The sequence below is a fragment of the Carassius carassius genome, unplaced genomic scaffold (assembly GCF_963082965.1).
Source record: "Carassius carassius unplaced genomic scaffold, fCarCar2.1 SCAFFOLD_61, whole genome shotgun sequence".
Classification (NCBI taxonomy): Eukaryota; Metazoa; Chordata; class Actinopteri; order Cypriniformes; family Cyprinidae; genus Carassius; species Carassius carassius.
The window spans coordinates 312660-383841 of NW_026775074.1; the positions used below are offsets into that span (position 1 = coordinate 312660).

Genomic DNA, 71182 nt, shown 5'->3' on the forward strand with positions numbered 1-71182 from the left:
TTTTTTTTTGCATTTCAGAATGGGGAGTTCTACCACATGCGAGGTATGTGTTGTGCGCCTGTGAAACAAAGTCAGTTACGCTCTTGAAAAATCGGACCTTGGTGGGTGGTTCAGTTCGAATATAGCACAGACCTTACTTTGAAAGTCGATTGGACTGACTGCAGCCTAGCTGTAGCTGTCTCCATGTTGTTTGATTGTCCTTTTTCAATTGGTATTAATTTTGTTGTCGCTTACAGCGCCACTGAGTGGCCTGTCGCAGCGCCCTTTTTCACCTGGCCTCTGACTGAGCCCCTGCACAGGTGTGCCGATTTGGGTGAAGGGATCTCATTCCTTCCTGGAGTTATAGCCATTCGAGCCATCTCGGACAAGCCACCTTAGCACGTTTTGAGGTCCCCTCGCCAAGGTGAATGGAAATTTCCACTTTTTTGGGATGATTATTGACAGACAGACTCCAGAGAAGCTTTCTGTGCTGCTTTGGGTGGGACTGGGCCAAATACCTGGCGCTAGGTTGCAAAAGAAGGTTTTTGACAAAATCCCAAATACACGAAAATTCTGTCAGAGCGACGAGCCAATCTGAGACCTGCGTCTGGTTCGGCTCGAGCCAAGGATTCCCATGAGATAAGGCACGTGGCTCTGTGACGAACCGTTTGGGAGTTACGAGCGATGCCGTACTTTCCGTCGCTGCAGTGCCAGCGTCAGGCCGAGAGTGACGAGGCCCGGTGACGTTGCACACAGGGGAGGGTACTACCATCCCCCAGCGTTTTTAGGTCCCCCAGACTTACCAAAGCCGAGATGGGCATCGCCGTGTCCGGCTTCCTCCCCGCTGCGTCTTAGCGGCATCGCTTCTCGGCCTTTTGGCTAAGATCAAGTGTAGCGACGATTGCTATGTCGAGCGGAGATGGTACTTTGCCGACCATGATGGCGTGGTTGAAGAATACTGTACGGATTCAAGTGCTTCAGAATGCTGTCCGGTTTGTAAAGGAAAACTTCAGGAGGGAATTTGTGGTCGTGGACGTCTTGAAAGGAGTCTTCAATGTAGCAGCTTCTTCAGTGTTCTGTCTTCAGGATTTCACAGCACTAGGATTTATGGATCTGACCTTCTTCAATCTAACGGACTGTGTGAGTTTTTTTGAGTCTTGGGGGAAGAAAAAACACAAGTTGTTGGAAGGATTGAGTTTGCACCCTTTGTTTGCACAGGATTACTTACCTCTCACAGTCCATCTGTATAATCCTTTTGTTGAGGATGTGGAGGTAATGACTTTCCTTGAGAGGCACTGTGAGGTTGTGAAAGGAGGTGAGCGTGTGAGGGATCGGTTTGGGATTTGGACTGGAAAGAGGCGTTTTTTTGTGAAGCTCCGGGTGGATTCAGCGGTCCCTGGAAGCCTGGTTCACCTACCAGGGTCCATTTCCATTGGGCCTAACAGGGGCTTTCTCTACTACCCTGGGCAGCCCGTGTATTGCAGGAGATGTGGTGGAGAAGGACACGTTAAAACAGACTGTGAAGGACAGCGCTGTCGGTTTTGTGGGAAGGCAGACCACGTTGCTTCGGCCTGCCCCGCACCAAAGCTTTGTAGCCTTTGCGGCAAGGCCGATCATCTTTACCGTACCTGTCCATCAAGAAACAAATCATATGCGAGCATATTGAAGGAAGGTGATGATCTGCAGGCGGACCTGGATGCCATTCTTAGCAGTCTACCAGCAGAAAGGCAGAGGCATCTTCAACAAGCGACAGGTGCGAGTGATCAGAGAAGTATGAGTGCATCAAGTCAGGAGTGTACTGGTATGAAGGAACAAGTGGATGGAGCCGTGGGGGATCTGAAGTGGAGGATGAATGTAACATACCTCCAGGACCAAACCTTTTGTAAGGTTTTCCGGGTATTATTTGCTGGGTGGTGTAATTTAAAAGGATTCTACCAGTCACATTCTGACTGGTGGGAAGGGGTGAAGGAGAGGATTAGGTTTTTTTTGCAGGGCATGGGGTTTAGCTTTGGGGCAGGCTAAGAGGAATCAAGTGCGTCAATGGACTAAAGAATTGCAAGTTTTATGCTCTCAAGGTCTATTGAGCACTGGTCAAGGGTGGAAGAAAGCCAAACTCTTGCAGGATTCTTTGAATGAACATTATAGAGGAGAAGCACAGAAGTTTGTTGTGCAGTCAGGTGTATGTCAGCGTGTGCTAGATGAAAGGCCTACAAAGTTTTTCTTTTCTACTGTGAAGAGCAGGCAGAAGCGTAGCAGTATGGAATGTTTAAATACAGAGAAGGGTAAGGTCTACTCAGTTGAAGGAATGCTGAAGGCTTCAGTTGCCTTTTATAAGGAGCTGTTTGCGAATAGAGAAGTAAGAGAGTCAACAGCGGAGGGGTTTTTAGAGGATCTGGACAGGACCTTGGATAAAGTGGAGGCAGGCAGGTTAGAGAAGGAGGTCACCTTGAAGGAAGTAGAGGTAGCAATTAAGTCCTTGAAGAGAGGCACGTCTCCAGGTGGTGATGGTCTACCGGCTGAATTTTATCAAGCCTTTTTGCCTTTAGTAGGCACTGAACTGATTAAAGTTTATCAGGAAAGTCTGGAAGTGGGGAAATTGCCTTTGTCTATGAGGAGGGGGTTGGTGACCCTCCTGCATAAGAAAAATAGTAAGGAGGATTTGGCAAATTGGCGGCCAATAACTTTACTTACTACTGATTATAAGATTCTGGCAAAAGTCTTAACCATACGGCTTAAGGGGGTGTTAGATTTGGTGGTTCATCCAGATCAAACTTGTGGGGTCCCAGGAAGATCAGGCAGCCTCAATTTAGTTTTGGTCCGGGACTTAATCAGTTGGGCTGAGCAATGTCAGCTTCCTTTGGCAATCCTGAGCCTTGACCAGGAAAAGGCCTTTGATAGGGTTAGCCATTCTTTTTTGTGGTCAGTGTTGGAGAAGCTTGGGTTTGGCCCAGGGTTCATAGCCTGGGTCCAGCTTTTGTGTAGTGAGGCTTTCAGTCAGATTAGGATAAACGGGTTCTATTCTGAACCAGTGAAACAGTTGGGTGGTGTGAGGCAAGGGTGTCCTTTGTCACCCTTGTGTTATATACTGTCTTTAGAGCCTCTGATTAGTCGACTACGATTAAAAGCAGCTTTGACTGGTGTAGTAATGCCAGGTGGAGGAGGGTTAAGGCCAAAAGTGTTAGCTTACGCAGATGATATGACAGTCTTTTTGACCACTGAAAAAGATTTTGTAGTGACAGGAGATATTTTGCATAGTTTTTCAGAAGCCACAGGTGCCAAGATAAACGTCAGTAAATCTTCAGTGATGTTTGTAGGACGGTGGAGTAAGAGGACTGTGGTTCCAGGAGGGTATACCTTGTGTCAGGATGGCATTAAAATTTTGGGTGTTCGCTTTTTCAAGGTGAATAGTGCACAACAAAATTGGGAGGGGCTGTTGGAATCTTTACAGTCTAAAGTAAGCCGGTGGAGTGTTAGGGATCTGTCACTATGGGGTAGAGTACAGGTAGTGAAGGCAGATGTGTTGCCCAGTATTAACTATCTGGCTTATGTTTTTCCCCTACCTTTTTGGCAGGGGAGGAGAATGGAGAAGTTGATTTTTTCTTTTATTTGGAGAGGGAGGACTGAGTTAGTATCAAGAGCGCAGATGTTACGTCCTCTGGGTGAGGGAGGCAGAGGGGTGCCATGCCTCTCTTGGAAGGTTACGGCTTTGTTTATTGCTTTTGCAGCTCGCCTAGTGGTACAGGCTCTAGAGCATAAAGCACATGTGTTGGCTCACTTTTGGTTGGGCTGGCCTTTGAGGCATTTAACAGGGTGGAGTAATAGGGTACCTTGGTCACTGGATAGGCCTGAACATTATAAAGTGGCGGCAGACATCATTAAAGGGAATCCTTGGTGCTTGGAAGAGTCACTGTTGTTAAATCATAGGAAGCTGTATGATAGGTTGAAGGAGAGCTCTGTTAAGGAAGCTAGAGAGGCAGGGCCTCCAATTGAAGTGAACTGGTTGTCCTTGCAACCAGATTATTTGGTAGGGAGGTGTAAGGATGTGAACTGGTTGGCAGCATTAGGGAGGCTTCCAGTACGGGAGCGTTTATATAGGCATGGTCAGGGCAGATCTCCTTTGTGCCCAGTGGGTTGCGGGGAAGAAGAGACAATTGAGCACGCCTTGTGGTCATGTCCAGGAGCAGTGGCTTTATGGAAAGCAGTCACTGGCTGGTGGAGAAAGTGGGGAGGACCATTGATTACCCGGGACTTAGTGTTGTATGGAGTAGGGTTGGGAAATATAGAGAACAATCAGAGAAGAGTAGTATGGGTTACTATCTCAGAAGGGAAGCGTATCTTATGGGACTGGCGACTAAGGTGCCTGAGGAAGCAGTTGCCTGGTTTAGAACCTCAAAAGTTATTTTCAACACTTTTGGCTAGTTTGGTGAAAGAGGTAAATGGGTATAAGGTCGTTCATGGGGAGGAGGGGATGAGGGCTGTATGGGGGGGGCTCCCTCGGGTAGGGGTGGGATAAAGTCTTGGGTGTTAAAAATTTAGTACTGGTTATGAGGTTCTGATTGTAATGTGTTGTATCTTCACTTTATGAAATGATTTTTGAGTTCGGAATGATTTTTTAGTTCTGTAGGCTTGGGACATGTATGTTCAGAAAATATGTATGCCTTTGTTGCAAGTGATTAATTTGTAAATTTGTATGAGTGTATGGATTTAATAATAAAAAATAAAAAAATCTGTTCTTATCAGTTTAATATCTGATACGTCCCCCATCCGGGGACTACATATTAAATGGATTTTTAGATCACGGAGCTGGAGCCGGGGCTTGCTCTGTCCACTCCAAGCATCGGCCTGGTATTGCAGTGTCTCCAGGAACGGTGTGCTTTCCCTTTTTGGGGATTGCCGTTTATTGTGTCGAATAGCAGAACAAGGAATGAGATCTGCCATGCTGTGGTGTATTGCAAACTTTTTTCAAGCACCGGCCCATGAGCTTGGCAGTTTCCAGGCCAGTAACGGAAGGCACCCGTCCTTCCTTTCCTGGAGGGGGGCTAACCGTTGGTGTGGACGGTAGAGACGCAAATCATACCTCTGGCTGACCGCCTGGGCCTTCATACTTACCTGGCAGGGGAGACACCATGATCAAGAAGGCGGTTCACCCAGGGCGAGGCTTGCCCATTGCACTCCGGCCATGCTGACCTCTGCGAATTCCCCAAATGCGGGAATCTCGACTGCATAATTTATGGTAGTGGGGGACTGCGTTCGCGCTCTCCCCTGAAATTCTTGGTGAAACAAAGCAGAAGAGGTTTTTTCCAGGTTTTTTTTTTTTTTTTGCGTTTCAGAATGGGGAGTTCTGTCACATGCGAGGTATGTGTTGTGCGCCTGTGAAACAAAGTCAGTTACACTCTTGAAAAATCGGACCCTGGTGGGTGGTTCAGTTCGAATATAGCACAGACCTTACTTTGAAAGTCGATTGGACTGACTGCAGCCTAGCTGTAGCTGTCTCCATGTTGTTTGGTTGTCCTTTTTCAATTGGTATTAATTTTGTTGTCGCTTACAGCGCCACCGAGTGGCCTGTCGCAGCGCCCTTTTTCACCTTGCTTCTGACTGAGCCCCTGCACAGGTGTGCCGATTTGGGTGAAGGGATCTCATTCCTTCCTGGAGTTATAGCCATTCGAGCCATCTCGGACACGCCACGTTAGCACGTTTTGAGGTCCCCTCGCCAAGGTGAATGGAAATTTCCACTTTTTTGGGATGATTATTGACAGGCAGACTCCAGAGAAGCTTTCTGTGCTGCTTTGGGTGGGACTGGGCCAAATACCTGGCGCTAGGTTCCAAAAGAAGGTTTTCGACAAAATCCCAAATACCCGAAAATTTTGTCAGAGCGACGAGCCAATCTGAGACCTGCGTCTGGTTCGGCTCGAGCCAAGGATTCCCATTACATAAGGCACGTGGCTCTGCGACGAACCGTTTGGGAGTTACGAGCGATGCCGTACTTTCCGTCACTGCAGTGCCAGCGTCAGGCCGAGCGTGACGAGTCCCGGTGACGTTGCAGACAGGGGAGGGTACTACCATCCCCCAGCGTTTTTAGGTCCCCCAGACTTACCAAAGCCGAGATGGGCATCGCCGTGTCCGGCTTCCTGCCCGCTGCGTCTTAGCGGCATCGCTTCTCGGCCTTTTGGCTAAGATCACGTATCTTGTCAGACGGTTTAGACTGCGATCGCCTCTTGGAGGTTTCCTGACTCGAGATCTTTTTATATCTTGAGTCACACAACTTCGAGAGGTACATTGAACTCTGCTGCTTCGGGCTCCAACACGTTTTAAGGTAAGGTCTTTTAATTATTTATTTGGTTATTTATTATTGTATTTATTGTTGTTTTAAGTTTCTAGGCTGTTGGTGCCTCCATCATGTCGGCTGCCCGTGCCGGCGTGCGGAGGCACCACAGCGTGTGCTTTTGTTTTAAAGAGGTGAATGGCCAGCTCCTAGGGATGTCACGTCTTGACTTCTCCAGAAAGTCCTTTTTTTTTTGGAGCGTCCATTCAGGTATAAGTTTGAGGGCTCGTGTACGTGGGTTAAGGGGACCTGCGCGCTGACCCCAAAAAATTTTGGACGGACGCGGCGTCGATGTCTGCCGGCCCACGGGAGACCCCTGACCGGCGCAGGAGGATCTGGACCCCCGAGGGGCCCCGCGGAAGCCCACCCAAATTTGAGGCCCCTACATGCCATTCAGCACTTCTCCACAGGGTGGCGCACGGAGCAGTACACCTCAGGTTTAAAACAGTGGCATTTACCCGAATGGGGGGTGTACGATTTTTTTGCCCACGAAACCTATATTTGTCCATTTGACCTTTAAAGTTACAGAATGACCACGGAACCGATGCGGACCCCCATCGGACCCCCAACCCGGGTCCCACGAACCCATTATTTGTCCATTTGACCATTATATTCACACAATGACTGCGGATCATCTGCAGACCCCTTGCGGACCCCCACCCTGGGTCCCACGAACCCCGTATTTGTCCATTTGACCATTATATTCACACAATGACTGCGGATCATCTGCGGACCACTTGCGGACCCCCACCCTGGGTCCCACGAACCCACTATTTGTCCATTTGACCATTATGTTCACACAATGACTGCGGATCATCTGCGGACCACTTGCGGACCCCCACCCTGGGTCCCACGAACCCACTATTTGTCCATTTGACCATTATATTCACGGAATGACCACGGATCACATCCGGAACATTTGCGGACATATCCAAAATTGTGGTGAATGTTAACCAAAATGTCACAGATTTTGCCAAGCTGTAACTCCGCCAAAACGGGGCCAAACTGCACCAAACTCGGGTCAGAGTAAGACCTCCAGAAGGCCTACCGAACACCGATGCCCCCCCATCCATAACACCCCGGGGGGCGGAGTTATTGCCCCACACATTTTTGATAGTCAAATGGAAGTCAAATGGAATGGAAAGAGACCTAGCAACTTGAAACTCGGTGACTTGATAGCCCTCAAAGGGCCCTCTCTGAAGCCACTTCCCCCAAGTCGATAGACCCCCGGGGGCCAGAGATACGGGCCCGCAAATGCAAGAAGTCCCAAAATTTGACCGGCAATAACTCACCCAAAAAGAGAGGAAAAAACACCAAACTCAGGTCAAAATTAGACCTTTGGGAGCTCTATCCAACTACACCAGCCCCATGTTCCTATGACCCCGGGAGTCCGAGTTACGGCCCCACAAAATGTGGAATTTGAACCGTTATAACTCAGGAACCGGAATACCCAGGAACTCGAGGGTGGTCGCATACGGTAGGCTCCTCGATCTTCTAGGGATCCCCCGAATTTTAGCCTCGGGGTCCACCGCTTCGCGGAGATATTAGCAAAACAATAGTACCATCCACCCCCCTCATACCTACTCATCCATGCCGGCCAGGGTACACCCTCCCTGGCTAGAAAAGGCAGCTCGAGGGGGGTGGAAGTCGGAAGAAAATTTTTTTTTGGAGGCCTAGAGAAAACAGTTGTACTGTACACAGGGCACTCAAAGGAATCCATTTTTGTAAGTTTTATCCCATAATACTGTAGAAATATGCATAGAAAAAATGTTGGATTTTGGTTCATTTGCACCACAAATGTTGCAAGTCTTGCAGTATATTAAATAGCAATATTTTTTATTGTCAGTCTATTTCTCAAATCACTTCTAGTCTAATGAACTACACATGGGGCTATTTCATTTGTCACTTAACAGTTACTTTATTTAAAAATCTTCCTAATTCCAATTTATCCATAATGTATTGTAAAATACGTTTTATAAAACAAGAGTGCACACTTTGCAGTCTATTTCTCATTCCACTTTTAGTCCAAACAACTTCAAATGGGACTATTTCCTTGGTCACTGACCAGTCTATTTCTCATTCCACTCATAGTCTAATGAACTACATATGGCACTATTTCATGGATCACTTGCCAGTCTATTTCTCATTAATTTTCTAGTCTAATAAACTACATATGGCACTATTTCCTTGATCACTTGCCAGTCTATTTCTCATTCAAAACTTTTAGTCTAATAAACTACAAAAAGTACTATTTCCTTGGTCACTTACCAGTCTATTTCTCATTCCTTTTCTAGTCTAATAAACAATACATTTCACTATTTCAGTCTATTTCTCATTCAACTTCTAGTCTAATAATCAGTTTAACTGGTGATGATGATCGGCCTGAATAAGTTTGAAATAGAAGTGTATTAATGTGAAAACATATGGCACTATTTCATGGATCACTTGCCAGTCTATTTCTCATTCATTTTTATAGTCTAATAAACTACATATGGCACTATTTCCTTGATCACTTGCCAGTTTATTTCTTATTCAAACTTTTAGTCTAATAAGCTACAAAAAGTACTATTTCCTTGGTCACTTACCAGACTATTTCTCATTCCTTTTCTAGTCTAATAAACAATACATTTCACTATTTCAGTCTATTTCTCATTCAACTTCTAGTCTAATAATCAGTTTAACTGGTGATGATGATCGGCCTGAATAAATTTGAAATAGAAGTGTATTAATGTGAAAACATATGGCACTATTTCATGGATCACTTGCCAGTCTATTTCTCAGTAATTTTATAGTCTAATAAACTACATATGGCACTATTTGCTTGATCCCTTGCCAGTCTATTTCTTATTCAAAACTTTTAGTCTAATAAACTACAAAAAGTACTATTTCCTTGGTCACTTACCAGTCAATTTCTCATTCCTTTTCTAGTCTAATAAACAATACATTTCACTATTTCAGTCTATTTCTCATTCAACTTCTAGTCTAATAATCAGTTTAACTGGTTATGATGATCGGCCTGAATACATTTGAAATAGAAGTGTATTAATGTGAAAATATATGGCACTATTTCATGGATCACTTGCCAGTCTATTTCTCATTCATTTCATAGTCTAATAAACTACATATGGCACTATTTCCTTGATCACTTGCCAGTCTATTTCTTATTCAAAACTTTTAGTCTAATAAACTACAAAAAAGTACTATTTCCTTGGTCACTTACCAGTCTATTTCTCATTCCTTTTCTAGTCTAATAAACAATACATTTCACTATTTCAGTCTATTTCTCATTCAACTTCTAGTCTAATAATCAGTTTAACTGGTTATGATGATCGGCCTGAATAAGTTTGAAATAGAAGTGTATTAATGTGAAAACATATGGCACTATTTCATGGATCACTTGCCAGTCTATTTCTCATTCATTTTTATAGTCTAATAAACTACATATGGCACTATTTCCTTGATCACTTGCCAGTTTATTTCTTATTCAAACTTTTAGTCTAATAAGCTACAAAAAGTACTATTTCCTTGGTCACTTACCAGACTATTTCTCATTCCTTTTCTAGTCTAATAAACAATACATTTCACTATTTCAGTCTATTTCTCATTCAACTTCTAGTCTAATAATCAGTTTAACTGGTGATGATGATCGGCCTGAATAAATTTGAAATAGAAGTGTATTAATGTGAAAACATATGGCACTATTTCATGGATCACTTGCCAGTCTATTTCTCAGTAATTTTATAGTCTAATAAACTACATATGGCACTATTTGCCTGATCCCTTGCCAGTCTATTTCTTATTCAAAACTTTTAGTCTAATAAACTACAAAAAGTACTATTTCCTTGGTCACTTACCAGTCAATTTCTCATTCCTTTTCTAGTCTAATAAACAATACATTTCACTATTTCAGTCTATTTCTCATTCAACTTCTAGTCTAATAATCAGTTTAACTGGTTATGATGATCGGCCTGAATACATTTGAAATAGAAGTGTATTTATGTGAAAACATCCTAATTTCAAGTTATTCAAAATATAGTAAAATATGTTTTTATTAAACATTTTATGTATAGAAATACTATATATTTATTATGTATTTATTACATATACCTTTTTATTTACACACACATTATATAAATATGTTTAAATTATTTTTATTACATGTAATATATATATGTGTGTGTGTGTGTGTGTGTGTGTGTGTGTGAGTGTGTGTGAGTGAGTGTGTGTAAAGTAATGACACCTTAATTCAATTTCAAATATTTATTGAACTTTTTGTTTTGCAGACATTGTAAAGTCAAAATCAAAAATGCCTCAAAGTTCTGTACAAAAAAACACAATATATAAAAAGTATAATAGGAAACATGCATTATATAAGAAAAATAAAATAAATAAATAAACATGTTCAGAAAGATTCAGAGCAAACTGACATTAACCTTAACTATAACTATTTACAAAAAAAAGAAAAAAGAAAAAAGAAAAATGGAAGAGGCTATCAAAACAAATAAAAAGATAACCTTACTTTTTTATCGTAGAAATAAAAGGAGTAGAACAATTATCATAAAAAATATCAAAACAAACAATTTAAATAGCTACATAAATTATTTACGGAATTTTTTTTAAAATTTCTCCAGTCTCTTTTTTTACTTGCTGCACCAGCTTTTTAGACGCTATTTCCTGTGGTGATTTAAGTGGGGAGTTCTTCACCATCAGTCTGCGTCTGAGGACCATCTTCATTAATGTGCTTCTTTCCTTATAGAAATAATAAGAAAGGCAAAGTGTTAGTGAACATGTCTACTTGTCACAAACAGTTAAACCAATCCATGGGAAATTGTACTTACTGAAGCAGATTTCCCAGACTTCTGGCCTTCTTCGGCATCGGGAGGGCTGTCGGAGAGCGTTGGGCTGGTGGATGAGGACTTTTCCTCAGCTGGCATCTTGTGGGGTTTTGTCGTCTTTCTTCTCTTGGCACCTTGCTGCCTTGGACTATCAGCTTCCTCACCCACCACAGCTGTATCAAAGAGGCGACGGTGTTCTGCTGCCTGCTTTGCATTAAGGTTGAGGGCATAAAACCTGTCAGCTGTGGTGGTTTCGTGGCACATGAACTGTGCCACTTTGTGCCTATCTTCCGGGCAGTGAGTGTTCTTTGCCTTTTTGGAGAGAGAACAGCATAGGCAAAGAGTTAGAAAAAAAACACACCAGAAACTCATAAAGCCGGGACAAGTACAGGAATGCTTACATGGGTGGCGATGGCAGTCCTCACATCAGTAAATGTGGGTGTGCCTGGTAACCCCATGCTCGCCCACGCATCCTGAAAATACTTGTTCAAGTTTTTGCAGGAGCTGGCCTTTGAGGTAAAGAAGAAGTAGTTTGCAACTCGTCCCCCTACCAAGTTGGACCGGAGTGAAAGGAATTCCTCAAGCCACCCATACTCCTCCTGGTCCAGGGCCAGCTGGGCTGCACCAAAGGCCTGGTTGGTCTTGTGGGCTGATATCTTTAGAAACAGTGTGAAGTGGCATAAGCTGAGTTTTATTTTAAAGAAAACCATGTGGACAACGAGAGACAGAGAGAAAGAGAACCACTCACATTAATGACAAAGTGGCCTTCTGTAGCTGTCGCACGGGCATCCTCCACCTCTTTAATTGTTAAATTTTGGAACACCCCTCCACGGTGACCATAAATGCTGGCCCAGTAAGTGGTGAGGTGTCCATAAAAAGACCATTGGTCCTTTTTCTCAGGACTAGTCTTCAGACGATCTTCACAGAAAAAAAGAGAAGCATAAAGGATCACATTGATCGCCAAATAATGAGAGGAGAAAGGATTCAAAAACTTACCCAGAATCTCAGAAATAATTTTTTTGGCAGAGTCCCGGCAAGCTCGCAGTGTGGCTTTAGGGATCAGGCGGGCCTCCTTGGCTTGTTTTACAGCCAGCTCGTGGACTGCCACGCTGCGCTTTACTGGGCGGGTCAAGTTCTGGATTTCCCTCCTAATCCCAATGAAAGCCACACGGGAGAGCCGGCATGTGGGCGGCGGGGTCTCATTAAGATATTTGAGGAACTGTGCCACATTTTTTAGGTAATGGTGCACAGTTGGCTCTGCAATGTTGCATTTCCTTAAAAAAGACAGCCAGGACCGGACCTTTGCCCTGTTGTCCAAAAACATCAAGCTGGCCAGATTGGTCTGGCCAGCTGACATATATGAAATAAAAATTTTTATTCTAAAAATCTTTGAGGACACATTATTTATTAATTTCGGAGTGGGGTTGATGCCCTCCCAGTGGGCCCTGGACTCCTCAATGAGCTGATCTGCAAAAAGAAAGCACAAGAGAAGGACCAGGTGAGTCAGGTCGATAACATAGAGGTAAACACTAACAAACATTATTATTATTATTATTATTATTATATTAAATTAAATTAAATTAAATTAAATATATAATAAATTATATATATATATATATATATATATATATATATATATATATATATATACATATATATATATATATACATACATAATATGTGTGTGTATATGTATAATTATATTACTATAATTTTCTAGTCTAATAAACTACAAATGGTACTATTTCCTTGGTCACTTATCAGTCTATTTCTCATTTCTCTTGTAGTCTAACAAACTATAAATGGGGCTATTTCCTTGGTTCACTTACCAGTCTATTTCTAATTCAACTTCTAGTCTAATGAACAACAAATGAGATTATTTCCTTGGTTCACTTACCAGTCTATTTCTCAGGTAACTTCTAGTCTAATAATCTACAAATAGGAGATTTATTAATGAAAGTTATTGTATGGTGTTATCAAAGTGACAAGTGTCATACTCACTTAGGGCTGGCACGTGGTCCGGAAAGGGGTATGGTGCATCGGAGGAGTGGGCCTTCTTTGAAGGCCCGGCGACCTCCTCCTCGGGTCCTGTGGCTGGCTCTGCCTCAGGCCTGGTGGCTGGCTCTTCATCTAGTCTGTCAACCTGCGACTCTGAGCACTCCTCCTCCCCAGGGCTGTTGAGGGCCGATAGCAGACTATGTGTTGCCCGTGCAACCTGCCTAGAGGGGGTGGGATTTGACCGCTTCCTCAGCTGCCGGTACCGCCGTGAGAAGCTCTCCCAGAAGCAATGGATAGGAGAAGCTTGCGCTCCTTCACATTCCGCACCTTGTGAAAGACACGAAGGTGTTGGCTTAGCTGATTATAGCCACGAAAGCACAAGGGACAGTCGTCCAAAGCCATATCTACTTTTGTTAAAACACTAAAGGATGAATAGCAAAAGGATGAATGCAAGGGACACTGCCCAAGCATTGGTTACTTATATAACTTTTTAGGTCCCATTTGTAGTCTGTTAATACAACTTTGAGTCTAATACATTAGAGAGCACAATTTGCAGTCTATTTCTCATTACACTTCTAGTTTAATAAACTACAAATTTGACTATTCCTTTGATTCACTCACCAGTCTATTTTTCATTCTTTTTCTAGTCTAATAAACTACAAATGGGACTATTCCCTTGGATCACTTACCAGTCTATTTCTCATTCAACTTCTAGTCTAATAAACTACAAATAGTACTATTTCCTTGGTCACCTACCAGTCTATTTCTCATTCATTTTCTAGTCTGATAAACTACAAATATGACTATTTCCTTGATTCAGTTACCAGTCTATTTTTCATACCACCTCTAGTCTAAGAAACTACAAATGGAACTATTTTCTTGGTGACTTACCAGTCTATTTCTCATTCCACTTTTAGTCTAATAAACTGTAAATTACCTTGGTCCCTTACCAGTCTATTTCCCATTCATTTTCTAGTCTAATGACTAATGACATCCACTCCCCGGCTAGAGAAGGCAGCTTGAGGGGGGTGGAAGTCGGAAGAAAATTTTTTTTATGAGGCCTAGAGAAAACACTTGTACTGTACTCAGAGCACTCAGGGAATCCATTTTTGTAAGTTTTATCCCATTTTACTGTAGAAATATGCATAGAAAAAAGTCAGACCAGGGGGCCGTCTATCCGACGACACTAGCCCCATGTCCCCATGACCCTGGGGGTCAAAACGGCCAAAACGGGGCCAAACTGCACCAAACTCCGGACGGAGTAAGACCTCCAGAAGGCCTACCGAACACCGCTGTCCCCCCATCCATAACACCCCGGGGGCCACCTCCCCCAAGTCGAAAGACCCCCGGGAGCCAGAGATATGGACCCGCAAATGCAAAAAGTCCCAAAATTTGACCGGCCATAACTCACTCGAAAAGAGGAGAAACAACACCAAACTCTGGTCAAAATTAGACCTTTGGGAGCTCTATCCGACGACACTAGCCCCATGTCCCTATGACCCCGGGGGTCCGAGTTACGGCCCCCCAAAATGTGGAATTTGAACCATTATAACTCAGGAACTGGACCACCCAGGAACTCGAGGGTGGTCGCATACGGTAGGCCCCTCAAGCCTCTAGGGATCCCCCGAATTTCAGCCCCGGGTTCCACCGCTTCGCGGAGATATTAGCAAAAAAATAGTACCATCCACCCCCCTCGTACCTACTCATCCATGCCGGCCAGGGTGCACGCTCCCTGGCTAGAAAAGGCAGCTCGAGGGGGGTGGAAGTCGGAAGAAATTTTTTTATGAGGCCTAGAGAAAACACTTGTACTGTACTCAGGGCACTCAGAGGAATCCATTTTTGTAAGTTTTATCCGATAATACTGTAGAATTTGCATAAAAATGAGCGTTGAATTTTGGCACACATGTGCACCACATGTGGTGCGTATCTCACTTTTCATTAAATAGCAACTGTATTTGCAACAAGGAATGAGATCTGCCATGCTGTGGTGAATTGCGAACTTTTTTCCTGATGCGCCCTCCTGGGGTCTTGGACTCTTCCATGAACGATGCACCCACCTGAGGTCTTTCACAGACGAGGTGATGCACCGAATCAGGTGTGTTTGGTTAAAGAGAGTCATCTAAAACCGGCGTTGGGAAGCACCGGCCCATGAGCTTGGCAGTTTCCAGGCCAGAAACGGAAGGCACCCGTCCTTCCTTTCCTGGAGGGGGGCTAACCGTTGGTGTGGACGGTAGAGACGCAAATCATACCTCTGGCTGACCGCCTGGGACTTCATACTTACCTGGCAGGGGAGACACCATAATCAAGAAGGCGGTTCACCTAGGGCGAGGCTTGCCCATTGCACTCCGGCCATGCTGACCCCTGCGAATTCCCCAAATGCGGGAATCTAGAGCTGCATAATTTATGGTAGTGGGGGACTGTGTTCGCGCTCTCCCCTGAAATTGTTGTTGAAACAAAGCAGAAGAGGTTTTTTTCCAGGGTTTTTTTTTTTTTTTGCGTTTCAGAATGGGGAGTTCTGTCACATGCGAGGTATGTGTTGTGCGCCTGTGAAACAAAGTCAGTTACGCTCTTGAAAAATCGGACCCTGGTGGGTGGTTCAGTTCGAATATAGCACAGACCTTACTTTGAAAGTCGATTGGACTGACTGCAGCCTAGCTGTAGCTGTCTCCATGTTGTTTGGTTGTCCTTTTTCAATTGGTATTAATTTTGTTGTCACTTACAGCGCCACCGAGTGGCCTGTCGCAGCGCCCTTTTTCACCTGGCCTCTGACTGAGCCCCTGCACAGGTGTGCCGATTTGGGTGAAGGGATCTCATTCCTTCCTGGAGTTATAGCCATTCGAGCCATCTCGGACACGCCACCTTAGCACGTTTTGAGGTCCCCTCGCCAAGGTGAATGGAAATGTCCACCTTTTTGGGATGATTATTGACAGGCAGACTCCAAAGAAGCTTTATGTGCTGCTTTGGGTGGGACTGGGCCAAATACCTGGCGCTAGGTTGCAAAAGAAGGTTTTCGACAAAATCCCAAATACCCGAAATATCCGTCAGAGCGACGATTCAAGGATTCCCATGACATAAGGCACGTGGCTCTGCGACGAACCGTTTGGGAATTACGAGCGATGCCGTACTTTCCGTCGCTGCAGTGCCAGCGTCAGGCCGAGCGTGACGAGGCCCGGTGACGTTGCAGACAGGGGTACTACCATCCCCCAGCGTTTTTAGGTCCCCCAGACTTACCAAAGCCGAGATGGGCATCGCCGTGTCCGGCTTCCTCCCCGCTGCGTCTTAGCGGCATCGCTTCTCGGCCTTTTGGCTAAGATCACATATCTTGTCGGACGGTTGAGACTGCGATCGCCTCTTGGAGGTTTCCTGACTAGAGATCTTTTTATATCTTGAGTCACACAACTTCGAGAGGTACATTGAACTCTGCTGCTTCGGGCTAAAACAAGTTTTAAGGTAAGGTCTTTTAATTATTTATTTGGTTATTTATTATTGTATTTATTGTTGTTTTAAGTTTTTAGGCTGTTGGTGCCTCCACCATGTCGGCTGCCCCTGCCGGCGTGCGGAGGCACCACAGCGTGCGTTTTTTATTCAGGCAGGTTGAGGGGAAGCTCCTTGGAATGTCCCGTATGGACTTTTCCAGCAAGCTGATCCAAAAGACCTTAGCTTTTAGATCTGACGACCTGAATTGTTTGATGACTCTGCCCTTGAACAAAGGATTTGATGTCAGTTTTAAAACCGCTTCCCTGCTTAATGACTTTTGGCAAAGGTTTGATTCAGTTAAAGCCCAGTTCTCCATGTTCACTGTCGAGAAACTTTCTGATAACACACTTAAAACTGTGATTGTAAGGATGTTCAATGAAACAGTGACTGGAGATGATATTTATGTTTGGTTGGGTAGATTTTGCACTGTTCGAGGCCAGCCTGTCAAAGTGTTAGATGAAGATGGGATTTGGACATGCTCCTGGCGAATTCCCATTAAACAATGGGAAGACGCTGGGGGCTACCAGGGCCTGAAACATCTGCCTTCCATGATTGTGCTCGGAGAGAACAGAGGCTACATACCAAACTCTGCAGGAAGGGTTGCAGGTTTGGTCATCTCGCTGAAGCATGCCAAGAATTAGTATGTGGGAAGTGTAGAGAAATTGGTCACAGTTTGATTATTGTACCAATTTCAGACGGTGCAATCTTTGTGGAGAAACAAACCACCTCTACAGAGACTGCCCTAAAAGTTTTGCCAACAAGCTCAAAATGGCCACCCCACATGGGCAACAAACGAATGAACAAAGGAAAGAGGAGGCGGTCCCTGAGGTTTTGGCGGGAATTTCAAATTCCCAGCCGGCCTCAGGGATTGGGCAGGAAGGAGGAAGTGGGACGGCCACAGGGGCGGAGGCAACGGAACAGGAAATGGTCATGGAAGGAGAGGAAAGTGAGGAAAAAACCAATTCCTCACTAGTAACAGTTTCGGATGGGGTGCAGGAATCTACCGGGAGTGAGACAGAGTGTTCACTCCCTAACGCTCAGGTGCAAAAAAGACCTGCGGGGTCTCCTCTGATTGTAACGGAGGAGAAAAAATCTAGGGCAGCATATAAGCTTGATAGTATCGATTCGGTAGATCTGGAGCGCATGTGGCCCCTAGAGTCCCCTAATGAGGTATCCTTTTTGCACATTAAGCTAACAGCATCGTCGCCAAAAGAGCCACAAGAGGTTTCCTCTGTGGCCTCTGAAGCGACAGGCATTTGCCCTCCTGATCCCAGCTCATCTGAGGAAAAGGAAAGGCAAATGCAACAAGATATAACATGATTTTAATCGTATCTTTGTAGTCTTTTTACTGTCTTCTGTTTTAAATGTCTTATACCTTTTTAACCCTACTGCTCATGGCCCTCACCATCTCTACTATCAATGTAAGAAGTGTGAGGTCCACCATTAGAGCACAGAGTATTTTGTCCCTTTTAAAATCTTTTAAGTCAGATTTGTTTTTATTACAAGAGTGTTCTCTGCCCTTTTTAACTAGGTACAAGAAAATGGAGGAGCTATGGTCAGCAGGAGCCTCCATATGGAGCGGATCAAATTTTAACAAAAATGACGGAGTTGCGGTTTTAATTAATAATCCTAACATCTTGGTGAAGGGCAGCACTGTGGTGAGGCAAGGCCGGGCACTTTTAGTAAATCTGACCTTTTTAGACAGGGATTTTAATGTTCTTAATGTATATGGTTTTACGGAAAAGAATGAAAGATATGAGCTTTTAGAAGACTTGCAACCCCACATGCTAGGTAGGGCCCCCCTAATGGTAGCAGGGGATTTTAATTGTGTTTTATCCAAAACAGACAGGAAAAGGGTAGGGGAGGATTTTAGAGTGGACAAAACGTCGGTGTTATTGCAGGGTTTAGTCAGAGATTTTAATTTAGTCGACTGTTTTAAAATTTTGCATCAAAGAGAGGAGGGCTTCACCTGGTTCAGTGGTGATAGTACCAAAGCCTCTCGAATCGACTACGTTTTTACAAGGGACTGCCCGCCGACCGATGCTACATTAACCCCCCTCTTTTTCTCTGATCACATAATGCTGTCTTGCACCCTTTCACTGCCCATGGGTGTGACGGTAGGGGGAGGGCTGTGGAAGCTGAACTGTTCCCTGTTGGAAGACAAGGATATAGTTTTAGAATATAGGGAACAGTTCAGCCAATGGCAGACCCTCCAAGACTTTTACGATACACGTGCACAGTGGTGGGAGATTGTAAAGGACCGGACAAGACAGTTTTTTAGAAAGATAGGGAAAGAAAAGAAGAGTAGGGAAAAGAAACGCATGTTGGGGTTGCAGAAAAGACTACAAAGGTATTTTAATCTTTTAAATAATGGTTTTGATTTTATCGACGAAATTCAGGAAGTAAAAAAAGAAATGTCAGTTTTAGCCAATATAAAAAGTAAAGGGGTCCTTTTAAGAAGTAAAGAGAGAGAAATAGAAAAAGGCGAAAAGTGTACCAGATATTTTTTTAAGAAAATAATAACAAGGGGTGGGGGGTTAACCAGGGTTAAAACAGGGGATAGGGAGGTTAACACAACAAAAGAGATTTTAGAGGATGTGGAAAAATTTTATGGGGCATTATATAGTTTTAAAAAGGTACACTTTGACACTGCAAAAGAAGTTTTAATTTTTATTGAGGAAAGGGTTGACTGTCAAAATGAGATTTTAACCCAAGATTTTAACATCTTAGAAATCCAAAAAGCACTTGGAGGTTTTAAGAAGGGGAAGTCCCCAGGAGTGGATGGACTTCCCCTAGAGTTTTATCTAACATTTTGGGACATTTTAGGACAAGAGCTTTTGACAGTTTTTAAAGAGTTTGATACCCTCGACATACTTCCAGACAGTTTTAGAATAGGGATAGTTTCTCTACTTCACAAAAAAGGTGACCGGACTGACTTAAAAAACTGGAGACCCATAACACTTTTAAATTTTGATTATAAACTTTTTAGCAAAATTTTAGCAACACGCATGTCAACGGCTTTAGAGGACGTGATTCACCCGGATCAAGCTTGTTCTGTGCCCGGAAGAAAGATAACAGACAGCCTAGTGCTGATCAGAGACGCCATCTGTTATGCGAGAGACAGAAATATTCGGCTAGTAGTCCTAAATTTAGACTTTGAAAAAGCATTTGACCGAGTCTCGCACCAGTACCTTTTTCAGGTACTGCAAAAAATGGGTTTTCCAACAAAGAGGTTTGTAGCCTGGGTGGGACTGCTGTACAAGGGACTAGTCAGCAAATTCCTTGTAAACGGGCATCTTTCCAAAACTGTGAACATACACAGTGGTGTCCATCAGGGATGTCCTTTATCTCCTCTCCTGTATGTGGCTTGTATCGAGCCACTGGCACAGATCTTGAGAAAGGATAAATGGGTCAAAGGACTGGACGTTCCTGGGACGGGTGGACTGACAGCGACTTGTGCCTTATACATGGACGATGTTACTCTTTTAACCACGGACATTTTATCTATACGAAGAGCACTGGACTTGACTGACTGGTACGGTCGGGCCTCGGGCGCCAAACTCAATAGAAACAAGTCTGAGGCCCAGCTCTTCGGGCCGTGGGGGGACGTGGACACAGGAGGACTTTAAAATTTTAGGTGTTAAATTTGATAAAGAGGGTGGAGGACGGGAAAACTGGACTGACTTGCTAGGGAAAGTTAGGAAAAGACTAGGGTTTTGGGGACAAAGACAGTTGACGATTGAAGGTAAAATTTTTATTTTTAAATATGTGATTTTACCTCTGATTTTACTTGTCTGTTCTGTTTTTAGCCCCCCTCGGTGGTTCCTGGTGAAACTGGAGAGGGCGGTGTTTTACTTCCTGTGGGGGTCCAAGTGGGAGTGCCTGAAGAGGGAGACAGTCAAGAAAAGGCCAGAGAACGTTGGAAAAGGCCTCCCAGACCCCCACCTGTTTTTAGGCAGCCGCTTCACCGCCTTGCACATCAGTTATGCCATGACCCCATCCAAAGAAAACAAGACGGCTGCAATGGCGCGATTTTGGATGGGGTCTTACCTAAGAACTTTGAAAATTTTACCAGTAGATTTGAAAACCCCAGTGTCTTTTAACTTGCCTAAAGACTACAGTTTTATAAAAAAGTTTTTAAAGAAATACCTTTTAGAGAGTGAAGATGTCACCATTTAACTAAACACAAGTCTCTCATTTCTGTTGTGCAGGACCGGAAACCGGTGAGTCCAGTTCCGGGCCTCACACTAAGTGGGGCCAAACAAGTTTGAAGGACTTGACGGCACAGAAATTTACCTCGCTCTGGCTCACCCTCAACGTCATCAAGGATGCCATCTGGGCCACCAGAAACCTGCTGGTGGGGAAGCGCGTTACGGTAACCCTCCATGCATGCGAGCTAAAGGTAACATCAAGGCTGCAGGGGTACCGGACGACGATATTCGGACGGGGGGGCCGGGGTCGCACAGAGAGGGTCCCGGCAGGCACCGACCCTGGCTGCCCGTAGATGCACCCTAACCATTCTGGCTACGGGAACAGCGGGCCAGCGGGCCGGAGGAGAGGGGATCTCCGCTGAGCCCGTAAAGTAGCATCTCATGTCCCTGTTCTGGAGAGTGGGGTGAAGACCGACTTGATGAGGACTCACCCCCGGTCTTGCACAACAGATGGTTTTTTTTATTGGTTTTTATCCAATAAATTGGTTTTTATGGTGTTTTATCAATGAAATTGGTTTTATTAACATGCATATGAGGCTTGTTTGCTTTTTTAAATTTGTATTTTACTTTTGAAACCGATCGCACCTTTTAAACACACCTCAAATATGGACTTTTAAAAACAAGCAAAACACTGTGGTTTTAATCAAATGTTTTTTAACAATGATTGTTTCTTTCATTTTACCATGTGTATTTATTATATATTATATGGCTTGTTTTAATGTGTGCTTGAAAAGAAAAATGTGTGTGAAAGTAAAAATGCAAATGGAAAAAATGTAACTGTTGACAATAAAACTTTTTCGAAAGAAAAAAAATCTGTTCTTATCAGTTTAATATCTGATACGTCCCCCATCCGGGGACTACATATTAAATGGATTTTTAGATCATGGAGCTGGAGCCGGGGCTTGCTCCGTCCACTCCAAGCATCGGCCTGGTATTGCAGTGTCTCCAGGAACGGTGTGCTTTCCCTTTTTGGGGATTGCCGTTTATTGTGTCGAATAGCAGAACAAGGAATGAGATCTGCCATGCTGTGGTGTATTGCGAACTTTTTTCCTGATGCGCCCTCCTGGGGTCTTGGACTCTTCCACGAACGATGCACCCACCTGAGGTCTTTCACAGACGAGGTGATGCATCGAATCAGGTGTGTTTGGTTAAAGAGAGTCATCTAAAACCGGCGTTGGGAAGCACCGGCCCATGAGCTTGGCAGTTTCCAGGCCAGTAACGGAAGGCACCCGTCCTTCCTTTCCTGGAGGGGGGCTAACCATTGGTGTGGACGGTAGAGACGCAAATCATACCTCTGGCTGATCGCCTGGGCCTTCATACTTACCTGGCAAGGGATACACCATGATCAAGAAGGCGGTTCACCCAGGGCGAGGCTTGGCCATTGCACTCCGGCCATGCTGACCCCTGCGAATTCCCCAAATGCGGGAATCTCGACTGCATAATTTATGGTAGTGGGGGACTGCGTTCGCGCTCTCCCCTGAAATTGTTGGTGAAACAAAGCAGAAGAGGTTTTTTCCAGGTTTTTTTTTTTTTTGCATTTCAGAATGGGGAGTTCTATCACATGCGAGGTATGTGTTGTGCGCCTGTGAAACAAAGTCAGTCACGCTCTTGAAAAATCGGACCTTGGTGGGTGGTTCAGTTCGAATATAGCACAGACCTTACTTTGAAAGTCGATTGGACTGACTGCAGCCTAGCTGTAGCTGTCTCCATGTTGTAGAGCCCCTGCACAGGTGTGCCGATTTGGGTGAAGGGATCTCATTCCTTCCTGGAGTTATAGCCATTCGAGCCATCTCGGACAAGCCACCTTAGCACGTTTTGAGGTCCCCTCGCCAAGGTGAATGGAAATTTCCACTTTTTTGGGATGATTATTGACAGACAGACTCCAGAGAAGCTTTCTGTGCTGCTTTGGGTGGGACTGGGCCAAATACCTGGCGCTAGGTTGCAAAAGAAGGTTTTTGACAAAATCCCAAATACACGAAAATTCTGTGAGCGACGAGCCAATCTGAGACCTGCGTCTGGTTCGGCTCGAGCCAAGGATTCCCATGACATAAGGCACGTGGCTCTGTGACGAACCGTTTGGGAGTTACGAGCGATGCCGTACTTTCCGTCGCTGCAGTGCCAGTGTCAGGCCGAGAGTGACGAGGCCCGGTGACGTTGCACACAGGGGAGGGTACTACCATCCCCCAGCGTTTTTAGGTCCCCCAGACTTACCAAAGCCGAGATGGGCATCGCCGTGTCCGGCTTCCTCCCCGCTGCGTCTTAGCGGCATCGCTCCTCGGCCTTTTGGCTAAGATCAAGTGCAGCGACGATTGCTATGTCGAGCGGAGATGGTACTTTGCCGACCATGATGGCGTGGTTGAAGAATACTGTACGGATTCAAGTGCTTCAGAATGCTGTCCGGTTTGTAAAGGAAAACTTCAGGAGGGAATTTGTGGTCGTGGACGTCTTGAAAGGAGTCTTCAATGTAGCAGCTTCTTCAGTGTTCTGTCTTCAGGATTTCACAGCACTAGGATTTATGGATCTGACCTTCTTCAATCTAACGGACTGTGTGAGTTTTTTTGAGTCTTGGGGGAAGAAAAAGCACAAGTTGTTGGAAGGATTGAGTTTGCACCCTTTGTTTGCACAGGATTACTTACCTCTCACAGTCCATCTGTATAATCCTTTTGTTGAGGATGTGGAGGTAATGACTTTCCTTGAGAGGCACTGTGAGGTTGTGAAAGGAGGTGAGCGTGTGAGGGATCGGTTTGGGATTTGGACTGGAAAGAGGCGTTTTTTTGTGAAGCTCCGGGTGGATTCAGCGGTCCCTGGAAGCCTGGTTCACCTACCAGGGTCCATTTCCATTTGGCCTAACAGGGGCTTTCTCTACTACCCTGGGCAGCCCGTGTATTGCAGGAGATGTGGTGGAGAAGGACACGTTAAAACAGACTGTGAAGGACAGCGCTGTCGGTTTTGTGGGAAGGCAGACCACGTTGCTTCGGCCTGCCCCGCACCAAAGCTTTGTAGCCTTTGCGGCAAGGCCGATCATCTTTACGTACCTGTCCATCAAGAAACAAATCATATGCGAGCATATTGAAGGAAGGTGATGATCTGCAGGCGGACCTGGATGCCATTCTTAGCAGTCTACCAGCAGAAAGGGAGAGGCATCTTCAACAAGCGACAGGTGCGAGTGATCAGAGAAGTATGAGTGCATCAAGTCAGGAGTGTACTGGTATGAAGGAACAAGTGGATGGAGCCGTGGGGGATCTGAAGTGGAGGATGAATGTAACATACCTCCAGGACCAAACCTTTTGTAAGGTTTTCCGGGTATTATTTGCTGGGTGGTGTAATTTAAAAGGATTCTACCAGTCACATTCTGACTGGTGGGAAGGGGTGAAGGAGAGGATTAGGTTTTTTTTGCAGGGCATGGGGTTTAGCTTTGGGGCAGGCTAAGAGGAATCAAGTGCGTCAATGGACTAAAGAATTGCAAGTTTTATGCTCTCAAGGTCTATTGAGCACTGGTCAAGGGTGGAAGAAAGCCAAACTCTTGCAGGATTCTTTGAATGAACATTATAGAGGAGAAGCACAGAAGTTTGTTGTGCAGTCAGGTGTATGTCAGCGTGTGCTAGATGAAAGGCCTACAAAGTTTTTCTTTTCTACTGTGAAGAGCAGGCAGAAGCGTAGCAGTATGGAATGTTTAAATACAGAGAAGGGTAAGGTCTACTCAGTTGAAGGAATGCTGAAGGCTTCAGTTGCCTTTTATAAGGAGCTGTTTGCGAATAGAGAAGTAAGAGAGTCAACAGCGGAGGGGTTTTTAGAGGATCTGGACAGGACCTTGGATAAAGTGGAGGCAGGCAGGTTAGAGAAGGAGGTCACCTTGAAGGAAGTAGAGGTAGCAATTAAGTCCTTGAAGAGAGGCACGTCTCCAGGTGGTGATGGTCTACCGGCTGAATTTTATCAAGCCTTTTTGCCTTTAGTAGGCACTGAACTGATTAAAGTTTATCAGGAAAGTCTGGAAGTGGGGAAATTGCCTTTGTCTATGAGGAGGGGGTTGGTGACCCTCCTGCATAAGAAAAATAGTAAGGAGGATTTGGCAAATTGGCGGCCAATAACTTTACTTACTACTGATTATAAGATTCTGGCAAAAGTCTTAACCATACGGCTTAAGGGGGTGTTAGATTTGGTGGTTCATCCAGATCAAACTTGTGGGGTCCCAGGAAGATCAGGCAGCCTCAATTTAGTTTTGGTCCGGGACTTAATCAGTTGGGCTGAGCAACGTCAGCTTCCTTTGGCAATCCTGAGCCTTGACCAGGAAAAGGCCTTTGATAGGGTTAGCCATTCTTTTTTGTGGTCAGTGTTGGAGAAGCTTGGGTTTGGCCCAGGGTTCATAGCCTGGGTCCAGCTTTTGTATAGTGAGGCTTTCAGTCAGATTAGGATAAACGGGTTCTATTCTGAACCAGTGAAACAGTTGGGTGGTGTGAGGCAAGGGTGTCCTTTGTCACCCTTGTGTTATATACTGTCTTTAGAGCCTCTGATTAGTCGACTACGATTAAAAGCAGCTTTGACTGGTGTAGTAATGCCAGGTGGAGGAGGGTTAAGGCCAAAAGTGTTAGCTTACGCAGATGATATGACAGTCTTTTTGACCACTGAAAAAGATTTTGTAGTGACAGGAGATATTTTGCATAGTTTTTCAGAAGCCACAGGTGCCAAGATAAACGTCAGTAAATCTTCAGTGATGTTTGTAGGACGGTGGAGTAAGAGGACTGTGGTTCCAGGAGGGTATACCTTGTGTCAGGATGGCATTAAAATTTTGGGTGTTCGCTTTTTCAAGGTGAATAGTGCACAACAAAATTGGGAGGGGCTGTTGGAATCTTTACAGTCTAAAGTAAGCCGGTGGAGTGTTAGGGATCTGTCACTATGGGGTAGAGTACAGGTAGTGAAGGCAGATGTGTTGCCCAGTATTAACTATCTGGCTTATGTTTTTCCCCTACCTTTTTGGCAGGGGAGGAGAATGGAGAAGTTGATTTTTTCTTTTATTTGGAGAGGGAGGACTGAGTTAGTATCAAGAGCGCAGATGTTTCGTCCTCTGGGTGAGGGAGGCAGAGGGGTGCCATGCCTCCCTTGGAAGGTTACGGCTTTGTTTATTGCTTTTGCAGCTCGCCTAGTGGTACAGGCTCTAGAGCATAAAGCACATGTGTTGGCTCACTTTTGGTTGGGCTGGCCTTTGAGGCATTTAACAGGGTGGAGTAATAGGGTACCTTGGTCACTGGATAGGCCTGAACATTATAAAGTGGCGGCAGACATCATTAAAGGGAATCCTTGGTGCTTGGAAGAGTCACTGTTGTTAAATCATAGGAAGCTGTATGATAGGTTGAAGGAGAGCTCTGTTAAGGAAGCTAGAGAGGCAGGGCCTCCAATTGAAGTGAACTGGTTGTCCTTGCAACCAGATTATTTGGTAGGGAGGTGTAAGGATGTGAACTGGTTGGCAGCATTAGGGAGGCTTCCAGTACGGGAGCGTTTATATAGGCATGGTCAGGGCAGATCTCCTTTGTGCCCAGTGGGTTGCGGGGAAGAAGAGACAATTGAGCACGCCTTGTGGTCATGTCCAGGAGCAGTGGCTTTATGGAAAGCAGTCACTGGCTGGTGGAGAGAGTGGGGAGGACCATTGATTACCCGGGACTTAGTGTTGTATGGAGTAGGGTTGGGAAATATAGAGAACAATCAGAGAAGAGTAGTATGGGTTACTATCTCAGAAGGGAAGCGTATCTTATGGGACTGGCGACTAAGGTGCCTGAGGAAGCAGTTGCCTGGTTTAGAACCTCAAAAGTTATTTTCAACACTTTTGGCTAGTTTGGTGAAAGAGGTAAATGGGTATAAGGTCGTTCATGGGGAGGAGGGGATGAGGGCTGTATGGGGGGGGCTCCCTCGGGTAGGGGTGGGATAAAGTCTTGGGTTTTAAAAATTTAGTACTGGTTATGAGGTTCTGATTGTAATGTGTTGTATCTTCCCTTTATGAAATGATTTTTGAGTTCGGAATGATTTTTTAGTTCTGTAGGCTTGGGACATGTATGTTCAGAAAATATGTATGCCTTTGTTGCAAGTGATTAATTTGTAAATTTGTATGAGTGTATGGATTTAATAAAAAAATAAAAAAATCTGTTCTTATCAGTTTAATATCTGATACGTCCCCCATCCGGGGACTACATATTAAATGGATTTTTAGATCACGGAGCTGGAGCCGGGGCTTGCTCCGTCCACTCCAAGCATCGGCCTGGTATTGCAGTGTCTCCAGGAACGGTGTGCTTTCCCTTTTTGGGGATTGCCGTTTATTGTGTCGAATAGCAGAACAAGGAATGAGATCTGCCATGCTGTGGTGTATTGCGAACTTTTTTCCTGATGCGCCCTCCTGGGGTCTTGGACTCTTCCATGAACGATGCACCCACCTGAGGTCTTTCACAGACGAGGTGATGCATCGAATCAGGTGTGTTTGGTTAAAGAGAGTCATCTAAAACCGGCGTTGGGAAGCACCGGCCCATGAGCTTGGCAGTTTCCAGGCCAGTAACGGAAGGCACCCGTCCTTCCTTTCCTGGAGGGGGGCTAACCGTTGGTGTGGACGGTAGAGACGCAAATCATACCTCTGGCTAACCGCCTGGGCCTTCATACTTACCTGGCAGGGGAGACACCATGATCAAGAAGGCGGTTCACCCAGGGCGAGGCTTGCCCATTGCACTCCGGCCATGCTGACCTCTGCGAATTCCCCAAATGCGGGAATCTCGACTGCATAATTTATGGTAGTGGGGGACTGCGTTCGCGCTCTCCCCTGAAATTCTTGGTGAAACAAAGCAGAAGAGGTTTTTTCCAGGTTTTTTTTTTTTTTGCGTTTCAGAATGGGGAGTTCTGTCACATGCGAGGTATGTGTTGTGCGCCTGTGAAACAAAGTCAGTTACACTCTTGAAAAATCGGACCCTGGTGGGTGGTTCAGTTCGAATATAGCACAGACCTTACTTTGAAAGTCGATTGGACTGACTGCAGCCTAGCTGTAGCTGTCTCCATGTTGTTTGGTTGTCCTTTTTCAATTGGTATTAATTTTGTTGTCGCTTACAGCGCCACCGAGTGGCCTGTCGCAGCGCCCTTTTTCACCTTGCTTCTGACTGAGCCCCTGCACAGGTGTGCCGATTTGGGTGAAGGGATCTCATTCCTTCCTGGAGTTATAGCCATTCGAGCCATCTCGGACACGCCACGTTAGCACGTTTTGAGGTCCCCTCGCCAAGGTGAATGGAAATTTCCACTTTTTTGGGATGATTATTGACAGGCAGACTCCAGAGAAGCTTTCTGTGCTGCTTTGGGTGGGACTGGGCCAAATACCTGGCGCTAGGTTGCAAAAGAAGGTTTTCGACAAAATCCCAAATACCCGAAAATTTTGTCAGAGCGACGAGCCAATCTGAGACCTGCGTCTGGTTCGGCTCGAGCCAAGGATTCCCATTACATAAGGCACGTGGCTCTGCGACGAACCGTTTGGGAGTTACGAGCGATGCCGTACTTTCCGTCACTGCAGTGCCAGCGTCAGGCCGAGCGTGACGAGTCCCGGTGACGTTGCAGACAGGGGAGGGTACTACCATCCCCCAGCGTTTTTAGGTCCCCCAGACTTACCAAAGCCGAGATGGGCATCGCCGTGTCCGGCTTCCTGCCCGCTGCGTCTTAGCGGCATCGCTTCTCGGCCTTTTGGCTAAGATCACGTACCTTGTCAGACGGTTTAGACTGCGATCGCCTCTTGGAGGTTTCCTGACTCGAGATCTTTTTATATCTTGAGTCACACAACTTCGAGAGGTACATTGAACTCTGCTGCTTCGGGCTCCAACACGTTTTAAGGTAAGGTCTTTTAATTATTTATTTGGTTATTTATTATTGTATTTATTGTTGTTTTAAGTTTCTAGGCTGTTGGTGCCTCCATCATGTCGGCTGCCCGTGCCGGCGTGCGGAGGCACCACAGCGTGCGCTTTTGTTTTAAAGAGGTGAATGGCAAGCTCCTAGGGATGTCACGTCTTGACTTCTCCAGAAAGTCCTTTTTTTCTGAGCGTCCATTCAGTGGACGCTGAGCGTCCATTCAGGTATAAGTTTGAGGGCTCAGGTATAAGTTTGAGTTTGAGGGCTCGTGTACGTGGGTTAAGGGGACCTGCGCGCTGACCCCAAAAAAATTTTGACGGACGCGGCGTCGATGTCTGCCGGCCCACGGGAGACCCCTGACCGGCGCAGGAGGATCTGGACCCCCGAGGGGCCCCGCGGAAGCCCACCCAAATTTGAGGCCCCTACATGCCATTCAGCACTTCTCCACAGGGTGGCGCACGGAGCAGTACACCTCAGGTTTAAAACAGTGGCATTTACCCGAATGGGGGGTGTACGATTTTTTTGCCCACGAAACCTATATTTGTCCATTTGACCTTTAAAGTTACAGAATGACCACGGAACCGATGCGGACCCCCATCGGACCCCCAACCCGGGTCCCACGAACCCATTATTTGTCCATTTGACCATTATATTCACACAATGACTGCGGATCATCTGCAGACCCCTTGCGGACCCCCACCCTGGGTCCCACGAACCCCGTATTTGTCCATTTGACCATTATATTCACACAATGACTGCGGATCATCTGCGGACCACTTGCGGACCCCCACCCTGGGTCCCACGAACCCACTATTTGTCCATTTGACCATTATGTTCACACAATGACTGCGGATCATCAGCGGACCACTTGCGGACCCCCACCCTGGGTCCCACGAACCCACTATTTGTCCATTTGACCATTATATTCACGGAATGACCACGGATCACATCCGGAACATTTGCGGACATATCCAAAATTGTGGTGAATGTTAACCAAAATGTCACAGATTTTGCCAAGCTGTAACTCCGCCAAAACGGGGCCAAACTGCACCAAACTCGGGTCAGAGTAAGAACTCCAGAAGGCCTACCGAACACCGCTGCCCCCCCCATCCATAACACCCCGGGGGCGGAGTTATGGCCCCCCACATTTTTGATAGTCAAATGGAAGGAAGAGACCTAGCGACTTGAAACTTGGTGACTTGATAGCCCTCGAAGGGCCCTCTCTGAAGCCACCTCCCCCAAGTCGATAGACCCCCGGGGGCTAGAGATATGGACCCGCAAATGCAAAAAGTCCCAAAATTTGACCGGCCATAACTCACTCGGAAAGAAGGGAAACAACACCAAACTCTGGTCAAAATTAGACCTTTGGGAGCTCTATCCGACGACACCAGCCCCATGTTCCTATGACCCCGGGCGTCCGAGTTACGGCCCCCCAAAATGTGGGATTTGAACCGTTATAACTCAGGAACCGGACCACCCAGGAACTCGAGGGTGGTCGCATACGGTAGGTAATTTCAGCCCCGGGGTCCACCGCTTCGTGGAGATATTAGCAAGAGAATAGTACCATCCACCCCCCTCGCACCTACTCATCCATGCCGGCCAGGGTGCACCCTCCCCGGCTAGAGAAGGCAGCTCGAGGGGGGTGGAAGTCGGAAGAAAATTTTTTTTATGAGGCCTAGAGAAAACAGTTGTACTGTACTCAGGGCACTCAAAGGAATCCATTTTTGTAAGTTTTATCCCATAATACTGTAGAAATATGCATAGAAAAAATGTTGGATTTTGGTTCATTTGCACCACAAATGTTGCAAGTCTTGCAGTATATTAAATAGCAATATTTTTTATTGTCAGTCTATTTCTCAAATCACTTCTAGTCTAATGAACTACACATGGGGCTATTTCATTTGTCACTTAACAGTTACTTTATTTGAAATCTTCCTAATTCCAATTTATCCATAATGTATTGTAAAATACGTTTTATAAAACAAGAGTGCACACTTTGCAGTCTATTTCTCATTCCACTTTTAGTCCAAACAACTTCAAATGGGACTATTTCCTTGGTCACTGACCAGTCTATTTCTCATTCCACTCATAGTCTAATGAACTACATATGGCACTATTTCATGGATCACTTGCCAGTCTATTTCTCATTAATTTTCTAGTCTAATAAACTACATATGGCACTATTTCCTTGATCACTTGCCAGTCTATTTCTCATTCAAAACTTTTAGTCTAATAAACTACAAAAAGTACTATATCCTTGGTCACTTACCAGTCTATTTCTCATTCCTTTTCTAGTCTAATAAACAATACATTTCACTATTTCAGTCTATTTCTCATTCAACTTCTAGTCTAATAATCAGTTTAACTGGTGATGATGATCGGCCTGAATAAATTTGAAATAGAAGTGTATTAATGTGAAAACATATGGCACTATTTCATGGATCACTTGCCAGTCTATTTCTCATTCATTTTTATAGTGTAATAAACTACATATGGCACTATTTCCTTGATCACTTGCCAGTTTATTTCTTATTCAAACTTTTAGTCTAATAAGCTACAAAAAGTACTATTTCCTTGGTCACTTACCAGACTATTTCTCATTCCTTTTCTAGTCTAATAAACAATACATTTCACTATTTCAGTCTATTTCTCATTCAACTTCTAGTCTAATAATCAGTTTAACTGGTTATGATGATCGGCCTGAATACATTTGAAATAGAAGTGTATTAATGTGAAAACATATGGCACTATTTCATGGATCACTTGCCAGTCTATTTCTCATTCATTTCATAGTCTAATAAACTACATATGGCACTATTTCCTTGATCACTTGCCAGTTTATTTCTTATGCAAACTTTTAGTCTAATAAGCTACAAAAAGTACTATTTCCTTGGTCACTTACCAGACTATTTCTCATTCCTTTTCTAGTCTAATAAACAATACATTTCACTATTTCAGTCTATTTCTCATTCAACTTCTAGTCTAATAATCAGTTTAACTGGTGATGATGATCGGCCTGAATAAATTTGAAATAGAAGTGTATTAATGTGAAAACATATGGCACTATTTCATGGATCACTTGCCAGTCTATTTCTCAGTAATTTTATAGTCTAATAAACTACATATGGCACTATTTGCCTGATCCCTTGCCAGTCTATTTCTTATTCAAAACTTTTAGTCTAATAAACTACAAAAAGTACTATTTCCTTGGTCACTTACCAGTCAATTTCTCATTCCTTTTCTAGTCTAATAAACAATACATTTCACTATTTCAGTCTATTTCTCATTCAACTTCTAGTCTAATAATCAGTTTAACTGGTTATGATGATCGGCCTGAATACATTTGAAATAGAAGTGTATTTATGTGAAAACATCCTAATTTCAAGTTATTCAAAATATAGTAAAATATGTTTTTATTAAACATTTTATGTATAGAAATACTATATATTTATTATGTATTTATTACATATACCTTTTTATTTACACACACAATATATAAATATGTTTAAATTATTTTTATTACATGTAATATATATGTGTGTGTGTGTGTGTGTGTGTGTGTGTGTGTGTGAGTGTGTGTGAGTGTGTGTAAAGTAATGACACCTTAATTCAATTTCAAATATTTATTGAACTTTTTGTTTTGCAGACATTGTAAAGTCAAAATCAAAAATGCCTCAAAGTTCTGTACAAAAAAACACAATATATAAAAAGTATAATAGGAAACATGCATTATATAAGAAAAATAAAATAAATAAATAAACATGTTCAGAAAGATTCAGAGCAAACTGACATTAACCTTAACTATAACTATTTACAAAAAAAAGAAAAAAGAAAAAAGAAAAATGGAACAGGCTATCAAAACAAATAAAAAGATAACCTTACTTTTTTATCGTAGAAATAAAAGCAGTAGAACAATTATCATAAAAAATATCAAAACAAACAATTTAAATAGCTACATAAATTATTTACGGGATTTTTTTTTAAATTTCTCCAGTCTCTTTTTTTACTTGCTGCACCAGCTTTTTAGACGCTATTTCCTGTGGTGATTTAAGTGGGGAGTTCTTCACCATCAGTCTGCGTCTGAGGACCATCTTCATTAATGTGCTTCTTTCCTTATAGAAATAATAAGAAAGGCAAAGTGTTAGTGAACATGTCTACTTGTCACAAACAGTTAAACCAATCCATGGGAAATTGTACTTACTGAAGCAGATTTCCCAGACTTCTGGCCTTCTTCGGCATCGGGAGGGCTGTCGGAGAGCGTTGGGCTGGTGGATGAGGACTTTTCCTCAGCTGGCATCTTGTGGGGTTTTGTCGTCTTTCTTCTCTTGGCACCTTGCTGCCTTGGACTATCAGCTTCCTCACCCACCACAGCTGTATCAAAGAGGCGACGGTGTTCTGCTGCCTGCTTTGCATTAAGGTTGAGGGCATAAAACCTGTCAGCTGTGGTGGTGTCGTGGCACATGAACTGTGCCACTTTGTGCCTATCTTCCGGGCAGTGAGTTTTCTTTGCCTTTTTGGAGAGAGAACAGCATAGGCAAAGAGTTAGAAAAAAACACACCAGAATCTCATAAAGCCGGGACAAGTACAGGAATGCTTACATGGGTGGCGATGGCAGTCCTCACATCAGTAAATGTGGGTGTGCCTGGTAACCCCATGCTCGCCCACGCATCCTGAAAATACTTGTTCAAGTTTTTGCAGGAGCTGGCCTTTGAGGTAAAGAAGAAGTAGTTTGCAACTCGTCCCCCTACCAAGTTGGACCGGAGTGAAAGGAATTCCTCAAGCCACCCATACTCCTCCTGGTCCAGGGCCAGCTGGGCTGCACCAAAGGCCTGGTTGGTCTTGTGGGCTGATATCTTTAGAAACAGTGTGAAGTGGCATAAGCTGAGTTTTATTTTAAAGAAAACCATGTGGACAACGAGAGACAGAGAGAAAGAGAACCACTCACATTAATGACAAAGTGGCCTTCTGTAGCTGTCGCACGGGCATCCTCCACCTCTTTAATTGTTAAATTTTGGAACACCCCTCCGTGGTGACCATAAATGCTGGCCCAGTAAGTGGTGAGGTGTCCATAAAAAGACCATTGGTCCTTTTTCTCAGGACTAGTCTTCAGACGATCTTCACAGAAAAAAAGAGAAGCATAAAGGATCACATTGATCGCCAAATAATGAGAGGAGAAAGGATTCAAAAACTTACCCAGAATCTCAGAAATAATTTTTTTGGCAGAGTCCCGGCAAGCTCGCAGTGTGGCTTTAGGGATCAGGCGGGCCTCCTTGGCTTGTTTTACAGCCAGCTCGTGGACTGCCACGCTGCGCTTTACTGGGCGGGTCAAGTTCTGGATTTCCCTCCTAATCCCAATGAAAGCCACACGGGAGAGCCGGCATGTGGGCGGCGGGGTCTCATTAAGATATTTGAGGAACTGTGCCACATTTTTTAGGTAATGGTGCAGAGTTGGCTCTGCAATGTTGCATTTCCTTAAAAAAGACAGCCAGGACCGGACCTTTGCCCTGTTGTCCAAAAACATCAAGCTGGCCAGATTGGTCTGGCCAGCTGACATATATGAAATAAAATTTTTTATTCTAAAAATCTTTGAGGACACATTATTTATTAATTTCGGAGTGGGGTTGATGCCCTCCCAGTGGGCCCTGGACTCCTCAATGAGCTGATCTGCAAAAAGAAAGCACAAGAGAAGGACCAGGTGAGTCAGGTCGATAACATAGAGGTAAACACTAACAAACATTATTATTATTATTATTATTATATTAAATTAAATTAAATTAAATATATAATAAACTATATTATACATATATATATATATATATATATATATATATATATATACATACATAATATGTGTGTGCATATGTATAATTATATTACTATAATTTTCTAGTCTAATAAACTACAAATGGTACTATTTCCTTCGTCACTTATCAGTCTATTTCTCATTTCCCTTGTAGTCTAACAAACTATAAATGGGGCTATTTCCTTGGTTCACTTACCAGTCTATTTCTAATTCAACTTCTAGTCTAATCAACAACAAATGAGATTATTTCCTTGGTTCACTTACCAGTCTATTTCTCAGGTAACTTCTAGTCTAATAATCTACAAATATGAGATTTATTAATGAAAGTTATTGTATGGTGTTATCAAAGTGACAAGTGTCATACTCACTTAGGGCTGGCACGTGGTCCGGAAAGGGGTATGGTGCATCGGAGGAGTGGGCCTTCTTTGAAGGCCCGGCGACCTCCTCCTCGGGTCCTGTGGCTGGCTCTGCCTCAGGCCTGGTGGCTGGCTCTTCATCTAGTCTGTCAACCTGCGACTCTGAGCACTCCTCCTCCCCAGGGCTGTTGAGGGCCGATAGCAGACTATGTGTTGCCCGTGCAACCTGCCTAGAGGGGGTGGGATTTGACCGCTTCCTCAGCTGCCGGTACCGCCGTGAGAAGCTCTCCCAGAAGCAATGGATAGGAGAAGCTTGCGCTCCTTCACATTCCGCACCTTGTGAAAGACACGAAGGTGTTGGCTTAGCTGATTATAGCCACGAAAGCACAAGGGACAGTCGTCCAAAGCCATATCTACTTTTGTTAAAACACTAAAGGATGAATAGCAAAAGGATGAATGCAAGGGACACTGCCCAAGCATTGGTTACTTATATAACTTTTTAGGTCCCATTTGTAGTCTGTTAATACAACTTTGAGTCTAATACATTAGAGAGCACAATTTGCAGTCTATTTCTCATTACACTTCTAGTTTAATAAACTACAAATTTGACTATTCCTTTGATTCACTCACCAGTCTATTTTCCATTCTTTTTCTAGTCTAATAAACTACAAATGGGACTATTCCCTTGGATCACTTACCAGTCTATTTCTCATTCAACTTCTAGTCTAATAAACTACAAATAGTACTATTTCCTTGGTCACCTACCAGTCTAGTTCTCATTCATTTTCTAGTCTGATAAACTACAAATATGACTATTTCCTTGATTCAGTTACCAGTCTATTTTTCATACCACCTCTAGTCTAAGAAACTACAAATGGAACTATTTTCTTGGTCACTTACCAGTCTATTTGTCATTCCACTTTTAGTCTAATAAACTGTAAATTACCTTGGTCCCTTACCAGTCTATTTCCCATTCATTTTCTAGTCTAATGACTAATGACATCCACCCCCCTCGCACCTACTCATCCATGCCGGCCAGGGTGCACCCTCCCCGGCTAGAGAAGGCAGCTTGAGGGGGGTGGAAGTCGGAAGAAAATTTTTTTATGAGGCCTAGAGAAAACACTTGTACTGCACTCAGGGCACTCAGGGAATCCATTTTAGTAAGTTTTATCCCATTATACTGTAGAAATATGCATAGAAAAACGTCAGACCAGGGGGCCGTCTATCCGACGACACTAGCCCCATGTCCCTATGACCCCGGGGGTCAAAACGGCCAAAACGGGGCCAAACTGCACCAAACTCAGGACGGAGTAAGACCTCCAGAAGGCCTACCGAACACCGCTGTCCCCCCATCCATAACACCCCGGGGGGCGAATTTATGGCCCCCCACATTTTTGATAGTCAAATGGAAGGAAGAGACCTAGCGACTTGAAACTCGGTGACTTGATAGCCCTCAAAGGGCCCTCTCTGAAGCCACCTCCCACAAGTCGATAGACCCCGGGGGCCAGAGATACGGGCCCGCAAATGCAAAAAGTCCCAAAATTTGACCGGCCATAACTCACCGAAAGAGAGGGGAAAAAACACCAAACTCTGGTCAAAATTAGACCTTTGGGAGCTCTATCCGACGACACTAGCCCCATGTCCCTATGACCCCGGGGGTCCGAGTTACGGCCCCCCAAAATGTGGAATTTTAACCGTTATAACTCAGGAACTGGACCACCCAGGAACTCGAGGATGGTCGCATACGGTAGGCCCCTCGACCCCTAGGGATCCCCCGAATTTAGCAAAAAAATAGTACCATCCACCCCCCTCGTACCTACTCATCCATGCCGGCCAGGGTGCACGCTCCCTGGCTAGAAAAGGCAGCTCGAGGGGGGTGGAAGTCGGAAGAAATTTTTTTATGAGGCCTAGAGAAAACAGTTGTACTGTACTCAGGGCACTCAGAGGAATCCATTTTTGTAAGTTTTATCCCATAATACTGTAGAATTTGCATAAAAATGAGCGTTGAATTTTGGCACACATGTGCACCACATGTGGTGCGTATCTCACTTTTCATTAAATAGCAACTGTATTTGCAACAAGGAATGAGATCTGCCATGCAGTGGTGTATTGCGAACTTTTTTCCTGATGCGCCCTCCTGGGGTCTTGGACTCTTCCACGAATGATGCACCCACCTGAGGTCTTTCACAGACGAGGTGATGCACCGAATCAGGTGTGTTTGGTTAAAGAGAGTCATCTAAAACCGGCGTTGGGAAGCCCCGGCCCATGAGCTTGGCAGTTTCCAGGCCAGTAACGGAAGGCACCCATCCTTCCTTTCCTGGAGGGGGGCTAACCGTTGGTGTGGACGGTAGAGACGCAAATCATACCTCTGGCTGACCGCCTGGGCCTTCATACTTACCTGGCAGGGGAGACACCATGATCAAGAAGGCGGTTCACCCAGGGCGAGGCTTGCCCATTGCACTCCGGCCATGCTGACCCCTGCGAATTCCCCAAATGCGGGAATCTCGACTGCATAATTTATGGTAGTGGGGGACTGCGTTCGCGCTCTCCCCTGAAATTGTTGGTGAAACAAAGCAGAAGAGGTTTTTTTTGCGTTTTGCGTTTTTTTTTGCGTTTCAGAATGGGGAGTTCTGTCACATGCGAGGTATGTGTTGTGCGCCTGTGAAACAAAGTCAGTTACGCTCTTGAAAAATCGGACCCTGGTGGGTGGTTCAGTTCGAATATAGCACAGACCTTACTTTGAAAGTCGATTGGACTGACTGCAGCCTAGCTGTAGCTGTCTCCATGTTGTTTGGTTGTCCTTTTTCAATTGGTATTAATTTTGTTGTCGCTTACAGCGCCACCGAGTGGCCTGTCGCAGCGCCCTTTTTCACCTGGCCTCTGACTGAGCCCCTGCACAGGTGTGCCGATTTGGGTGAAGGGATCTCATTCCTTCCTGGAGTTATAGCCATTCGAGCCATCTCGGACACGCCACCTTAGCACGTTTTGAGGTCCCCTCGCCAAGGTGAATGGAAATTTCCACTTTTTTGGGATGATTATTGACAGGCAGACTCCAAAGAAGCTTTCTGTGCTGCTTTGGGTGGGACTGGGCCAAATACCTGGCGGCGCTAGGTTGCAAAAGAAGGTTTTCGACAAAATCCCAAATCCCCGAAATTCCGTCAGAGCGACGAGCCAATCTGAGACCTGCGTCTGGTTCGGCTCGAGCCAAGGATTCCCATGACATAAGGCACGTGGCTCTGCGACGAACCGTTTGGGAATTACGAGCGATGCCGTACTTTCCGTCGCTGCAGTGCCAGCGTCAGGCCGAGCGTGACGAGGCCCGGTGACGTTGCAGACAGGGGAGGGTACTACCATCCCCCAGCGTTTTTAGGTCCCCCAGACTTACCAAAGCCGAGATGGGCATCGCCGTGTCCGGCTTCCTCCCCGCTGCGTCTTAGCGGCATCGCTTCTCGGCCTTTTGGCTAAGATCACATATCTTGTCGGACGGTTGAGACTGCGATCGCCTCTTGGAGGTTTCCTGACTAGAGATCTTTTTATATCTTGAGTAACACAACTTCGAGAGGTACATTGAACTCTGCTGCTTCGGGCTAAAACAAGTTTTAAGGTAAGGTATTTTAATTATTTATTTGGTTATTTATTATTGTATTTATTGTTGTTTTAAGTTTTTAGAATGTTGGTGCCTCCACCATGTCGGCTGCCCCTGCCGGCGTGCGGAGGCACCACAGCGTGCGTTTTTTATTCAGGCAGGTTGAGGGGAAGCTCCTTGGAATGTCCCGTATGGACTTTTCCAGCAAGCTGATACAAAAGACCTTAGCTTTTAGATCTGACGACCTGAATTGTTTGATGACTCTGCCCTTGAACAAAGGATTTGATGTCAGTTTTAAAACCGCTTCCCTGCTTAATGACTTTTGGCAAAGGTTTGATTCAGTTAAAGCCCAGTTCTCCATGTTCACTGTCGAGAAACTTTCTGATAACACACTTAAAACTGTGATTGTAAGGATGTTCAATGAAACAGTGACTGGAGATGATATTTATGTTTGGTTGGGTAGATTTTGCACTGTTCGAGGCCAGCCTGTCAAAGTGTTAGATGAAGATGGCATTTGGACATGCTCCTGGCGAATTCCCATTAAACAATGGGAAGACGCTGGGGGCTACCAGGGCCTGAAACATCTGCCTTCCATGATTGTGCTCGGAGAGAGCAGAGGCTACATACCAAACTCTGCAGGAAGGGTTGCAGGTTTGGTCATCTCGCTGAAGCATGCCAAGAGTTAGTATGTGGGAAGTGTATAGAAATTGGTCACAGTTTGATTATTGTACCAATTTCAGACGGTGCAATCTTTGTGGAGAAACAAACCACCTCTACAGAGACTGCCCTAAAAGTTTTGCCAACAAGCTCAAAATGGCCACCCCACATGGGCAACAAACGAATGAACAAAGGAAAGAGGAGGCGGTCCCTGAGGTTTTGGCGGGAATTTCAAATTCCCAGCCGGCCTCAGGGATTGGGCAGGAAGGAGGAAGTGGGACGGCCACAGGGGCGGAGGCAACGGAACAGGAAATGGTCATGGAAGGAGAGGAAAGTGAGGAAAAAACCAATTCCTCACTAGTAACAGTTTCGGATGGGGTGCAGGAATCTACCGGGAGTGAGACAGAGTGTTCACTCCCTAACGCTCAGGTGCAAAAAAGACCTGCGGGGTCTCCTCTGATTGTAACGGAGGAGAAAAAATCTAGGGCAGCATATAAGCTTGATAGTATCGATTCGGTAGATCTGGAGCGCATGTGGCCCCTAGAGTCCCCTAATGAGGTATCCTTTTTGCACATTAAGCTAACAGCATCGTCGCCAAAAGAGCCACAAGAGGTTTCCTCTGTGGCCTCTGAAGCGACAGGCATTTGCCCTCCTGATCCCAGCTCGTCTGAGGAAAAGGAAAGGCAAATGCAACAAGATATAACATGATTTTAATCGTATCTTTGTAGTCTTTTTACTGTCTTCTGTTTTAAATGTCTTATACCTTTTTAACCCTACTGCTCATGGCCCTCACCATCTCTACTATCAATGTAAGAAGTGTGAGGTCCACCATTAGAGCACAGAGTATTTTGTCCCTTTTAAAATCTTTTAAGTCAGATTTGTTTTTATTACAAGAGTGTTCTCTGCCCTTTTTAACTAGGTACAAGAAAATGGAGGAGCTATGGTCCGCAGGAGCCTCCATATGGAGCGGATCAAATTTTAACAAAAATGACGGAGTTGCGGTTTTAATTAATAATCCTAACATCTTGGTGAAGGGCAGCACTGTGGTGAGGCAAGGCCGGGCACTTTTAGTAAATCTGACCTTTTTAGACAGGGATTTTAATGTTCTTAATGTATATGGTTTTACGGAAAAGAATGAAAGATATGAGCTTTTAGAAGACTTGCAACCCCACATGCTAGGTAGGGCCCCCCTAATGGTAGCAGGGGATTTTAATTGTGTTTTATCCAAAACAGACAGGAAAAGGGTAGGGGAGGATTTTAGAGTGGACAAAACGTCGGTGTTATTGCAGGGTTTAGTCAGAGATTTTAATTTAGTCGACTGTTTTAAAATTTTGCATCAAAGAGAGGAGGGCTTCACCTGGTTCAGTGGTGATAGTACCAAAGCCTCTCGAATCGACTACGTTTTTACAAGGGACTGCCCGCCGACCGATGCTACATTAACCCCCCTCTTTTTCTCTGATCACATAATGCTGTCTTGCACCCTTTCACTGCCCATGGGTGTGACGGTAGGGGGAGGGCTGTGGAAGCTGAACTGTTCCCTGTTGGAAGACAAGGATATAGTTTTAGAATATAGGGAACAGTTCAGCCAATGGCAGACCCTCCAAGACTTTTACGATACACGTGCACAGTGGTGGGAGATGGTAAAGGACCGGACAAGACAGTTTTTTAGAAAGATAGGGAAAGAAAAGAAGAGTAGGGAAAAGAAACGCATGTTGGGGTTGCAGAAAAGACTACAAAGGTATTTTAATCTTTTAAATAATGGTTTTGATTTTATCGACGAAATTCAGGAAGTAAAAAAAGAAATGTCAGTTTTAGCCAATATAAAAAGTAAAGGGGTCCTTTTGAGAAGTAAAGAGAGAGAAATAGAAAAAGGCGAAAAGTGTACCAGATATTTTTTTAAGAAAATAATAACAAGGGGTGGGGGGTTAACCAGGGTTAAAACAGGGGATAGGGAGGTTAACACAACAAAAGAGATTTTAGAGGATGTGGAAAAATTTTATGGGGCATTATATAGTTTTAAAAAGGTACACTTTGACACTGCAAAAGAAGTTTTAAATTTTATTGAGGAAAGGGTTGACTGTCAAAATGAGATTTTAACCCAAGATTTTAACATCTTAGAAATCCAAAAAGCACTTGGAGGTTTTAAGAAGGGGAAGTCCCCAGGAGTGGATGGACTTCCCCTAGAGTTTTATCTAACATTTTGGGACATTTTAGGACAAGAGCTTTTGACAGTTTTTAAAGAGTTTGAGACCCTCGACATACTTCCAGACAGTTTTAGAATAGGGATAGTTTCTTTACTTCACAAAAAAGGTGACCGGACTGACTTAAAAAACTGGAGACCCATAACACTTTTAAATTTTGATTATAAACTTTTTAGCAAAATTTTAGCAACACGCATGTCAACGGCTTTAGAGGACGTGATTCACCCGGATCAAGCTTGTTCTGTGCCCGGAAGAAAGATAACAGACAGCCTAGTACTGATCAGAGACGCCATCTGTTATGCGAGAGACAGAAATATTCGGCTAGTAGTCCTAAATTTAGACTTTGAAAAAGCATTTGACCGAGTCTCGCACCAGTACCTTTTTCAGGTACTGCAAAAAATGGGTTTTCCAACAAAGAGGTTTGTAGCCTGGGTGGGACTGCTGTACAAGGGACTAGTCAGCAAATTCCTTGTAAACGGGCATCTTTCCAAAACTGTGAACATACACAGTGGTGTCCATCAGGGATGTCCTTTATCTCCTCTCCTGTATGTGGCTTGTATCGAGCCACTGGCACAGATCTTGAGAAAGGATAAATGGGTCAAAGGACTGGACGTTCCTGGGACGGGTGGACTGACAGCGACTTGTGCCTTATACATGGACGATGTTACTCTTTTAACCACGGACATTTTATCTATACGAAGAGCACTGGACTTGACTGACTGGTACGGTCGGGCCTCGGGCGCCAAACTCAATAGAAACAAGTCTGAGGCCCAGCTCTTCGGGCCGTGGGGGGACGTGGACACAGGAGGACTTTAAAATTTTAGGTGTTAAATTTGATAAAGAGGGTGGAGGACGGGAAAACTGGACTGACTTGCTAGGGAAAGTTAGGAAAAGACTAGGGTTTTGGGGACTAAGACAGTTGACGATTGAAGGTAAAATTTTTATTTTTAAATATGTGATTTTACCTCTGATTTTACTTGTCTGTTCTGTTTTTAGCCCCCCTCGGTGGTTCCTGGTGAAACTGGAGAGGGCGGTGTTTTACTTCCTGTGGGGGTCCAAGTGGGAGTGCCTGAAGAGGGAGACAGTCAAGAAAAGGCCAGAGAACGTTGGAAAAGGCCTCCCAGACCCCCACCTGTTTTTAGGCAGCCGCTTCACCGCCTTGCACATCAGTTATGCCATGACCCCATCCAAAGAAAACAAGACGGCTGCAATGGCGCGATTTTGGATGGGGTCTTCCTAAGAACTTTGAAAATTTTACCAGTAGATTTGAAAACCCCAGTGTCTTTTAACTTGCCTAAAGACTACAGTTTTATAAAAAAGTTTTTAAAGAAATACCTTTTAGAGAGTGAAGATGTCACCATTTAACTAAACACAAGTCTCTCATTTCTGTTGTGCAGGACCGGAAACCGGTGAGTCCAGTTCCGGGCCTCACACTAAGTGAGGCCAAACAAGTTTGAAGGACTTGACGGCACAGAAATTTACCTCGCTCTGGCTCACCCTCAACGTCATCAAGGATGCCATCTGGGCCACCAGAAACCTGCTGGTGGGGAAGCGCGTTACGGTAACCCTCCATGCATGCGAGCTAAAGGTAACATCAAGGCTGCAGGGGTACCGGACGACGATATTCGGACGGGGGGGCCGGGGTCGCACAGAGAGGGTCCCGGCAGGCACCGACCCTGGCTGCCCGTAGATGCACCCTAACCATTCTGGCTACGGGAACAGCGGGCCAGCGGGCCGGAGGAGAGGGGATCTCCGCTGAGCCCGTAAAGTAGCATCTCATGTCCCTGTTCTGGAGAGTGGGGTGAAGACCGACTTGATGAGGACTCACCCCCGGTCTTGCACAACAGATGTTTTTTTTTATTGGTTTTTATCCAATAAATTGTTTTTTATGGTGTTTTATCAATGAAATTGGTTTTATTAACATGCATATGAGGCTTGTTTGCTTTTTTTAATTTGTATTTTACTTTTGAAACCGATCGCACCTTTTAAACACACCTCAAATATGGACTTTTAAAAACAAGCAAAACACTGTGGTTTTAATCAAATGTTTTTTAACAATGATTGTTTCTTTCATTTTACCATGTGTATTTATTATATATTATATGGCTTGTTTTAATGTGTGCTTGAAAAGAAAAATGTGTGTGAAAGTAAAAATGCAAATGGAAAAAATGTAACTGTTGACAATAAAACCTTTTCGAAAGAAAAAAAATCTGTTCTTATCAATGTCAATGTCACCTTTATTTATATAGCGCTTTAAACAAAATACATTGCGTCAAAGCAACTGAACAACATTTATTAGGAAAACAGTGTCAATAATGCAAAAATGATAGTTAAAGGCAGTTCATCATTGGATTCAGTTATGTCATCTCTGTTCAGTTAAATAGTGTCTGTGCATTTATTTGCAATCAAGTCAACGATGTCGCTGTAGATGAAGTGTCCCCAACTAAGCAAGCCAGAGGCGACAGCGGCAAGGAACCGAAACTCCATCGGTGACAGAATGGAGAAAAAAAAACCTTGGGAGAAACCTTGGGAGAAAAGTTCTACTCTGACCAGACGAAACCAGTAGTTCAATTCCAGGCTGCAGCAAAGTCAAATTGTGCAGAAGAATCATCTGTTTCCTGTGGTCTTGTCCTGGTGCTCCTCTGAGACAAGGTCTTTACAGGGGATCTGTATCTGGGGCTCTAGTTGTCCTGGTCTCCGCTGTCTTTCATGGATGTAGAGGTCCTTTCTAGGTGCTGATCCACCATCTGGTCTGGATACGTACTGGATCCGGGTGACTGCAGTGACCCTCTGATCTGGACACAGACTGGATCTGGTGGCCACGGTGACCTCGGAACAAGAGAGAAACAGACAAATATTAGCGTAGATGCCATTCTTCTAATGATGTAGCAAGTACATAGATTGTTATGGGAAGTGTATCCGGTTCCGGTTTACCTAATTAATGCAGCCTAAAAATCCTTTAACGGATTTGGATAATAAAAGCATATTCGTTTGTTATGTGTATGCCAGGTTAAAGAGATGGGTCTTTAATCTAGATTTAAACTGCAAGAGTGTGTCTGCCTCCCGAACAATGTTAGGTAGGTTATTCCAGAGTTTGGGCGCCAAATAGGAAAAGGATCTGCCGCCTGCAGTTCATTTTGATATTCTAGGTATTATCAAATTGCCTGAGTTTTGAGAACGTAGCGGACGTAGAGGGTTATAATTTAAAAGGAGCTCATTCAAATACTGAGGAGCTAAACCATTCAGGGCTTTATAAGTAATAAGCAATATTTTAAAATCTATGCGATGCTTGATAGGGAGCCAGTGCAGTGTTGACAGGACCGGGCTAATATGGTCATACTTCCTGGTTCTAGTAAGAACTCTTGCTGCTGCATTTTGGACTAGCTGTAGTTTGTTTACTAAGCGTGCAGAACAACCACCCAATAAAGCATTACAATAATCTAACCTTGAGGTCATAAATGCGTGGATTAACATTTCTGCATTTGACATTGAGAGCATAGGCCGTAATTTAGATATATTTTTGAGATGGAAAAATGCAGTTTTACAAATGCTAGAAACGTGGCTTTCTAAGGAAAGATTGCGATCAAGTAGCACACCTAGGTTCCTAACTGATGATGAAGAATTGACAGAGCAACCATCAAGTCTTAGACAGTGTTCTAGGTTATTACAAGCAGAGTTTTTAGGCCCTATAATTAACACCTCTGTTTTTTCAGAATTTAGCAGTAAGAAATTACTCGTCATCCAGTTTTTTATATCGACTATGCAATCCATTAGTTTTTCAAATTGGTGTGTTTCACCGGGCTGCGAAGAAATATAGAGCTGAGTATCATCAGCATAACAGTGAAAGCTAACACCATGTTTCCTGATGATATCTCCCAAGGGTAACATATAAAGCGTGAAGAGTAGCGGCCCTAGTACTGAGCCTTGAGGTACTCCATACTGCACTTGTGATCGATAGGATACATCTTCATTCACTGCTACGAACTGATGGCGGTCATATAAGTACGATTTAAACCATGCTAATGCACTTCCACTGATGCCAACAAAGTATTCAAGTCTATGCAAAAGAATGTTGTGGTCAATTGTGTCAAACGCAGCACTAAGATCCAATAAAACTAATAGAGAGATACACCCACGATCAGATGATAAGAGCAGATCATTTGTAACTCTAAGAAGAGCAGTCTCAGTACTATGATACGGTCTAAATCCTGACTGGAAATCCTCACATATACCATTTTTCTCTAAGAAGGAATATAATTGTGTGGATACCACCTTTTCTAGTATCTTGGACAGAAAAGGGAGATTCGAGATTGGTCTATAATTAACTAGTTCTTTGGGGTCAAGTTGTGGTTTTTTGATGAGAGGCTTAATAACAGCCAGTTTGAAGGTTTTGGGGACATGTCCTAATGACAATGAGGAATTAATAATAGTCAGAAGAGGATCTATGACTTCTGGAAGCACCTCTTTCAGGAGCTTAGATGGTATAGGGTCTAACATACATGTTGTTGGTTTAGATGATTTAACAAGTTTATACAATTCTTCCTCTCCTATGGTAGAGAATGAGTGGAACTGTTCCTCAGGGGGTCTATAGTGCACTGTCTGATGTGATACTGTAGCTGACGGCTGAATGGTTGCAATTTTATCTCTAATAGTATCGATTTTAGAAGTAAAGTAGTTCATAAAGTCATTACTGCTGTGGTGTTGGGAAATGTCAACACTTGTTGAGGCTTTATTTTTCGTTAATTTAGCCACTGTATTGAATAAATACCTGGGGTTATGTTTGTTTTCTTCTAAAAGAGAAGAAAAGTAATCGGATCTAGCAGTTTTTAATGCTTTTCTGTAGGATATGTTACTTTCCCGCCAAGCAATACGAAATACCTCTAGTTTTGTTTTCCTCCAGCTGCGCTCCATTTTTCGGGCTGCTCTCTTTATGGTGCGAGTATGCTCATTATACCATGGTGTAAAACTGTTTTCTATAACCTTCCTTAAGCGTAAAGGAGCAACTTTATTTAAAGTGCTAGAAAAGAGAGAGTCCATAGTTTCTGTTACATCATCAAGTTGTTCTGAGGTTTTGGATATGCTAAAGAATTTGGTTACATCAGGAAGATAACTTAAAAAGCAGTCTTTTGTGTTAGAAGTTATGGTTCTTCCATACTTGTAACAATAAGTAGAATTTACAATTTTGGCTATATGAATTTTGCAAAGAACTAAATAATGATCTGAGATATCATCACTTGGCTGAATAATTTCAACACCATCAACATCAATTCCATGTGACAGTATTAAATCTAGAGTATGATTTCGACAATGAGTAGGTCCTGAAACGTGTTGTCTAACACCAATAGAGTTCAGAATGTCTATAAATGCTGATCCCAATGCATCGTCTTCATTATCAACATGGATATTAAAATCACCAACTATTAAAACTTTATCTGCAGCCAGAACTAACTCGGATGTAAAATCACCAAACTCTTTAATAAAGTCTGTATGGTGCCCTGGTGGCCTGTATACAGTAGCCAGTACAAACATAACAGGGGATTTATCATTAACATTTGTTTCTTTGGATAATGTTATATGAAGTACCATTACTTCAAACGAGTTATACTTGTAGCCTGCCCTCTGAGAAATCCTGAAAACGTTGTTATAAATTGAAGCAACACCTCCACCTTTGCCTTTTAGACGGGGCTCATGTTTATAACAGTAATCTTGGGGGGTGGACTCATTTAAAATAATGTAATCATCAGGTTTTAGCCAGGTTTCTGTCAAACAGAGTACATCTATATTATGATCAGTGATCATATTATTTACAAAAAGTGTTTTCGTAGAAAGGGATCTGATATTCAATAAGCCAAGCTTTATCATTTGTTTATCCATATTGCTTCTGTTTTTTATTTGTTGAACCTCAATTAAATTGTTAATCTTAGCTTGGTTTGGACGTTTTTTTTATTTTCTAGTTCGGGGAACAGACACAGTCTCTATAGTGTGATATCTAGGTGAAGAAGTCTCTATGTGCTGAGAATTAACTGACCTCTGTGACGGGAGGCAGCTAGCAGACGGTCGGTTTAGCCAGTCTGTCTGCTTCCTGACCTGGGCCCCAGTTAGTCAAGTATAAACACTAAGACTATTTGCCATATTTCTAGAGAGAAGAGTGGCGCCACCCCAGGAGGGATGAAGACCATCTCTTTTAAACAGGTCAGGTCTGCCCCAAAAGCTCGTCCAATTGTCTATGAAACCTATGTTATTCTGTGGGCACCACTTAGACATCCAGCCATTGAGTGATGACAATCTGCTATGCATCTCATCACCACGGTAAGCAGGGAGGGGACCAGAGCATATTACAGTGTCTGACATCGTGCTTGCAAGTTCACACACCTCTTTAATGTTATTTTTAGTGATCTCCGACTGGCGAAGTCGAACATCATTAGCGCCGGCATGAATAACAATCTTACTGTATTTACGTTTAACATTAGCCAGCACTTTTAAATTTGCCAAGATGTCAGGCGCTCTGGCTCCCGGTAAACATTTGACTATGGTGGCTGGTGTCTCTATATTCACGTTCCGTACAATAGAATCACCAATAACTAGAGCACTTTCATCAGGTTTCTCAGTGGGTGCATCACTGAGTGGGGAGAACCTGTTTAATGTTTTGATCGGAACAGAAGAGCGGTGTTTTGACCCACGACTACGCTGCCTCACCGTCACCCAGTTGCCCTGCTGCTGGGGCTCTGTTTCCGGAACCGAACAATGTACAGGAATCCCTGAGCTAGACGCATCCAAAGCCGTATCTAGAGCCCTAACATTTTTACTGTCCTCAATTAAAGTTTGGATGCGTGTCTCTAATTCTGAAATCTTCTCTGTCAGCCTAACTATTTCCCTGCATTTATCACATGTGAATCCCTCATCAGCGACAGAGATAGATAAACTGTACATGTGGCAAGAGGTGCAAGAAACAATGATAGGAGAAGCCATTACTCACCGTGCTTGATGAAAATTCTTACTGCAGTTGTTTGATGAACTTGTGAAAAACTGGAGCGAGAGGTTTAATATCTGATACGTCCCCCATCCGGGGACTACATATTAAATGGATTTTTAGATCATGGAGCTGGAGCCGGGGCTTGCTCCGTCCACTCCAAGCATCGGCCTGGTATTGCAGTGTCTCCAGGAACGGTGTGCTTTCCCTTTTTGGGGATTGCCGTTTATTGTGTCGAATAGCAGAACAAGGAATGAGATCTGCCATGCTGTGGTGTATTGCGAACTTTTTTCCTGATGCGCCCTCCTGGGGTCTTGGACTCTTCCACGCACGATGCACCCACCTGAGGTCTTTCACAGACGAGGTGATGCATCAAATCAGGTGTGTTTGGTTAAAGAGAGTCATCTAAAACCGGCGTTGGGAAGCACCGGCCCATGAGCTTGGCAGTTTCCAGGCCAGTAACGGAAGGCACCCGTCCTTCCTTTCCTGGAGGGGGGCTAACCATTGGTGTGGACGGTAGAGACGCAAATCATACCTCTGGCTGATCGCCTGGGCCTTCATACTTACCTGGCAAGGGATACACCATGATCAAGAAGGCGGTTCACCCAGGGCGAGGCTTGGCCATTGCACTCCGGCCATGCTGACCCCTGCGAATTCCCCAAATGCGGGAATCTCGACTGCATAATTTATGGTAGTGGGGGGCTGCGTTCGCACTCTCCCCTGAAATTGTTGGTGAAACAAAGCAGAAGAGGTTTTTTCCAGGTTTTTTTTTTTTTTGCATTTCAGAATGGGGAGTTCTATCACATGCGAGGTATGTGTTGTGCGCCTGTGAAACAAAGTCAGTTACGCTCTTGAAAAATCGGACCTTGGTGGGTGGTTTAGTTCGAATATAGCACAGACCTTACTTTGAAAGTCGATTGGACTGACTGCAGCCTAGCTGTAGCTGTCTCCATGTTGTTTGATTGTCCTTTTTCAATTGGTATTAATTTTGTTGTCACTTACAGCGCCACCGAGTGGCCTGTCCCAGCGCCCTTTTTCACCTGGCCTCTGACTGAGCCCCTGCACAGGTGTGCCGATTTGGGTGAAGGGATCTCATTCCTTCCTGGAGTTATAGCCATTCGAGCCATCTCGGACAAGCCACCTTAGCACGTTTTGAGGTCCCCTCGCCAAGGTGAATGGAAATTTCCACTTTTTTGGGATGATTATTGACAGACAGACTCCAGAGAAGCTTTCTGTGCTGCTTTGGGTGGGACTGGGCCAAATACCTGGCGCTAGGTTGCAAAAGAAGGTTTTTGACAAAATCCCAAATACACGAAAATTTTGTCAGAGCGACGAGCCAATCTGAGACCTGCGTCTGGTTCGGCTCGAGCCAAGGATTCCCATGACATAAGGCTCTGTGACGAACCGTTTGGGAGTTACGAGCGATGCCGTACTTTCCGTCGCTGCAGTGCCAGCGTCAGGCCGAGAGTGACGAGGCCCGGTGACGTTGCACACAGGGGAGGGTACTACCATCCCCCAGCGTTTTTAGGTCCCCCAGACTTACCAAAGCCGAGATGGGCATCGCCGTGTCCGGCTTCCTCCCCGCTGCGTCTTAGCGGCATCGCTTCTCGGCCTTTTGGCTAAGATCAAGTGTAGCGACGATTGCTATGTCGAGCGGAGATGGTACTTTGCCGACCATGATGGCATGGTTGAAGAATACTGTACGGATTCAAGTGCTTCAGAATGCTGTCCGGTTTGTAAAGGAAAACTTCAGGAGGGAATTTGTGGTCGTGGACGTCTTGAAAGGAGTCTTCAATGTAGCAGCTTCTTCAGTGTTCTGTCTTCAGGATTTCACAGCACTAGGATTTATGGATCTGACCTTCTTCAATCTAACGGACTGTGTGAGTTTTTTTGAGTCTTGGGGGAAGAAAAAGCACAAGTTGTTGGAAGGATTGAGTTTGCACCCTTTGTTTGCACAGGATTACTTACCTCTCACAGTCCATCTGTATAATCCTTTTGTTGAGGATGTGGAGGTAATGACTTTCCTTGAGAGGCACTGTGAGGTTGTGAAAGGAGGTGAGCGTGTGAGGGATCGGTTTGGGATTTGGACTGGAAAGAGGCGTTTTTTTGTGAAGCTCCGGGTGGATTCAGCGGTCCCTGGAAGCCTGGTTCACCTACCAGGGTCCATTTCCATTGGGCCTAACAGGGGCTTTCTCTACTACCCTGGGCAGCCCGTGTATTGCAGGAAATGTGGTGGAGAAGGACACGTTAAAACAGACTGTGAAGGACAGCGCTGTCGGTTTTGTGGGAAGGCAGACCACGTTGCTTCGGCCTGCCCCGCACCAAAGCTTTGTAGCCTTTGCGGCAAGGCCGATCATCTTTACGTACCTGTCCATCAAGAAACAAATCATATGCGAGCATATTGAAGGAAGGTGATGATCTGCAGGCGGACCTGGATGCCATTCTTAGCAGTCTACCAGCAGAAAGGGAGAGGCATCTTCAACAAGCGACAGGTGCGAGTGATCAGAGAAGTATGAGGGCATCAAGTCAGGAGTGTACTGGTATGAAGGAACAAGTGGATGGAGCCGTGGGGGATCTGAAGTGGAGGATGAATGTAACATACCTCCAGGACCAAACCTTTTGTAAGGTTTTCCGGGTATTATTTGCTGGGTGGTGTAATTTAAAAGGATTCTACCAGTCACATTCTGACTGGTGGGAAGGGGTGAAGGAGAGGATTAGGTTTTTTTTGCAGGGCATGGGGTTTAGCTTTGGGGCAGGCTAAGAGGAATCAAGTGCGTCAATGGACTAAAGAATTGCAAGTTTTATGCTCTCAAGGTCTATTGAGCACTGGTCAAGGGTGGAAGAAAGCCAAACTCTTGCAGGATTCTTTGAATGAACATTATAGAGGAGAAGCACAGAAGTTTGTTGTGCAGTCAGGTGTATGTCAGCGTGTGCTAGATGAAAGGCCTACAAAGTTTTTCTTTTCTACTGTGAAGAGCAGGCAGAAGCGTAGCAGTATGGAATGTTTAAATACAGAGAAGGGTAAGGTCTACTCAGTTGAAGGAATGCTGAAGGCTTCAGTTGCCTTTTATAAGGAGCTGTTTGCGAATAGAGAAGTAAGAGAGTCAACAGCGGAGGGGTTTTTAGGGGATCTGGACAGGACCTTGGATAAAGTGGAGGCAGGCAGGTTAGAGAAGGAGGTCACCTTGAAGGAAGTAGAGGTAGCAATTAAGTCCTTGAAGAGAGGCACGTCTCCAGGTGGTGATGGTCTACTGGCTGAATTTTATCAAGCCTTTTTGCCTTTAGTAGGCACTGAACTGATTAAAGTTTATCAGGAAAGTCTGGAAGTGGGGAAATTGCCTTTGTCTATGAGGAGGGGGTTGGTGACCCTCCTGCATAAGAAAAATAGTAAGGAGGATTTGGCAAATTGGCGGCCAATAACTTTACTTACTACTGATTATAAGATTCTGGCAAAAGTCTTAACCATACGGCTTAAGGGGGTGTTAGATTTGGTGGTTCATCCAGATCAAACTTTTGGGGTCCCAGGAAGATCAGGCAGCCTCAATTTAGTTTTGGTCCGGGACTTAATCAGTTGGGCTGAGCAACGTCAGCTTCCTTTGGCAATCCTGAGCCTTGACCAGGAAAAGGCCTTTGATAGGGTTAGCCATTCTTTTTTGTGGTCAGTGTTGGAGAAGCTTGGGTTTGGCCCAGGGTTCATAGCCTGGGTCCAGCTTTTGTATAGTGAGGCTTTCAGTCAGATTAGGATAAACGGGTTCTATTCTGAACCAGTGAAACAGTTGGGTGGTGTGAGGCAAGGGTGTCCTTTGTCACCCTTGTGTTATATACTGTCTTTAGAGCCTCTGATTAGTCGACTACGATTAAAAGCAGCTTTGACTGGTGTAGTAATGCCAGGTGGAGGAGGGTTAAGGCCAAAAGTGTTAGCTTACGCAGATGATATGACAGTCTTTTTGACCACTGAAAAAGATTTTGTAGTGACAGGAGATATTTTGCATAGTTTTTCAGAAGCCACAGGTGCCAAGATAAACGTCAGTAAATCTTCAGTGATGTTTGTAGGACGGTGGAGTAAGAGGACTGTGGTTCCAGGAGGGTATACCTTGTGTCAGGATGGCATTAAAATTTTGGGTGTTCGCTTTTTCAAGGTGAATAGTGCACAACAAAATTGGGAGGGGCTGTTGGAATCTTTACAGTTTAAAGTAAGCCGGTGGAGTGTTAGGGATCTGTCACTATGGGTTAGAGTACAGGTAGTGAAGGCAGATGTGTTGCCCAGTATTAACTATCTGGCTTATGTTTTTCCCCTACCTTTTTGGCAGGGGAGGAGAATGGAGAAGTTGATTTTTTCTTTTATTTGGAGAGGGAGGACTGAGTTAGTATCAAGAGCACAGATGTTTCGTCCTCTGGGTGAGGGAGGCAGAGGGGTGCCATGCCTCCCTTGGAAGGTTACGGCTTTGTTTATTGCTTTTGCAGCTCGCCTAGTGGTACAGGCTCTAGAGCATAAAGCACATGTGTTGGCTCACTTTTGGTTGGGCTGGCCTTTGAGGCATTTAACAGGGTGGAGTAATAGGGTACCTTGGTCACTGGATAGGCCTGAACATTATAAAGTGGCGGCAGACATCATTAAAGGGAATCCTTGGTGCTTGGAAGAGTCACTGTTGTTAAATCATAGGAAGCTGTATGATAGGTTGAAGGAGAGCTCTGTTAAGGAAGCTAGAGAGGCAGGGCCTCCAATTGAAGTGAACTGGTTGTCCTTGCAACCAGATTATTTGGTAGGGAGGTGTAAGGATGTGAACTGGTTGGCAGCATTAGGGAGGCTTCCAGTACGGGAGCGTTTATATAGGCATGGTCAGGGCAGATCTCCTTTGTGCCCAGTGGGTTGCGGGGAAGAAGAGACAATTGAGCACGCCTTGTGGTCATGTCCAGGAGCAGTGGCTTTATGGAAAGCAGTCACTGGCTGGTGGAGAGAGTGGGGAGGACCATTGATTACCCGGGACTTAGTGTTGTATGGAGTAGGGTTGGGAAATATAGAGAACAATCAGAGAAGAGTAGTATGGGTTACTATCTCAGAAGGGAAGCGTATCTTATGGGACTGGCGACTAAGGTGCCTGAGGAAGCAGTTGCCTGGTTTAGAACCTCAAAAGTTATTTTCAACACTTTTGGCTAGTTTGGTGAAAGAGGTAAATGGGTATAAGGTCGTTCATGGGGAGCAGGGGATGAGGGCTGTATGGGGGTGGGCTCCCTCGGGTAGGGGTGGGATAAAGTCTTGGGTGTTAAAAATTTAGTACTGGTTATGAGGTTCTGATTGTAATGTGTTGTATCTTCACTTTATGAAATGATTTTTGAGTTCGGAATGATTTTTTAGTTCTGTAGGCTTGGGACATGTATGTTCAGAAAATATGTATGCCTTTGTTGCAAGTGATTAATTTGTATGAGTGTATGGATTTAATAAAAAAAAAAAAAAAATCTGTTCTTATCAGTTTAATATCTGATACGTCCCCCATCCGGGGACTACATATTAAATGGATTTTAAGATCACGGAGCTGGAGCCGGGGCTTGCTCCGTCCACTCCAAGCATCGGCCTGGTATTGCAGTGTCTCCAGGAACGGTGTGCTTTCCCTTTTTGGGGATTGCCGTTTATTGTGTCGAATAGCAGAACAAGGAATGAGATCTGCCATGCTGTGGTGTATTGCGAACTTTTTTCCTGATGCGCCCTCCTGGGGTCTTGGACTCTTCCATGAACGATGCACCCACCTGAGGTCTTTCACAGACGAGGTGATGCACCGAATCAGGTGTGTTTGGTTAAAGAGAGTCATCTAAAACCGGCGTTGGGAAGCCCCGGCCCATGAGCTTGGCAGTTTCCAGGCCAGTAACGGAAGGCACCCATCCTTCCTTTCCTGGAGGGGGGCTAACCGTTGGTGTGGACGGTAGAGACGCAAATCATACCTCTGGCTGACCGCCTGGGCCTTCATACTTACCTGGCAGGGGAGACACCATGATCAAGAAGGCGGTTCACCCAGGGCGAGGCTTGCCCTTTGCACTCCGGCCATGCTGACCCCTGCGAATTCCCCAAATGCGGGAATCTCGACTGCATAATTTATGGTAGTGGGGGACTGCGTTCGCGCTCTCCCCTGAAATTGTTGGTGAAACAAAGCAGAAGAGGTTTTTTTTTTGCGTTTTGCGTTTTTTTTTGCGTTTCAGAATGGGGAGTTCTGTCACATGCGAGGTATGTGTTGTGCGCCTGTGAAACAAAGTCAGTTACGCTCTTGAAAAATCGGACCCTGGTGGGTGGTTCAGTTCGAATATAGCACAGACCTTACTTTGAAAGTCGATTGGACTGACTGCAGCCTAGCTGTAGCTGTCTCCATGTTGTTTGGTTGTCCTTTTTCAATTGGTATTAGTTTTGTTGTCGCTTACAGCGCCACCGAGTGGCCTGTCGCAGCGCCCTTTTTTTACCTGGCCTCTGACTGAGCCCCTGCACAGTTGTGCCGATTTGGGTGAAGGGATCTCATTCCTTCCTGGAGTTATAGCCATTCGAGCCATCTCAGACACGCCACCTTAGCACGTTTTGAGGTCCCCTCGCCAAGGTGAATGGAAATTTCCACTTTTTTGGGATGATTATTGACAGGCAGACTCCAAAGAAGCTTTCTGTGCTGCTTTGGGTGGGACTGGGCCAAATACCTGGCGCTAGGTTGCAAAAGAAGGTTTTCGACAAAATCCCAAATACCCGAAAATTTTGTCAGAGCGACGAGCCAATCTGAGACCTGCGTCTGGTTCGGCTCGAGCCAAGGATTCCCATGACATAAGGCACGTGGCTCTGCGACGAACCGTTTGGGAATTACGAGCGATGCCGTACTTTCCGTCGCTGCAGTGCCAGCGTCAGGCCGAGCGTGACGAGGCCCGGTGACGTTGCAGACAGGGGAGGGTACTACCATCCCCCAGCGTTTTTAGGTCCCCCAGACTTACCAAAGCCGAGATGGGCATCGCCGTGTCCGGCTTCCTCCCCGCTGCGTCTTAGCGGCATCGCTTCTCGGCCTTTTGGCTAAGATCACGTATCTTGTCGGACGGTTGAGACTGCGATCGCCTCTTGGAGGTTTCCTGACTAGAGATCTTTTTATATCTTGAGTCACACAACTTCGAGAGGTACATTGAACTCTGCTGCTTCGGGCTAAAACAAGTTTTAAGGTAAGGTCTTTTAATTATTTATTTGGTTATTTATTATTGTATTTATTGTTGTTTTAAGTTTTTAGCACCACAGCGTGCGTTTTTTATTCAGGCAGGTTGAGGGGAAGCTCCTTGGAATGTCCCGTATGGACTTTTCCAGCAAGCTGATCCAAAAGACCTTAGCTTTTAGATCTGACGACCTGAATTGTTTGATGACTCTGCCCTTGAACAAAGGATTTGATGTTTAATCAAATTAAACAAACCGCTTCCGTGCTTAATGACTTTTGGCAAAGGTTTGATTCAGTTAACCCTATCAAGTCGATTAACGCGGATACGCGTTTTGAGTCATTTTCTCCTGATAACCCCGAAAAGAACTTAAATTACACTTTCAGTTTTAATCGTACAGATAAGAGCAATACATCAATCGAATCTGTAAAGGGTCTACTTTTTTTTGGATACATACATAATAACAACAAAACTTTGTGCACTTATAAAATAAAGATAACAAACAAGGTGCGCTGTCTGCAGCCTTTGTCTGCGCTGATCTTCTTTTACAAACACGTCATTTAAATGAACTGTAACTCTGTGAATACTCAACGAAAATACATGAGAGAGATATCTATAGAAAGCTTGACATGTCTATTTTTAAACTAAACAAGTGCCGCCGAAAACAGATATTCTGTGATAAAGTAATCCATATGAAAACAACGCAATGTCTGTTTTTCATGTCTCCCTTCATTATATCTAATGTGACCACGCCCCCGCGCTGAACGCGCTATTCAGATTCAAACTGAAGCGCGCAGCTTGAATACGCCCACACAGAAGAAAAAGCAGCCAGACTGTTCAAGTTTTTTTTATTTTACTGTTTTCTTCGCGATGATAGGAATAACACATAATTCACCCCAAAAAGATGTGATGTGGTTGAGGATTTGAGAAATGGATTTCCTCAGAAAAAAAGAATGAAGCACTTTATTCAGCAGAGATCATAAACACGAGTAAGTCTCTTTTTATTTATTTATATACTTGTACTAGTTTTCACATAACGTGTAAACGTTTTACTAGTTAGACTTTTTCCGAACTATAATTCCTGACTAAATATATAATCAAGTGAAACATTATGAAGTTTCAATAACAATATACAACACTATACCCTTCGAAAGCTTGATGTAAATAATATAAATGTAACAAATAGATAACTGTAACAAATGTAAAAACAATGCTTTTCTTTCCATTTATTCCCCCTAAAAACCCAGAAAAATATTCTCAGCTCTTTTCAACATTAATAATAATGATGATAATAATAACAACAAACGTTTTTTTTTTTTTTTTTTGTAGAAAATAAGATTGTTAAAAGGATTTCTGAAGGATTGTGTGACTGGAGTAAGCATGCCAAACAATTTGTTTGAAAGTCAGCTTTGATTGTTTCTAATAAACTGTTTAACTGCTCCCCCAAGTGGATATTAAATTATGTTGTGGGATAATTAAATATATTCTTAATAAACTACAAACATAAAATTATATAGATTTATTTTGTTCTCACATTCTCTCTTGTAACTCCTCACTCACAGTGGCACAGATGACTGAGAGGCTCATTATGCAGCTCATTATGCAGGCCTTTGTCTTCTCAGGTGTAAATCACAATGATATTCATGGTAGTTGACGCCTACTCGCATTTGACTTTTACCAAAAAAAGTGTCTTAGAAAATTTTAAGCAATATATTGTTTTCTGTGAGTGAGTAAACAAGATGATTTTCACATCATTTAGAAAGAAAAATTCTAGGCTACAAGCTCCAGTTCTCAAAAATCCCGGGAACCATTGTTCTTTATGTGTTTTTTTGCCTTATTCAAGCGTTTTAACATTTTTAGTTTTTCACTAACCACGCATAATATTTTTTTTCTCAAAAACACAATCATGTACATACATGCATTTCACATATTATTACAGCCCAGTTTGTGCTGATTACAGTGAGATTAGTCTTTACCCATTTAGATATTTATAAGAAACTGAAAAAAGCACAAATGTCAAGGCATGACAAAACTTCTCCAGGCCCCAAAAATACCCTTAGACTCCAGAGGGTTAAAGCCCAGTTCTCCATGTTCACTGTCGAGAAACTTTCTGATAACACACTTAAAACTGTGATTGTAAGGATGTTCAATGAAACAGTGACTGGAGATGATATTTATGTTTGGTTGGGTAGATTTTGCACTGTTCGAGGCCAGCCTGTCAAAGTGTTAGATGAAGATGGCATTTGGACATGCTTCTGGCGAATTCCCATTAAACAATGGGAAGACGCTGGGGGCTACCAGGGCCTGAAACATCTGCCTTCCATGATTGTGCTCGGAGAGAACAGAGGCTACATACCAAACTCTGCAGGAAGGGTTGCAGGTTTGGTCATCTCGCTGAAGCATGCCAAGAGTTAGTATGTGGGAAGTGTAGAGAAATTGGTCACAGTTTGATGATTGTACCAATGGCAGACGGTGCAATCTTTGTGGAGAAACAAACCACCTCTACAGAGACTGCCCTAAAAGTTTTGCCAACAAGCTCAAAATGGCCGCCCCACATGGGCAACAAACGAATGAACAAAGGAAAGAGGAGGCGGTCCCTGAGGTTTTGGCGGGAATTTCAAATTCCCAGCCGGCCTCAGGGATTGGGCAGGAAGGAGGAAGTGGGACGGCCACAGGGGCGGAGGCAACGGAACAGGAAATGGTCATGGAAGGAGAGGAAAGTGAGGAAAAAAACAATTCCTCACTAGTAACAGTTTCGGATGGGGTGCAGGAATCTACCGGGAGTGAGACAGAGTGTTCACTCCCTAACGCTCAGGTGCAAAAAAGACCTGCGGGGTCTCCTCTGATTGTAACGGAGGAGAAAAAATCTAGGGCAGCATATAAGCTTGATAGTATCGATTCGGTAGATCTGGAGCGCAAGTGGCCCCTAGAGTCCCCCAATGAGGTATCCTTTTTGCACATTAAGCTAACAGCATCATCGCCAAAAGAGCCACAAGAGGTTTCCTCTGTGGCCTCTGAAGCGACAGGCATTTGCCCTCCTGATCCCAGCTCGTCTGAGGAAAAGGAAAGGCAAATGCAACAAGATATAACATGATTTTAATCGTATCTTTGTAGTCTTTTTACTGTCTTCTGTTTTAAATGTCTTATACCTTTTTAACCCTACTGCTCATGGCCCTCACCATCTCTACTATCAATGTAAGAAGTGTGAGGTCCACCATTAGAGCACAGAGTATTTTGTCCCTTTTAAAATCTTTTAAGTCAGATTTGTTTTTATTACAAGAGTGTTCTCTGCCCTTTTTAACTAGGTACAAGAAAATGGAGGAGCTATGGTCCGCAGGAGCCTCCATATGGAGCGGATCAAATTTTAACAAAAATGACGGAGTTGCGGTTTTAATTAATAATCCTAACATCTTGGTGAAGGGCAGCACTGTGGTGAGGCAAGGCCGGGCACTTTTAGTAAATCTGACCTTTTTAGACAGGGATTTTAATGTTCTTAATGTATATGGTTTTACGGAAAAGAATGAAAGATATGAGCTTTTAGAAGACTTGCAACCCCACATGCTAGGTAGGGCCCCCCTAATGGTAGCAGGGGATTTTAATTGTGTTTTATCCAAAACAGACAGGAAAAGGGTTGGGGAGGATTTTAGAGTGGACAAAACGTCGGTTTTATTGCAGGGTTTAGTCAGAGATTTTAATTTAGTCGACTGTTTTAAAATTTTGCATCAAAGAGAGGAGGGCTTCACCTGGTTCAGTGGTGATGGTACCAAAGCCTCTCGAATCGACTACGTTTTTACAAGGGACTGCCCGCCGACCGATGCTACATTAACCCCCCTCTTTTTCTCTGATCACATGATGCTGTCTTGCACCCTTTCACTGCCCATGGGTGTGACGGTGGGGGGAGGGCTGTGGAAGCTGAACTGTTCCCTGTTGGAAGACAAGGATATAGTTTTAGAATATAGGGAACAGTTCAGCCAATGGCAGAACCTCCAAGACTTTTACGATACACGTGCACAGTGGTGGGAGATGGTAAAGGACCGGACAAGACAGTTTTTTAGAAAGATAGGGAAAGAAAAGAAGAGTAGGGAAAAGAAACGCATGTTGGGGTTCCAGAAAAGACTACAAAGGTATTTTAATCTTTTAAATAATGGTTTTGATTTTAACGAGGAAATTCAGGAAGTAAAAAAAGAAATGTCAGTTTTAGCCAATATAGAAAGTAAAGGGGTCCTTTTAAGAAGTAAAGAGAGAGAAATAGAAGGCGGCGAAAAGTGTACCAGATATTTTTTTAAGAAAATAATAACAAGGGGTGGGGGGTTAACCAGGGTTAAAACAGGGGATAGGGAGGTTAACACAACAAAAGAGATTTTAGAGGATGTGGAAAAATTTTATGGGGCATTATATAGTTTTAAAAAGGTACACTTTGACACTGCAAAAGAAGTTTTAAATTTTATTGAGGAAAGGGTTGACTGTCAAAATGAGATTTTAACCCAAGATTTTAACATCTTAGAAATCCAAAAAGCTCTTGGAGGTTTTAAGAAGGGGAAGTCCCCAGGAGTGGATGGACTTCCCCTAGAGTTTTATCTAACATTTTGGGACATTTTAGGACAAGAGCTTTTGACAGTTTTTAAAGAGTTTGAGACCCTCGACAGACTTCCAGACAGTTTTAGAATAGGGATAGTTTCTTTACTTCACAAAAAAGGTGACCGGACTGACTTAAAAAACTGGAGACCCATAACACTTTTAAATTTTGATTATAAACTTTTTAGCAAAATTTTAGCAACACGCATGTCAATGGCTTTAGAGGACGTGATTCACCCGGATCAAGCTTGTTCTGTGCCCGGAAGAAAGATAACAGACAGCCTAGTGCTGATCAGAGACGCCATCTGTTATGCGAGAGACAGAAATATTCGGCTAGTAGTCCTAAATTTAGACTTTGAAAAAGCATTTGACCGAGTCTCGCACCAGTACCTTTTTCAGGTACTGCAAAAAATGGGTTTTCCAAAGAGGTTTGTAGCCTGGGTGGGACTGCTGTACAAGGGACTAGTCAGCAAATTCCTTGTAAACGGGCATCTTTCCAAAACTGTGAACATACACAGTGGTGTCCGTCAGGGATGTCCTTTATCTCCTCTCCTGTTTGTGGCTTGTATCGAGCCACTGGCACAGATCTTGAGAAAGGATAAATGGATCAAAGGACTGGACGTTCCTGGGACGGGTGGACTGACAGCGACTTGTGCCTTATACATGGACGATGTTACTCTTTTAACCACAGACATTTTATCTATACGAAGAGCACTGGACTTGACTGACTGGTACGGTCGGGCCTCGGGCGCCAAACTCAATAGAAACAAGTCTGAGGCCCAGCTCTTCGGGCCGTGGGGGGACGTGGACACAGGAGGACTTGATTTGGTTTTTAAAGACAACGATTTTAAAATTTTAGGTGTTAAATTTGATAAAGAGGGTGGAGGACGGGAAAGCTGGACTGACTTGCTAGGGAAAGTTAGGAAAAGACTAGAGTTTTGGGGACTAAGACAGTTGACGATTGAAGGTAAAATTTTAATTTTTAAATCTGTGATTTTACCTCTGATTTTACTTGTTTGTTCTGTTTTTAGCCCCCCTCGGCAGTTCCTGGTGAAACTGGAGAGGGCGGTGTTTTACTTCCTGTGGGGGTCCAAGTGGGAGCGCCTGAAGAGGGAGACAGTCAAGAAAAGGCCAGAGAACGGTGGAAAAGGCCTCCCAGACCCCCACCTGTTTTTAGGCAGCTGCTTCACCGCCCTGCACATCAGTTATGCCATGACCCCATCCAAAGAAAACAAGACGGCTGCAATGGCGCGATTTTGGATGGGGTCTTACCTAAGAACTTTGAAAATTTTACCAGTAGATTTGAAAACCCCAGTGTCTTTTAACTTGCCTAAAGAGTACAGTTTTATAAAAAAGTTTTTAAAGAAATACCTTTTAGAGAGGGAAGATGTCACCATTTTAACTAAACACAAGTCTCTCATTTCTGTTGTGCAGGACCGGGAACCGGTGAGTCCAGTTCCGGGCCTCACACTAAGTGAGGCCAAACAAGTTTGGCGGAATGCGGCTCACCCTGCTCTCCAGAAAAGGCACAAGGACTTATCGTGGATGGTGGCTCATGAGATCCTCCCGGTCAGGGCGGTTATGCACTCCAGAGGCATGGCCAAAAACCCCATCTGCCCTCGGTCCGGCTGCAATTCCCCGGAGACCGTCCACCACCTGCTCTGGGACTGCAGCACTGCGCGGGTCCTGTGGGCCAAGACCGGCCCCCTGTATTTCCCGTGCCTACCAGCAGGTGGGGCCCAGTTCGGGTACCAGCTCGCCATCCTTGGGGTGGGCCGGGGCTTGAAGGACTTGACGGCACAGATATTTACCTCGCTCTAGCTCACCCTCAACGTCATCAAGGATGCCATCTGGGCCACCAGAAACCTGCTGGTGGGGAAGCGCATTACGGTAACCCTCCATGCATGCGAGCTAAAGGTAACATCAATGCTGCAGGGGTACCGGACGACGATATTCGGACGGGGGGGCCGGGGTCGCACAGAGAGGGTCCCGGCAGGCACCGACCCTGGCTGCCCGTAGATGCACCCTCACCATTCTGGCTACGGGAACAGCGGCCAGCGGGCCGGAGGAGAGGGGATCTCCGCTGAGCCCGTAAAGTAGCATCTCATGTCCCTGTTCTGGAGAGTGGGGTGAAGACCGACTTGATAAGGACTCACCCCCGGTCTTGCACAACAGATGTTTTTTTTTATTGGTTTTTATCCAATAAATTGGTTTTTATTGTGTTTTATCAATAAAATTGGTTTTATTAACATGCATATGAGGCTTGTTTGCTTTTTTAAATATGTATTTTACTTTTGAAACCAATCGCACCTTTTAAACACACCCCAAATATGGCCTTTTAAAAACAAGCAAAACACTGTGGTTTTAATCAAATGTTTTTTAACAATGATTGTTTCTTTCATTTTACCATGTGTATTTATTATATATTATATGGCTTGTTTTAATGTGTGCTTGAAAAGAAAAATGTGTGTGAAAGTAAAAATGCAAATGGAAAAAATGTAACTCGTGACAATAAAACTTTTTTGAAAGAAAAAAAATCTGTTCTTATCAGTTTAATATCTGATACGTCCCCCATCCGGGGACTACATATTAAATGGATTTTTAGATCACGGAGCTGGAGCCGGGGCTTGCTCCGTCCACTCCAAGCATCGGCCTGGTATTGCAGTGTCTCCAGGAACGGTGTGCTTTCCCTTTTTGGGGATTGCCGTTTATTGTGTCGAATAGCAGAACAAGGAATGAGATCTGCCATGCTGTGGTGTATTGCGAACTTTTTTCCTGATGCGCCCTCCTGGGGTCTTGGACTCTTCCACGAACGATGCACCCACCTGAGGTCTTTCACAGACGAGTTGATGCATCGAATCAGGTGTGTTTGGTTAAAGAGAGTCATCTAAAACCGGCGTTGGGAAGCACCGGCCCATGAGCTTGGCAGTTTCCAGGCCAGTAATGGAAGGCACCCGTCCTTCCTTTCCTGGAGGGGGGCTAACCGTTGGTGTGGACGGTAGAGACGCAAATCGTACCTCTGGCTGACCGCCTGGGCCTTCATACTAACCTGGCAGGGGAGACACCATGATCAAGAAGGCGGTTCACCCAGGGCGAGGCTTGCCCATTGCACTCCGGCCATGCTGACCCCTGCGAATTCCCCAAATGCGGGAATCTCGACTGCATAATTTATGGTAGTGGGGGACTGCGTTCGTGCTCTCCCCTGAAATTGTTGGTGAAACAAAGCAGAAGAGGTTTTTTCCAGGTTTTTTTTTTTTTTGCGTTTCAGAATGGGGAGTTCTGTCACATGCGAGGTATGTGTTGTGTGCCTGTGAAACAACGCTTTCACCGATTTTTACGCTCTTGAAAAATCGGACCCTGGTGGGTGGTTCAGTTCGAATATAGCACAGACCTTACTTTGAAAGTCCATTGGACTGACTGCAGCCTAGCTGTAGCTGTCTCCATGTTGTTTGGTTGTCCTTTTTCAATTGGTATTAATTTTGTTGTCGCTTACAGCGCCACCGAGTGGCCTGTCGCAGCGCCCTTTTTCACCTTGCTTCTGACTGAGCCCCTGCACAGGTGTGCCGATTTGGGTGAAGGGATCTCATTCCTTCCTGGAGTTATAGCCATCTCGGACACGCCACGTTAGCACGTTTTGAGGTCCCCTCGCCAAGGTGAATGGAAATTTCCACTTTTTTGGGATGATTATTGACAGGCAGACTCCAGAGAAGCTTTCTGTGCTGCTTTGGGTGGGACTGGGCCAAATACCTGGTGCTAGGTTGCAAAAGAAGGTTTTCGACAAAATCCCAAATACCCAAAAATTTTGTCAGAGCGACGAGCCAATCTGAGACCTGCGTCTGGTTCGGCTCGAGCCAAGGATTCCCATTACATAAGGCACGTGGCTCTGCGACGAACCGTTTGGGAGTTACGAGCGATGCCGTACTTTCCGTCGCTACAGTGCCAGCGTCAGGCCGAGCGTGACGAGTCCCGGTGACGTTGCAGACAGGGGAGGGTACTACCATCCCCCAGCATTTTTAGGTCCCCCAGACTTACCAAAGCCGAGATGGGCATCGCCGTGTCCGGCTTCCTGCCCGCTGCGTCTTAGCGGCATCGCTTCTCGGCCTTTTGGCTAAGATCACGTACCTTGTCAGACGGTTTAGACTGCGATCGCCTCTTGGAGGTTTCCTGACTCGAGATCTTTTTATATCTTGAGTCACACAACTTCGAGAGGTACATTGAACTCTGCTGCTTCGGGCTCCAACACGTTTTAAGGTAAGGTCTTTTAATTATTTATTTGGTTATTTATTATTGTATTTATTGTTGTTTTAAGTTTCTAGGCTGTTGGTGCCTCCATCATGTCGGCTGCCCGTGCCGGCGTGCGGAGGCACCACAGCGTGCGCTTTTGTTTTAAAGAGGTGAATGGCAAGCTCCTAGGGATGTCAAGTCTTGACTTCTCCAGAAAGTCCTTTTTTTTTGGAGCGTCCATTCAGGTATAAGTTTGAGGGCTCGTGTACGTGGGTTAAGGGGACCTGCGCGCTGACCCCAAAAAATTTTTGACGGACGCGGCGTCGATGTCTGCTGGACCGCGCCGGCCCACGGGAGACCCCTGACCGGCGCAGGAGGATCTGGACCCCCGAGGGGCCCCGCGGAAGCCCACCCAGATTTGAGGCCCCTACATGCCATTCAGCACTTCTCCACAGGGTGGCGCACGGAGCAGTACACCTCAGGTTTAAAACAGTGGCATTTACCCGAATGGGGGGTGTACGATTTTTTTGCCCACGAAACCTATATTTGTCCATTTGACCTTTAAAGTTACAGAATGACCACGGAACCGATGCGGACCCCCGTCGGACCCCCAACCCGGGTCCCACGAACCCATTATTTGTCCATTTGACCATTATATTCACACAATGACTGCGGATCATCTGCAGACCCCTTGCGGACCCCCACCCTGGGTCCCACGAACCCCGTATATGTCCATTTGACCATTATATTCACACAATGACTGCGGATCATCTGCGGACCACTTGCGGACCCCCACCCTGGGTCCCACGAACCCACTATTTGTCCATTTGACCATTATGTTCACACAATGACTGCGGATCATCTGCGGACCACTTGCGGACCCCCACCCTGGGTCCCACGAACCCACTATTTGTCCATTTGACCATTATATTCACGGAATGACCACGGATCACATCCGGAACATTTGCGGACATATCCAAAATTGTGGTGAATGTTAACCAAAATGTCACAGATTTTGCCAAGCTGTAACTCCGCCAAAACGGGGCCAAACTGCACCAAACTCGGGTCAGAGTAAGAACTCCAGAAGGCCTACCGAACACCGCTGCCCCGCCATCCATAACACCCCGGGGGCGGAGTTATGGCTCCCCACATTTTTGATAGTCAAATGGAAGGAAGAGTTCTAGCGACTTGAAACTTGGTGACTTGATAGCCCTCGAAGGGCCCTCTCTGAAGCCACCTCCCCCAAGTCGATAGACCCCCGGGGGCCAGAGATATGGACCCGCAAATGCAAAAAGTCCCAAAATTTGACCGGCCATAACTCACTCGGAAAGAAGGGAAACAACACCAAACTCTGGTCAAAATTAGACCTTTGGGAGCTCTATCCGACGACACCAGCCCCATGTTCCTATGACCCCGGGCGTCCGAGTTACGGCCCCCCAAAATGTGGGATTTGAACCGTTATAACTCAGGAACCGGACCACCCAGGAACTCGAGGGTGGTCGCATACGGTAGGTAATTTCAGCCCCGGGGTCCACCGCTTCGCGGAGATATTAGCAAGAAAATAGTACCATCCACCCCCCTCGCACCTACTCATCCATGCCGGCCAGGGTGCACCCTCCCCGGCTAGAGAAGGCAGCTCGAGGGGGGTGGAAGTCGGAAGAAAATTTTTTTTATGAGGCCTAGAGAAAACAGTTGTACTGTACTCAGGGCACTCAGAGGAATCCATTTTTGTAAGTTTTATCCCATAATACTGTAGAAATATGCATAGAAAAAACTGTCGGATTTTGGTTAATTTGCACCACAAATGTTGCAAGTCTTGCAGTATATTAAATAGCAATATTTTTTTATTGTCAGTCTATTTCTCAAATCACTTCTAGTCTAATGAACTACACATGGGGCTATTTCATTTGTCACTTAACAGTTACTTTATTTGAAATCTTCCTAATTCCAATTTATCCATAATGTATTGTAAAATACGTTTTATAAAACAAGAGTGCACACTTTGCAGTGTATTTCTCATTCCACTTTTAGTCCAAACAACTTGAAATGGGACTATTTCCTTGGTCACTGACCAGTCAATTTCTCATTCCACTCATAGTCTAATGAACTACCTATGGCACTATTTCATGGATCACTTGCCAGTCTATTTCTCATTAATTTTCTAGTCTAATAAACTACATATGGCACTATTTCCTTGATCACTTGCCAGTGTATTTCTTATTCAAACTTTTAGTCTAATAAGCTACAAAAAGTACTATGTCCTTGGTCACTTACCAGACTATTTCTCATTCCTTTTCTAGTCTAATAAACAATACATTTCACTATTTCAGTCTATTTCTCATTCAACTTCTAGTCTAATAATCAGTTTACCTGGTTATGATGATCGGCCTGAATACATTTGAAATAGAAGTGTATTAATGTGAAAACATATGGCACTATTTCATGGATCACTTGCCAGTCTATTTCTCATTCATTTCATATTCTAATAAACTACATATGGCACTATTTCCTTGATCACTTGCCAGTCTATTTCTTATTCAAAACTTTTAGTCTAATAAACTACAAAAAGTACTGTTTCCTTGGTCACTTACCAGTCTATTTCTCATTCCTTTTCTAGTCTAATAAACAATACATTTCACTATTTCAGTCTATTTCTCATTCAACTTCTAGTTTAATAATCAGTTTAACTGGTGATGATGATCGGCCTGAATAAATTTGAAATAGAAGTGTATTAATGTGAAAACATATGGCACTATTTCATGGATCACTTGCCAGTCTATTTCTCATTAATTTTATAGTCTAATAAACTACATATGGCACTATTTCCTTGATCCCTTGCCAGTCTATTTCTTATTCAAAACTTTTAGTCTAATAAACTACAAAAAGTACTATTTCCTTGGTCACTTACCAGTCTATTTCTCATTCCTTTTCTAGTCTAATAAACAATACATTTCACTATTTCAGTCTATTTCTCATTCAACTTCTAGTCTAATAATCAGTTTAACTGGTTATGATGATCGGCCTGAATACATTTGAAATAGAAGTGTATTTATGTGAAAACATCCTAATTTCAAGTTATTCAAAATATAGTAAAATATGTTTTTATTAAACATTTTATGTATAGAAATACTATATATTTATTATGTATTCATTACATATACCTTTTTATTTACACACACAATATATAAATGTTTAAATTATTTTTATTACATGTAATATATATTTGTGTGTGTGTGTGTGTGTGTGTGTGAGTGTGTGTGAGTGTGTGTAAAGTAATGACACCTTAATTCAATTTCAAATATTTATTGAACTTTTTGTTTTGCAGACATTGTAAAGTCAAAATCAAAAATGCCTCAAAGTTCTGTACAAAAAAACACAATATATAAAAAGTATAATAGGAAACATGCATTATATAAGAAAAATAAAATAAATAAATAAACATGTTCAGAAAGATTCAGAGCAAACTGATATTAACCTTAACTATAACTATTTACAAAAAAAAGAAAAAAGAAAAATGGAACAGGCTATCAAAACAAATAAAAAGATAACCTTACTTTTTTATCGTAGAAATAAAAGGAGTAGAACAATTATCATAAAAAACATCAAAACAAACAATTTAAATAGCTACATAAATTATTTACGGGATTTTTTTTTAAATTTCTCCAGTCTCTTTTTTTACTTGCTGCACCAGCTTTTTAGACGCTATTTCCTGTGGTGATTTAAGTGGGGAGTTCTTCACCATCAGTCTGCGTCTGAGGACCATCTTCATTAATGTGCTTCTTTCCTTATAGAAATAATAAGAAAGGCAGAGTGTTAGTGAACATGTCTACTTGTCACAAACAGTTAAACCAATCCATGGGAAATTGTACTTACTGAAGCAGATTTCCCAGACTTCTGGCCTTCTTCGGCATCGGGAGGGCTGTCGGAGAGCGTTGGGCTGGTGGATGAGGACTTTTCCTCAGCTGGCATCTTGTGGGGTTTTGTCGTCTTTCTTCTCTTGGCACCTTGCTGCCTTGGACTATCAGCTTCCTCACCCACCACAGCTGTATCAAAGAGGCGACGGTGTTCTGCTGCCTGCTTTGCATTAAGGTTGAGGGCATAAAACCTGTCAGCTGTGGTGGTGTCGTGGCACATGAACTGTGCCACTTTGTGCCTATCTTCCGGGCAGTGAGTGTTCTTTGCCTTTTTGGAGAGAGAACAGCATAGGCAAAGAGTTAGAAAAAAACACACCAGAAACTCATAAAGCCGGGACAAGTACAGGAATGCTTACATGGGTGGCGATGGCAGTCCTCACATCAGTAAATGTGGGTGTGCCTGGTAACCCCATGCTCGCCCACGCATCCTGAAAATACTTGTTCAAGTTTTTGCAGGAGCTGGCCTTTGAGGTAAAGAAGAAGTAGTTTGCAACTCGTCCCCCTACCAAGTTGGACCGGAGTGAAAGGAATTCCTCAAACCACCCATACTCCTCCTGGTCCAGGGCCAGCTCGGCTGCACCAAAGGCCTGGTTGGTCTTGTGGGCTGATATCTTTAGAAACAGTGAGAAGTGGCATAAGCTGAGTTTTATTTTAAAGAAAACCATGTGGACAACGAGAGACAGAGAGAAAGAGAACCACTCACATTAATGACAAAGTGGCCTTCTGTAGCTGTCGCACGGGCATCTTCCACCTCTTTAATTGTTACATTTTGGAACACCCCTCCACGGTGACCATAAATGCTGGCCCAGTAAGTGGTGAGGTGTCCATAAAAAGACCATTGGTCCTTTTTCTCAGGACTAGTCTTCAGACGATCTTCACAGAAAAAAAGAGAAGCATAAAGGATCACATTGATCGCCAAATAATGAGAGGAGAAAGGATTCAAAAACTTACCCAGAATCTCAGAAATAATTTTTTTGGCAGAGTCCCGGCAAGCTCGCAGTGTGGCTTTAGGGATCAGGCGGGCCTCCTTGGCTTGTTTTACAGCCAGCTCGTGGACTGCCACGCTGCGCTTTACTGGGCGGGTCAAGTTCTGGATTTCCCTCCTAATCCCAATGAAAGCCACACGGGAGAGCCGGCATGTGGGCGGCGGGGTCTCATTAAGATATTTGAGGAACTGTGCCACATTTTTTAGGTAATGGTGCACAGTTGGCTCTGCAATGTTGCATTTCTTTAAAAAAGACAGCCAGGACCGGACCTTTGCCCTGTTGTCCAAAAACATCAAGCTGGCCAGATTGGTCTGGCCAGCTGACATGTATGAAATAAAAATTTTTATTCTAAAAATCTTTGAGGACACATTATTTATTAATTTCGGAGTGGGGTTGATGCCCTCCCAGTTGGCCCTGGACTCCTCAATGAGCTGATCTGCAAAAAGAAAGCACAAGAGAAGGACCAGGTGAGTCAGGTCGATAACATAGAGGTAAACACTAACAAACATTATTATTATTATTATTATTATTATTATTATTATTATTATTAAATTAAATTAAATTAAATTAAATTAAATTAAATTAAATTAAATTAAATTAAATTATAATTTATATATATATATATATATATATATATATATATATATATATATATATATATATATATATTTATATATATATACATACATAATATGTGTGTGTATATGTATAATTATATTACTATAATTTTCTAGTCTAATAAACTACAAATGGTACTATTTCCTTGGTCACTTATCAGTCTATTTCTCATTTCTCTTGTAGTCTAACAAACTATAAATGGGGCTATTTCCTTGGTTCACTTACCAGTCTATTTCTAATTCAACTTCTAGTCTAATGAACAACAAATGAGATTATTTCCTTGGTTCACTTACCAGTCTATTTCTCAGGTAACTTCTAGTCTAATAATCTACAAATAGGAGATTTATTAATGAAAGTTATTGTATGGTGTTATCAAAGTGACAAGTGTCATACTCACTTAGGGCTGGCACGTGGTCCGGAAAGGGGTATGGTGCATCGGAGGAGTGGGCCTTCTTTGAAGGCCCGGCGACCTCCTCCTCGGGTCCTGTGGCTGGCTCTGCCTCAGGCCTGGTGGCTGGCTCTTCATCTAGTCTGTCAACCTGCGACTCTGAGCACTCCTCTTCCCCAGGGCTGTTGAGGGCCGATAGCAGACTATGTGTTGCCCGTGCAACCTGCCTAGAGGGGGTGGGATTTGACCGCTTCCTCAGCTGCCAGTACCGCCGTGAGAAGCTCTCCCAGAAGCAATGGATAGGAGAAGCTTGCGCTTAGCTGATTATAGCCACGAAAGCACAAGGGACAGTCGTCCAAAGCCATATCTACTTTTGTTAAAACACTAAAGGATGAATAGCAAAAGGATGAATGCAAGGGACACTGCCCAAGCATTGGTTACTTATATAACTTTTTAGGTCCCATTTGTAGTCTGTTAATACAACTTTGAGTCTAATACATTAGAGAGCACAATTTGCAGTCTATTTCTCATTGCACTTCTAGTTTAATAAAATACAAATTTGACTATTCCTTTGATTCACTCACCAGTCTATTTTTCATTCTTTTTCTAGTCTAATAAACTACAAATGGGACTATTCCCTTGGATCACTTACCAGTCTATTTCTCATTCAACTTCTAGTCTGATAAACTACAAATAGTACTATTTCCTTGGTCACCTACCAGTCTATTTCTCATTCATTTTCTAGTCTGATAAACTACAAATATGACTATTTCCTTGATTCAGTTACCAGTCTATTTTTCATACCACCTCTAGTCTAAGAAACTACAAATGGAACTATTTTCTTGGTCACTTACCAGTCTATTTCTCATTCCACTTTTAGTCTAATAAACTGTAAATTACCTTGGTCCCTTACCAGTCTATTTCCCATTCATTTTCCCCTCACACCTACTCATCCATGCCGGCCAGGGTGCACCCTCCCCGGCTAGAGAAGGCAGCTTAAGGGGGGTGGAAGTCGGAAGAAAATTTTTTTTATGAGGCCTAGAGAAAACACTTGTACTGTA

At 44.1% G+C, this 71182-nt stretch overlaps 9 non-coding genes and 5 pseudogenes across 9 annotated transcripts; all 14 read left to right on the forward strand.

Annotated features, from left to right (window-relative positions):
• Nucleotides 1-4677: 4677 nt before the first annotated feature.
• LOC132134713 (U2 spliceosomal RNA) lies at nucleotides 4678-4858 on the forward strand (annotated as a pseudogene).
• Nucleotides 4859-5080: 222 nt separating this feature from the next.
• Nucleotides 5081-5244, forward strand: LOC132134768 (U1 spliceosomal RNA). The gene has a single exon (XR_009429762.1). It is a non-coding gene; the product is annotated as a U1 spliceosomal RNA (small nuclear RNA).
• Nucleotides 5245-15407: 10163 nt separating this feature from the next.
• On the forward strand, nucleotides 15408-15572 carry LOC132134657 (U1 spliceosomal RNA). The gene has a single exon (XR_009429712.1). It is a non-coding gene; the product is annotated as a U1 spliceosomal RNA (small nuclear RNA).
• Nucleotides 15573-21610: 6038 nt separating this feature from the next.
• On the forward strand, nucleotides 21611-21787 carry LOC132134684 (U2 spliceosomal RNA; annotated as a pseudogene).
• A 351-nt stretch (nucleotides 21788-22138) lies between these two features.
• Nucleotides 22139-22302, forward strand: LOC132134610 (U1 spliceosomal RNA). Its single transcript, XR_009429666.1, has one exon. It is a non-coding gene; the product is annotated as a U1 spliceosomal RNA (small nuclear RNA).
• Nucleotides 22303-26927: 4625 nt separating this feature from the next.
• On the forward strand, nucleotides 26928-27106 carry LOC132134706 (U2 spliceosomal RNA; annotated as a pseudogene).
• A 351-nt stretch (nucleotides 27107-27457) lies between these two features.
• Nucleotides 27458-27621, forward strand: LOC132134769 (U1 spliceosomal RNA). Its single transcript, XR_009429763.1, has one exon. It is a non-coding gene; the product is annotated as a U1 spliceosomal RNA (small nuclear RNA).
• A 9610-nt stretch (nucleotides 27622-37231) lies between these two features.
• On the forward strand, nucleotides 37232-37395 carry LOC132134642 (U1 spliceosomal RNA). The gene has a single exon (XR_009429697.1). It is a non-coding gene; the product is annotated as a U1 spliceosomal RNA (small nuclear RNA).
• A 10877-nt stretch (nucleotides 37396-48272) lies between these two features.
• Nucleotides 48273-48463, forward strand: LOC132134733 (U2 spliceosomal RNA). Its single transcript, XR_009429733.1, has one exon. It is a non-coding gene; the product is annotated as a U2 spliceosomal RNA (small nuclear RNA).
• A 351-nt stretch (nucleotides 48464-48814) lies between these two features.
• Nucleotides 48815-48978, forward strand: LOC132134649 (U1 spliceosomal RNA). Its single transcript, XR_009429704.1, has one exon. It is a non-coding gene; the product is annotated as a U1 spliceosomal RNA (small nuclear RNA).
• Nucleotides 48979-53685: 4707 nt separating this feature from the next.
• LOC132134724 (U2 spliceosomal RNA) lies at nucleotides 53686-53865 on the forward strand (annotated as a pseudogene).
• A 351-nt stretch (nucleotides 53866-54216) lies between these two features.
• On the forward strand, nucleotides 54217-54380 carry LOC132134756 (U1 spliceosomal RNA). Its single transcript, XR_009429750.1, has one exon. It is a non-coding gene; the product is annotated as a U1 spliceosomal RNA (small nuclear RNA).
• An 8124-nt stretch (nucleotides 54381-62504) lies between these two features.
• LOC132134696 (U2 spliceosomal RNA) lies at nucleotides 62505-62681 on the forward strand (annotated as a pseudogene).
• Nucleotides 62682-63032: 351 nt separating this feature from the next.
• On the forward strand, nucleotides 63033-63196 carry LOC132134634 (U1 spliceosomal RNA). Its single transcript, XR_009429689.1, has one exon. It is a non-coding gene; the product is annotated as a U1 spliceosomal RNA (small nuclear RNA).
• Nucleotides 63197-71182: the final 7986 nt, after the last annotated feature.